The sequence below is a fragment of the Pagrus pagrus genome (assembly GCF_965226575.1).
Source record: "Pagrus pagrus genome assembly, chromosome: 11".
NCBI lineage: Eukaryota > Metazoa > Chordata > Actinopteri > Spariformes > Sparidae > Pagrus > Pagrus pagrus.
Genome location: NC_140195.1, coordinates 29,080,474 through 29,152,357, shown reverse-complemented (window position 1 = coordinate 29,152,357; position 71,884 = coordinate 29,080,474). Strand labels below are relative to the sequence as shown.

The 71,884-nt window shown below is 41.3% G+C and overlaps 4 protein-coding genes across 4 annotated transcripts; 2 read left to right on the top strand and 2 right to left on the bottom strand.

The window, feature by feature from the left end:
• The first annotated feature begins 41,750 nt into the window (after positions 1–41,750).
• Positions 41,751–43,734, top strand: pdyn (prodynorphin). Its single transcript, XM_084366463.1, has 3 exons — positions 41,751–41,919; positions 42,282–42,418; positions 42,935–43,734. Exons 2-3 carry the CDS (start codon positions 42,296–42,298, stop codon positions 43,499–43,501), a joined length of 690 nt encoding a protein of 229 aa, XP_084222589.1. The 5' UTR covers positions 41,751–41,919; positions 42,282–42,295; the 3' UTR covers positions 43,502–43,734.
• A 1,215-nt stretch (positions 43,735–44,949) lies between these two features.
• On the bottom strand, positions 44,950–52,262 carry gmeb2 (glucocorticoid modulatory element binding protein 2). Its single transcript, XM_084367136.1, has 10 exons — positions 51,956–52,262; positions 51,053–51,213; positions 50,877–50,962; positions 50,550–50,674; positions 49,955–50,058; positions 48,635–48,792; positions 47,675–47,743; positions 47,439–47,576; positions 46,849–46,971; positions 44,950–46,719 (listed from the first exon to the last, which is right to left on the bottom strand). Exons 2-10 carry the CDS (start codon positions 51,196–51,198, stop codon positions 46,100–46,102), a joined length of 1,569 nt encoding a protein of 522 aa, XP_084223262.1. The 5' UTR covers positions 51,199–51,213; positions 51,956–52,262; the 3' UTR covers positions 44,950–46,099.
• A 1,077-nt stretch (positions 52,263–53,339) lies between these two features.
• On the top strand, positions 53,340–60,020 carry tpk2 (thiamin pyrophosphokinase 2). Its single transcript, XM_084367503.1, has 8 exons — positions 53,340–53,622; positions 53,707–53,948; positions 54,605–54,668; positions 54,754–54,884; positions 55,017–55,135; positions 59,209–59,341; positions 59,453–59,549; positions 59,647–60,020. Exons 1-8 carry the CDS (start codon positions 53,553–53,555, stop codon positions 59,694–59,696), a joined length of 906 nt encoding a protein of 301 aa, XP_084223629.1. The 5' UTR covers positions 53,340–53,552; the 3' UTR covers positions 59,697–60,020.
• An 834-nt stretch (positions 60,021–60,854) lies between these two features.
• LOC311265632 (rho-related GTP-binding protein RhoA-C) lies at positions 60,855–71,450 on the bottom strand. The gene is made up of 5 exons (XM_084367504.1): positions 71,385–71,450; positions 69,695–69,850; positions 64,278–64,398; positions 64,045–64,175; positions 60,855–63,295 (listed from the first exon to the last, which is right to left on the bottom strand). The coding sequence occupies exons 2-5, from the start codon at positions 69,848–69,850 to the stop codon at positions 63,122–63,124; spliced, it is 582 nt and encodes a 193-aa protein (XP_084223630.1). The 5' UTR covers positions 71,385–71,450; the 3' UTR covers positions 60,855–63,121.
• Positions 71,451–71,884: the final 434 nt, after the last annotated feature.

Below are 71,884 nucleotides of genomic sequence, written 5' to 3'. Positions count from 1 at the left end.
TGCGTGTGTGTGTGTGTGTGTGTGTGTGTGTGTGTGTGTGTGTGTGTGTGTGTGTGTCTCTGACCTTGCCGTCTCTCTGCTCCTCTGTTTGCCTGCAGAGGTTTTGTGTTGGAGTTCTGGCTGTATTATTTTGCCTGCTCTGCTCCCAGATAAACATCTTTCACAAGTTTCAGGGACATTTACTTCAGCTTCTGACTCAGACACGCTCACAACCACATCTCTATGCCCAGCGTTACCATGGCAACCTGAAGGCTAATACCACTGAGGTAGAACTGCATGGATGGAGGTATGGAGAGGCCTGTCTATTAGTGTCTTTTGGCTTGAGTTTCCTTAGTAGTGAATTAATTCATTGGAGGTGACACCGACATTTTTACTGGACCTTTAAACTTGATCGAAATGATGGAAACACACCAAATATTATTCAAATAGTACAATAAGAGCACAAAACAGATACAGCATAACTCTCCATCCAGAACAGCTCCACGCTGCTGCTGGCTCTTGACAAGGTGGCGCATTAAGCAAAATCTCAAAAGCAGCAGACTCTTTATGTGATGAGCCAAGAGGAGAGTCAAGGCCGTCTCTATGGAGGACACCATTCTGCTTCAGGACACAAAACTATGCATCACAACAAATAATATATTACACATCATGTATTAAATCTCTACTAATCAATACCTTTGATATGAATAATGGATCAAATCAGGCCGTCCTCACCAGAAAAACAACCATACAGTAGGTCGACTGTGAAAGCAGCCTATAATGACCTGTATTTTAGTTTCTTGCTAGGCGGTGACTTCTAGTGGCCGTAGTGATTATTACAGCAGCAAAAAGAGGAAGTCTGGTGACGAAGTATAAACTAGTATAAAGTCCATGTAGGGAGGATGTCGGGTTCAGATGGTCGGGTCAAACAAATACAGGACTTTCACCCAGGAGACTGCTGTTCATGTCAACGGTGAGTCATTTTAATTTGATAACGTAGTTAAGTCACATATATGACCAGACTGAAGTTACGTACATAACAAAGGTACATTCATAACTGAAGTTACATAAGAAACTTTTTTAACCCAAATGTTTTCCCAAGAAGTTTTCTAGCCTACACCTAACCAAACTGAGACCATACAATGAAGGTCCAGCACGCCTGTCGCTGGTACACTGCAACAGTCATGTTGCTTTGGGAACAGTGATGTGTTGATTTGGGGGTCACTGGCAAGCAACCTTTTCAGTCGTTTAGTTATGAGGATGTGTTGGATCAAATGGTGTCAGGTTTTAGTATCTTTCAGCTTGTTGTTTTGGGTCTCTGATCAGCCTGGTTCCCAGTAAGTAGCAGGCAGCTGTTTTCAGTCAAAAAGCTCAGATATTCTCAGGGTGTATCTCTGTTCACTACCTGCACAGCACTAAACAGCAGACAGACAGGATTAGAGACTAGCTGGTGAACATAGTGGAGCATTTATAAGCTCAGGATACAGATATTTCACCTAGAAGTTGATGGAGACAAAAACAGAGTACTTTACTTAGATTCAAGTTATTTTTTTTCTACCACTTTGCTTTATGTACAGTACATTAGGTTGATATGTACAGTATATGGCAAAGGGACTTGCATTTATATAGCGTTTTTCAGTCTACTGACCACACAAAAGCGGCTTACAGCACTCATGAACCAAACAGGAGAGTTGGGAGTTCTGAAACCACGACCAAGATAAAAGAGGCCAAAATGTTCTGTAGAGCTGAAGGGAACCATAACATGGAGTACTCTATGCAGTGTCCTGGTAGCTACATGGCCCCATAACCACAGCATCCCTGGTTAGAGTCTATCTTTGACCTTTGGTGCGTGTCGCCCCAGAACCAACAGGTTGGACGTTTACTGTGTGTGTTCGTGTGTGTGTGAGTTTGTGTGTGTCACGTGATGCCAGGTAAGAGGCGCGATGGTACACATTATGACGTTTACATCTGTTTTTTTTATTTTGTTTTTGCGACGTGGCAGCCCTGTGGGGGAAGAGGTGGAGAAGAGAGAAAACAAAGGAAGGAGCTGGAGTTTTGACTATCTGCTCAGTGGGGGTCTGTCACCCTGACCAATAGTAGCTCAAAGCTGGGTCTCTTGGCAGTCTTTGCACCTAGGTGAAGACTGGGGAATTCTGGAGTCCATTTTGAAATTCCACAATGAATGACTTCATCTGTGGGTCCCAACACCGTTGATGTGAACTGAGTTACCACCGGAGTACGTCCAGTCTCAAATACCACTTGCTGGCCGAGCACACAGCTGATGCAGAGAGCCCTCCTCCCCTCGGTTAGATGCTGGCATTCCGACATCCCAAAATTCCGACATACCGCCATTCCGACATGTCACCATTCCGACATACCGCTATTCCGACATGCGAACGTTCCGCCATTCCGACAAAGTTTCGTCCCGGCATTCCGACAAGACTAATACTAATACTAACCCAACCCATAACCCTAACCCTAACCTTAACCCTTTTAAAAGATGTGTCGGAATGGCAACACGTTTAAAAAACAAAAAAATACCGCCATTCCGACCTTAGGAGGAAAAATTTGTCGGAATGGTGGGACGTTTAATTAAAGGTATAAGTGTTGCCATTCCGACAATTAGGGCTTCATGTCGGAATGGTGGTTGCCCCCCCCCTCCCCTCACCAAAGGCAGACCACGCTGGATAGTTTGCGACAGAGACGCCTGAACAACTCTACATGTGACAAACTTTCAACAGGAATAGCTAAATGTGTGGCTACAGCGTAAAGTTAGACACTACATTGTGGTAGGTTATTCTGGAGACAGTGTTTGTCATTGTTTTGGATTGTTGCAATAATAATAAACAAACATTTGCAAAAGCAAGCATATTTTTCCACTCCCATGTTGATAAGAGTATTAAAATCTTGAAAATATCCCTTTAAGGCACATTTAGTACAGATAAAAATGTGTGTGATTAATTTGTCATTAATCATGAGTAATGAGTTAACTATGGGCAATCATGCGATTAATCACGATTGAATATTTTAATGGATTGACAGCCCTAGTTAGCACGCATTGTGAGTTGAGGGCATAAATGATGTCGTTTCAAATCAACCTGAGATCTGTATTTTTTCAACTTCACCTGGCTTTTCATCAGCATGGGAGTGAGCTGTTTGTGGGGTGGACTGAGCACGAGGAACCGCTCTAATGCCCCCACAGTGTCCCGCATGATTCTCTTTTTTTCTTTATCTCACTCTCTGCAGCCATCATGTGCCCTGACAGTACTCTCTATTGGCTCTGCAATATACACCTCTGCAAGATATACGAAATGTATAATGTTCATGTCATGGGATATTTTGGCTCTAATTGTTGTTTATACTCCATGATTGTGACGTACATGTAACCCTCGGGTGTTGACAGTGGGTGGAGACAATGAAGTGAGAGCTGGCTCCCACCTCAGTGAAGTCATTCTCACGACTTATGTATAGCACTTAATTTCTCCACAGGGAGAGCTCTAAAACATTCACAATGCCGCTGATTAATCGATGGAGGTTGTTCTTTTGCCTACTGTAATCATATGTATTATCCAGGCAACTAACAATTGATGCTGTTTTCACCGTTTCCGTACACAGGCTTGTGGCACAATCACTACATTTGTTAGCTTGGAATGTCATTTATTGATACTTTCAGAATGAGTTAGACTTAGGAGTTAAGCTAGGAACTAGGGCTGCTTTTGTGAAAAAATCGTATGTAGATTTAACAATTTATAATTGCTTTTATTGCCTGCCTGTCCAATGTTTTCGACATACTGCTAATGTGTGTATACTGAGAGTGTTTCAGGGATATGAAACATGTTAATTCCGAACTTCAGTTCTGTTTCGAAATGTTCTCATAGTGAGCAAATACATTTTAATCTATTGTTATCGTACTTTATTCTTTATTTCCACGAAGGCAGCCTGTTTGTTCAGTTGCCATCATGCTTTACGTGATGTAACTGATACGTATATTATTATGTGACTCAGTGACCCAGCTTCACCATGGAAAGTGCTACTAACTAGATGCAGTTTGCACTGTAACCACGGAAACAAGCAACAATCAACTTTGATGCGACAACAAATTGATTGTTATTTTGATAGGCCGATATAATTGGTGTGTCAGAGTGTTCGGTGATGTGATAGATGAGGCTCCACACAGTTTTGGTGTGTAGCCTGGTGGGCCATCCTTATGCTTTAATGCAGAGGCTCCCCCGGCTCATGAAGTGGTACTGCGCCTCAGAACATTTGCTATTAAAACGATATTCATCAAACAAACAAGCTGAGCCGCTGCTCAACTGCTCAGAGCCAGCCAGCTCTGGAGGAGAGAGTCGGATGCAGAGCCAGACCTTCAGGGGGCAGGAGGAGAGCTCAGGGATTTAACCATCAGGATTGAAAAGTGGATTTATCTTCACTCCAGTTTATCAACCTGATTGCAGCAGGAGACCTCCATTGTCGGTTTATGTTCTGTAATGCTGACTGGAGCTGGAGGGTAAATGTTATTTACTTCATAAACGTAACGTTACATAGAGGAGAGGGGAAAAAGAAGAGAGAGAATCAAAGTTGCTGGTGGGCTCAGTGGGAGGTTGACAAACACCCAGTCACACCCGGTAACATGCAGTCAAACTCACCGGAGTAACCCCAGGTGAAAATTCACTTTGCTGGTGGTAAACACACCAATAAACAACCACCAATCTTGATGAACATCCATCTGTGACTCAGGCAGAAATGTTTACAGATGTTTTAAAGTTTTATTCACGTTAATTGATCTCTGATTCTCTCCCAGAAGTTATACGACAGGCAGTCACATTAAACACACCGTTCCCTCGAGTAAACTTGCGGCTCTCTCTGAGTTTGAACATTGTTGGAAAACATTTGGGATAATGTAAGTACTTTTAACTCTTACATATCATGTGTTTATTTGGCGGTGTGTGGTGAAGTCTTTGATGAGGTTCAATAAGATGTTTTTCATTAAAACGAGAAAGTTCTCTCATTACAACCAGATCAACACAATTTGTCCGTCCTTTTTTTTTGTTCAAATGACATATATACGATACTATATAAGTATATAGTATCGTATATTTGCTGTCATTGGTCCTAAATGTGCCTTATTGCAGTCACCCTGCTTTCTTACATGTCTGATAACACACTACATTCAGAAAGTCAGTGGTGTAAATCACAGCATCCTGACACAGGACTTCACAGGTTTCACTCCAACCAAGCATCACAAACTCTCCTGGTGAGAAACCAACACATCTTCACCCAGACAGGAACTGCATGTGCTTTTTGATTTGGCTAACTGGCTGCGGTGGAAAGATTCATGACCTGCAATCAATCAGGTATGTTGGAAGAATTCAGACCTGCAATCAGACATGCAATCAGTGGTTCCTGCCTCTGAATAGGTCACAACATCTTTTTCTAGTTGATTGGGAGCATCTCTATAGCTGTCTGAAATGAGGTCCATTCATTTATAAGACTACACCACTGGGCTTCACCTTACATCAGACAATCATCCATGTGCATCCATAAAGAAAACGTGAGTAGCTTGTTCTTCAGAGAGGATTAAGACTCAATACAATCGCAGTATCAATGATGCATGGAATGCTGCATAATTCGAACAGGGACAATTGTCAGATACAGATGGAGGCCTCTTACGGTACTCTGCAGTCATTTCGTCCGTATCTGTGCACATTTCTGAAAGCTTACAGACGTGGATGAAATGGAGCAGTACCACAGGAAATCGTGGGGGACCATAGAACACAGGGAACCAGTTTGAACAATGATGGACAAATGAAAGTCCTGGTAATGATGCGCTAAAGTGAAAATAATTCTCCATCCACATGATGTATGTAGTGTCCTCACAGACCACCGCCTTCTACAATGCTGCTTCCACCTTTGCCTCTTTCTTGACAGCTACATGAACACAACCTCCTCCACTGTCGCCATGTTTGTTGTTGTCAGTAACTCTTGACTCTGAGCTGCCCTAGACTGTACATATTGTTTAACATTCATGCCAACATCAAGGACGCATGGAAATATGTGGGCAGTACATCAATTGAGATGGAGGTATGTTTTTTTGTACATAAAGGGGGCATAAATTAGCCTTTAGATTATACATCCCACCACCACTTCCAACAGCCTAGATGCCTCAGTTGTACCTGGGAAAGTTTAAAAAAAAATTTTTTTATGAACAATAGAAGATTTGATGTGGACAATGAGCAGACAGCCCTGCTTCGGGGTAGATTATGTTATGATAGTCTCATTTGGAATGTTTGCTAAAAGGAGTACTATGTAGTTTTGGGCAAGAGGAGAAAGAATTTAATTGGCAGATTTTAATGCCTAAACAAACTAAAGAAACAAACTAACCTTAAAGGACAACACAATTTCATACTGTTTTATTCTGTCTATATTTGATGGACCGTGCCACCTTTCTGTTCTGGGGACCTTATTATTTTTCCTCTGAGAACAGCTTGTTTATTTTTGAGTTTGTATTAGAACCTCATTACTATTGTGAATAAATAAAATAAAATAAGATAAAATGAAATTCTAAGTCTGACTTCCTTTCTGAAAAACTACATAGTGCCCCTTTAAATATATATAATAATAGTTAACCTAACTAATCACCTTTGTTAAACATAACAATGACTAGGGTCATTAATTTTATTTTTATTGGTTTAGGATATTTCCTTATTATTCATTTACCTTTTCTGTTTATTTCCTTTAATGATGAGTTATCAATAAATGGCCGAATAGAAATCTGCCTCTGTCATCCATCAGCCATCTGCCTGTGCTCACCTCTACTCACTCACTACAGCCTTGGCTAGCACATTCAAGTGGTGAACAGTTTCAGACTGACACCTGCGGAAAGAAAAGATGACTGACACCCGACCAGTAATAGGAGTGGGATTCCCCAGAGCACAGCTAACACGCATCTGCCACAAACAGCTGCCACTTCTACGAATGAGGAAGAACTTACACTCACCCAGCAGTGGCCAACTACTGCCTTTCAACAAGGCTATAGGTTGAAATGTACTATAATGGGATCTTCTATGACTGATGATGCCATCAGAACCATGACAACCCAGAGTTAAACTGAAGTTACCTTGCTAAACACAAAGCCTGATTCGACATTGTCATTAACAGTGTCATTAGTATTAATTAACTAATGACTATGATGTCAATAGTGACATTGTTGTGGACAGAACATTGACCAACATCTCTGTGTGCACTTGTAGCTGACATGCCACCTCACCAAAGCATAAACAAAGCTTTAAAACCTCCTGAGGACATAACTGAGTACTGTCTGCACCCTTTGAAAAAGGAACAGCCTATGGGGAAACACAATATAGGAAAAAACAATGCGCCAAAGGTGGGCCAGATATGGATCATTTCGTATTTGATCCGGCCCAGACCCTCCATGAGGTCTGTGCCAGATCTATAAAACAGACCTGGGCTGGTGTCCATTGACAGATGCATCAGCTCCAGATTGTTACCTGTTAGGGGAACCCTCACTGTGGAGGTTGATACCAGTGACCCCATCACCACCAACAACAACAACTTCTTTCACTTTAACAGAGTAGAATGTGTTTTGCAGTGACCTTTGTCATGTGGGCTCACACACTTAAATAACTAGTGTAGCACGCAGCAGAAGAGAAGTCCTGCTGTTTAGCATCCAGGCAGGGATTTCTCTGTGATCTTGTTGGGATTCAGAGTGCAGGGTTAACTCGTCCATGTTGCAAGAGAGGAAATGGCAAAATGCTTTTAGGTGCCTTGCAGGAAGTCTGAGCGACACGCTGCGTCAGAGCCACACAAAGGAAACGTGGGAAGTCAAGCAGGTGACTGTCTGATGCATCATTTATTTGTTGGTCTCACAACAATGGAAAGTCACTGTTATCTTCCTCAAACATACAGCAGGATAAACAGGTGAGGTGGATTCCAAAAAGGGATTTCCACCATGTGTCAACCTCGGAAGTAATTTATCATTTTATCTTCATAAAGCCGTCTTTGGTTACATTATTAAGTGGGCATTATTTACTTTGTGTGGATTGAACGACACCTCAGCCTTTACAGAATGAATGTAGCCCACTGAACATAACCTGGAGATATAATGCTTTTTGTGTTTTTCTTCCGTAAGAAAGTTCTCAGAGTTTTAATGGCATCGTGCTCTATTTTAAATATGAAGTCCTTGAAGCAAACAGTAAAGTTGTGACTTGCTTTTATGGGCTATTTTTAAATACTACTGCAGTAACTTAAAAGCTTTAAATAAATCGACAAAAAATAAAAATGCCTCTTGAATTTTGTTGACTGGTGAGCAGTGTCTCATCCAACCCCACAACAACAAATTACTCATTATAACTACATTATGCTTGTTGATTGCTTGCAGCTCCCATTTTATTATTATAATTATTATTATTATTCTATTTGAAGAATGGCTCAGAATTTGTGTGACCAACAGTTATAACCAACTGTGTGGTCACATAGAACAATGTGCTTATTCTTCACCCCTGGTGATGAGCAGGGGATGAGCGGATTAACAGGGCAGAAAGGAGTGGCAGGGTCTGAAATGATATGAGACTTACAGGTCATGCACACCCAGGATGATAACTATGACAACTATTATAACAACTATAAGTAGAAAATTAAAAATCAACCTATAAGCACAACAACAGTGTAACATTGGTATTGTATTGTTCCTCTATACACTGTATTCAAGGACACAACTGTCAGGGTACAACTGGATAACATTTTATTCTCTTCTTCTCTCCACATATCATCAACCATATCTTACATCTTCCCCTTTTAGATGAAAGGCAAACTGTTTTGGCAGAACCTCTAGACAATGAAATACACTCAACAGTAAGTGTAAACTGAGAAGCTAACAGAAGATTATATTTCACTGTAGCCATTTTGTAACCTTTTTCTTAAAATTACTCGCTAGATTCCAAAAGTCAGAACATGGCTTTTCTAATAAACATTTCACTTTTCAAACAGAAAATTGGGACTTTTTTTTTCTTTTTAACACCTCTTAATATGTTTTTCTTTCTTGTCCTCCATGGTGCGTATGGTTTTTCAATGTTCAAATGTCCAGTCTCTCAGGAGCCTTGGACAGTCTCCCTGACCTAGTCATTGTCACATCGCCTGATGATGGAGGCACTGGTACTTCCCTGGGGTGTGAACGGTTGCGTTGCAGCCGTCCTCCATCCGGGGTCTCCACCACATATGAGCGTGGTGTAGGCGCAAGACTCACAACTGTCCCTCTGGTGCATGTGGGTTTGATCCACACCTGCTGTCCAGTCTGAAGAGGTGGCACTGGGACTGGTGTTCTGATTCTCCTCCCCATCAGTAGTTGTGCTGGTGAGCTTCCATGCGCCAATGGAGTGGCCCTGTAAGCCAACAGAGCTTTGTGGAAATCTCCCTCTTTCTCTAAGAGGGACTTCACAGTTCTGACGGCCCATTCAGCCTCCCCATTGCTGGGGGGATACCGGGGGCTGCTTGTCACGTGTGTGAAGTCATAATTTTGCACAAACTGAGCGAATTCATGACAGGAGAATTGAGGACCATTGTCCGTGACAAGCACTTCTGGGCATCCATACCTAGCAAACACAGCTTCAAATCTTGCAATTGTCTGTTTTGCTGATGTGCTTTCAGGTAGGTTGCAAACTTCAAAATAGCGAGAGAAGTAGTCTATCATGACTAAATAGTTCCCATTCTGCCATTGGAAAAGATCTGCTGCGACCCTCTGCCATGGTCTGCTTGGGAGGTCAGTCATGAGCAGAGGCTCGACTGGTGTTTGAGCTTCACGTGCGCAAATCTCACATCTCTCGACCATTTGCTTTACAGATGTGATGCCTGGCCACCAGACTGATTCTCTTGCTCTAGCTAGGCATTTGTTGATACCTTGATGCCCCTGGTGAAGTCTCTGTAGGATGTCAGGTCTCATGTTTTCAGGGATTTTGAGTCTTTCACCTTTCATGAGTCCTCCTCCCTCATGCAGGACTGACCTTTCGGCCCAGTAGAGCAGCAACATGTAATGCACATCTCGTCTGTGTTCAGGCCAGCCGTTTGCAATGTAACGACTGAGACGTTTGCAGGTGTCGTCTGAGGTTTGTGCACTCTTAATCTGTTCCAGCTTTGTCGGTGTGGCTGGCAGGCTTTCTACTACGCTGTCCAGGTAAGCTTTACATTCCTTTTCCAGGTCTCGCTCCGCCTCCATGGCTGCAGCTGGAAGAGGCGTTTTTACCTGGGACATATGATAATGTTGAAATTGAATCTGAGCAACCTGAGTCTGAATCTGATAATCCTCGGAGGGAGGTCATCCAATGCTCTGGACTTGGGGTGTTATGAGTGGCTTGTGATCAGTTCTTATGGTAAAGTCCAGGCCACTCAAGTATCCTCGCAGGCGCTCACACGCCCAGGTCGCAGCAAAAGCCTCTTTTTCTATTTGGGCATATCGTGATTCTGCTTCGGTGAGACTTCTAGAAATGAAGACGACAGGTCTTCATTCACCGTCTGACTGTTTTTGTGTCAAGACGCCTCCTAGTCCATACGAAGAGGCATCCACTGATACAATGGTTTCGTGACTTGGGCTGTACTGGGCTAACACAGTCTCTGACCCTAGTTCCTTCTTTGTCCCCAGGAACGCTTTCTGTTGGGGTGCTCCCCATGTCCAGCTGTTCTCTGTCTTTAACAGGTCACAGATGGGCTTTGTCAGGTCAGGCAGGCGTGGCGAAAATTTGCCTACAAAGTTCACCATGCCCATGAAACGGCAAACGTCCGCCACATCCTTCGGCTCAGGCATGTCGAGGATCGCCTTCATCTTATCCGGGTCTGCTCTGATGCCTTGAGAATTTATAACATGGCCCAGCAAGCAAATCTCTGCCATAGCAAACTGGCATTTCTCGTTCAAAGTGAGCCCAGCTTCTCTGAATTTCTGTAGCACTCTGTGCAGCCGGTCATCGTGCTTGGTCCGGTCCCTTCCTGTGACAAGGACATCATCAGCATGGCACAGGACTCCGTCAACGTCTTCAATCAGCTGAGAAATCCTCTTTTGGAAGTGCTCGGGTGCTGATGATATACCAAAGGGCAACCTCTTGAAGTAGTAGCGGCCCTCTGGTGTGATGAACGTGGTCAACAGCAATGAGTCTTTATGGAGTGGTACCTGTCAGAAGCCTGATGTCGCGTCAAGCTTTGTGAAGACTCTGGCTCCTTCTAGCTTGGCCAGCATCTTATCCACTGCCAGTAAGATGTGCCTCTCTTTGATAATGCTCTCATTCAGATGGGTTAAGTCCACGCAAATCCATATTTTCCCTGATGTTTTAGAAAAATGTCTATAGACATGTTGACCTGGCCTTAATGATATGATGGGAACAACAGGTAAATGAATAACAAAACCAAGAAGTGGCAGGGGTCAAGACACACTGGGCTGCGGGTGAGGCTTGCATCCCTTCTTATCATTGCCAATGAAGGCAGTTTATGTTGTAGTCTTTTAGCTGGTACAGCTGAAAGGCTTAGTGGTATTTAATCCCCTGGACATAACAACAAAACATTTTACCAGTACTACATGTGCCATAACACAAAGAAATTCATGGGTGTTTTTTGTCTACGTTCCAGGTGGCCTTCCATCTGCTCAGCAGTGATAAAAAATAGCAACCATTAGAGCACAGCTTGGAAGATTTGACTTGGTAAATGCTGATACATCTCAGCCCTCAACACAGTCTGAAGCTTCTTATTCTGGTGTACATGAAAACAAGACAAACCGACCAACCCGTGGCTGTCCTGTCACACAATGAACGCACAAATGGCCACAAAAGAGATATATTAAAAAGAAAGAAATTAATGGAAAGTGGATTTCAGTCTGGCTCACCTGGAATAGGATTATAATTCAGTAGATGTAGTAAGAAGATCCCGAAAAAATTCAGTCGGGACAGACCAGCCACATTAAACTATCAACTTAGTTGGACATTTAGTTTTTAAACACGGAAGCTGTACTATTGTACCATCCTGAAGCATTTGTATTTCTTTATCCTACATCTTACCCTATCTTTCATGTCTGACTCAGGAGGCTCACATTCATAACCCTGCTGTAAAATAGCCTCAAGAAAAAACTGAAAAGAATGTCTCTTGGTTACCGAGAATCTAGAGAATCTAGAGAATCTAGAGAATTCAATCCTTTTTTTTTTTTTTTGGTTTTATGTCAAGTTAAATTAAAAATACTCAAGACGTTATTTTGTTGGGAAACCTTTGTCTATTTTAACTACTGACATATGTGCGAAGAAAGCCTTTCATTCCACTTTCATGCCTTTACAAACAATATGCTACCAGACTTTATTTCTAAGGCCACAACTTAAACATTTCTCACATAGCTTTTTCACTTCCTTTTAATTCATTATTTTCATTTATATTCCTTTCATTGCACTTACCTTTCATTGGGTAATTGTTAATGATGTTTCATAAAAATCACACCATAAGACAAAAATTCAACATGTGGGGAAAAGAACTCAAGTGTGAATTTGGCTAGTCCAATACTAGCAGCAGGGTTCGAGTGAGTGGTGGCATCCACATGAATGCCAGGACCCAAGGTTTCCCAGCAGAACATTGCATTGTAACAAGATAATCAATGTTATTCAATTCACTTTTTGGTCCTTTCAGTGTTGTGGCTGAACGCTGTATAAACTGAAAGTCAATGACATATCATAGTCAAGCTGTCTTCTTAAAGGTAGTCCTTCACTCATATGGGGTGTGCAAAGAAGAGAAGTATTCGTTAAATGGTTTGCTTTGATATACAGTATTTGTTTTGAGATGATAAGTGAAGAAAGAAACTGTAATGGATTTATCATAAGGTACTTCACATCTTTGTGTGATTTGAAATAATGAGGAGAAAGGGACTTATCCTTTGCCTCACTAGCATTAAGGGGGCTTCTAGGACCAGTGTGATTATTGTTAGTTTATCATTAGGGTTCAAACTGGGAAGGGAGCTCAAGAGTTTTTGCTGGTTTACCATTTTTCTTATTTGTAATGTCTTTTTTTTTCTCTGTGAGTTTGGATGAGCTAGAGACATGAAACTTTGGCCTTTAACTAAAATTTATATGGAAATGTTTCACTGAAATATGACCTCAATCAGCCTGATCGTGTCACTTTAATCACACTTTAATTAATGCCAAAAAGTGCACGCATATCCAACTCAATTGGCTCTACAAAAAAGCCTCTTGGACCATAAAAGTCAACCATGATGGATTTTTTTGCTGCATAATCTGAAAAACAGTATTAGAAGTATTATGACAGTAGTATGATTTCAGCTTTATCAACAACAAATTTGGTATACAGCCTTGCAAGACTGAGATACACCAAGCACTGTCATTGGGAAGACTGGTCCAGAAATATGGCAGCCATCAATGAAAAAGCGGCTATGTAGGAAATTGGCCATCACTCATGGACCATTTGTTCAATCATAATAAATTGGCTATCTTAAGGTAATAACAAGTGTGCCACGCATTTTGAGCCCAAGCCATAGGAGACACCACTAACACCAAAACGTCTGCCTCTCAGTATTGGACAGAATTTCCACAATTTAGGTGGACATGCTCTCAAGGCAAGTATTAGTCAAAATCTCAAGTTTCATACTGACTGGTACATGTGGGTGTGGTCAATCATATTTTGGTTTATAATTTTGAGCAATCCTGATTAAACTCAATGTGTATGCCCTGAACATACACATCAGTTTTTTTTGGTCCTCAACCTTCTTTAAACTAGCTAAAGTTTTAGAATGTTTTGAAATCCTGAAACCCATTCCTTTCTCCTTGTGGATTTAATATGAGGTCAGGTAGATTAGGATGTCGTTATTGATGTGCTGGAGAATAGTACAGGACATTAGTTGCAGTCTTGAAGCAGCAGGGAACCGTATCATGTGAGAATGACATGTCAAAAATGTCAGTAACAACATCTGCTAGCTGATAAGCACATGTTTTTAATGCATGGCAAAGGATGTTATCAGGCCCAGCAGCTTTACTCATATTCACTTTCAGCATGATTTTTCTCACATCCGCTGTGGTTACTGATAGCTGCCGGTCCTCTGGAGGTGGAGTAGACTTAACAGCTTAGTCTTTGGAGAGGAGATCAAAGCAACTATAAAATGTGTTCAGCCCTGCTCCGGCAGCATGGCCTCACAAAATGATGGGAGAGCACCTGCTTTTGTAGCCTGTGATGTTTTGGATCACCTGCAACATATCTCTAGGGTTTTTGGTGTTGAGGTCCCTCTCCAGTCTCTGCTGATTACTGCCGTTACTTTGTCTCTTTGATACCACCTTTCAGTTTTGCTTTGGTGGTGTTGTATGCTTCCTTGTCACCTGGTAGCTTTGTTTGGCTCTGGATAGAGCTCTGACCTCTTCATTTGTCCAGGCCTTCTGGTTTGGGAATGCCCTTACTAACTCTTTGTGATCACCACATCATCAACACAGTTGCTGATTTATGATGTAACTGATGTATTTACTCCAATATAGATGTGGTTCTCATGGTCTGAATATTTGCCCATCTGTGAACTTAAAACAGTCCTGTAAAGCTGCTATAGCTTCATCTGTCCACACTTTAACAGTATTTTTGATGGCTTGACCATTTTTGGGAGTAAGTAAGCAGGAAAACAGGGAAATATGGTCTGATAGACCAAAGTGGATAAGGGGGAAGGCTTTGTAGCTTCAAGGAATGTTTTTGTAAACATGGTCCAGGAAATTGTGTCTCCTTGTAAGATTTTGGACATGCTGGTGAAATTTAGGCAGAACAGTTCTGAGGTCTGTTTGATAATCACGATCACTATAGTCACATTGTTAATTTAAGCAAATCCTTTATACAGGTTTACAGGTCTGTTTTTAGGTCAGAGTAATTTCAGAATGATGTTTTGCTTCAATAACGTGTAATTGTTAGGGTAGCATATTATTTACAAGGTTAGATAGCTGATAACAGCACATCAGTAATATTGGACAAGGAGTCTGTCACCATTAACCATCACCTTCATTTTAATCAGTGTCAAGGCTGCCTTTTCACACACTTTTATTTGACAGAGGGCATGTACTGTACATTCACTTCCCTTCAGGGCCACATTGGCTGGAAGAACAATTGCTTTGAGTTGCCTTTCATTCAAATATATGAGGGCCTGCTCTTCAGCTTTGCACAACTTAGCTTAACTATTTTTTCATGTGCACCCTTCCTGCCTCTACAGTATCAACTCTAGAAACTCTGCTTTCAGGCTGTCATCAGCTGTGTACAAGGGGAGAATGACGTCAATGACACTTTTACATGCTCTTTTATTTAATCATTAAGACATTTACGCAGCCCATCAGCATCACCACTCCCTTGTGATTCTATTTGTCTCTCTATTCAATGAGGTGAAAATTTAAAAAGTGATCCTCCACACATCAAGAAGGTTTATTTATGGTGGTGATGGCAGCTTTTCTTAACGGCTGCTATGGTTACCTTCACACCAGATACAGTGTAGAGCTCAGGTTGGCGGTGTTGTTGTCGCTTATGCACTCACCTCACTTTTGTCTCATAACAGATCTTTTTCATTGGTGGGGGTGTAAGGCGTCACCAAGGAGTCAGTGGGGGGACGGAGGAGAGGTGTGTTAGTGTCTGTGTGTGTGTGATGATGATGATGATGGGGCATGGAAAAGCCTTAGGAAACGTCACAGTCTACCTATCAGGCACTTTGTCAGCCACTCTGTCATGATGTGATTGTATATTTCTAGACATACAGAGGCATTGTCGCTGAATGAGAGCAAGGAAATGGAAAAACAATGAGGACCTTCATTATTTCATTGCCATTGAGCACAAGACAAACAATACAAGGTTACTATCTGTGTTTCTGTGTGAATCATGTGTTGTAAATCATGACACATAAGATAACACCAGGCTCTATGTGTGTGTGTGTGTGTGTGTGTGTGTGTGTGTGTGCGTGCGTGCGTGCGTGCGTGCGTGCGTGCGTGCGTGTCCAACAGCATGTGGGAGTAGCAAGCTTGTGTTCAGTGTGAGATGCAGGTGTCTCCAGGTTACTGGGGAATGTAAATGCAAACAAGGCTGCTCAAACAGAAGAAGGGGGAGCGTTTATTAAACCCACGGCTACACACATCATTGAGTATTGTGGGTGCATGTGTGTGGGGGGGTGTGTGTGTGAGAATTAGAACGATATCTCACTGACCGATATATGACCTATGTATTTTAAGTAAATTTTTGCTCCTTCGTCGGTTATCAGGTTGTTGATCTTTTAATGAAAGCTCTGTGAGATTTCATGACTTTACAGATACAACAATGATAGTAACAGCGATAACATTTGCAAGACAGGAAAAACAAACAGAATTCCCATAGAATTCCCACAAACGAACGTGATGAACAGAATTTGACATGACACATGTGAATATAGTAAAATAATAGTCATAATAATAATAATAATAATAATAATAATAATAATAACACTTAAGTGATAAGTGATAGGTTATAATAAGGGGAAACTGAAAATAACTCAATACATTATTGTCATTTATATTATTGAAATATAACTATTGTCCTATGGGAATCCTGCTTGAGAGGTATTTGAAGATGTGAAAGTGGGGGGGTTGTTACCTCTGGGAGGACAGAGCTTGTAAGTTATAAGTTATATTACGTTTGAATATTCAGAGAGGTTGTGAAATCATTTTGGAAGTATGGCAGGGTTGCACCAGGAATTTTGGGTCCCATGAAGAGATTTCACATTGGGCCCCTGACAGCCACACCAACCCTGCACAATTACTGTGATCACACCTACAGTATAGACCCCAATTGACCCATTCAAAGCTTTACAAAAAAGATTTTTTTCTGTCTTGTAGTCCAATATTCATTATAGGATATTTACTTACAGTGAGCTGGCTGTGAAAACACTGTGCATGTAACATTCTGCATACAGTGGAATTCACTATTTGATGCAAGACTGATACCAGTGGGTGCAGTTTGAACATTAAGGTTGGAGGGTCACTAAAAAGAATCTAATTTAATCAAATTTAACGTGTATAACAGAATCTTTGTTTGCATTAAAATGAATATTCAGGACACCAGCAGATGCCTCATTTACCGAATAATACATCCAATGAGTGACAGAATATTGTGAGAATTACCATAGGAACCAACCTCCTACAAACTGCAAAACTAGAGTAAATCAGACACAGATCACAGCTATTAGAGTTTTATTAGGGATGAGCTTTTGAAAAACAGTGATTATCCACCAAAAACTGATTGCTACCTGCTATAAAAATATTTAGATATATAAATATAAAACATTAATATTTGAAATATTATTTATTATATTTATATATTTAAAAAAACAGAGCAGGTAAAATGATTTGAAGTTATAAGTTTAACTGTAATATAAATCATATCATATCATAATCATGTATTTAGCCTATGTTGTGATTTCCAAGTATAGGCCTAAACAATATTATCTATAATTCTTATTACATAGGCTAAATGTCATTCCTGACTACGCTATAAAGTGTGAACATAGACATACGTTGGCTATTGCCATGGTAGTGATACACAGATCACAGTTGTATCCATGGGCACCACAGATAATCCGCGGATTGGGCATTCCAGGTCATAAAAATTCAGATTAACGGTGGATAGGCTGTGTGTGGCTGAAATAATATATCATTAGTAGGGAAAATATTACACTACCTGCAACAATTCCACTGCAGCAGAAACAATCAGTGTGTCTCTTGATTAAGAGATGCACAAGCTACAGCAGCCTAAATTCAGTGATTATTTAAATCTCCTGACACACTGACAGGATCTGTCCGGGTCTAATGTTAATTCATTTTCTATGTTCTTCTACAATGCTGTGGCTGCTGTATCACCCTCCTCAGCTTCTCCCTCATCTAATTCTTTCTGGCCACTGTCGCCAAGTGCTTTCTCATGGGGGAAATGTTGGGTCTCTGTAAATGAATCAGTTAATTTGGAAAGTGTCATGAGATGACTTTTGTTGTGAATTGGCATTATACAAAAAATAAGATTGATTGATTGATTGATTGATTGATTGATTGATTGATTGATTGATTGATTTGCTGTTCTTTCTGTACATGCGACATCTATTGCATGACTGTCCGTCCTGGAAGAGGGATCCCTCCTCTGTGGCTCTTCCTGAGGGTTCTTCCATCGTCTTTTTTTTCCCCTGTTAAAAGGGTCTTTCCTCACTCGAATCGATGGTCTAAGGACAGAGGATGTCGTTCACTGTACAGACTGTAAAGCCCATTGAGGCAATGTGATTGTGATTTTGGGCTATATAAATAAAATTTGATTTGATTTGATTGATTGATTGATTGATTGATTGATTGATCAAAAAAGTCCAACACACTAAAGATTCATACAGTGAAACACTGTCTATAAAAAGTATTCATCCCCTTAATTTTTTGTTTGGTTGTTTGTTTTTTACAAGAATTTACAAAAAAAAAAACACTGAAGTGAAAACAGATCTTAAAGGTATAGTTGGTAATACTGTTCAGAAACACTTTTTGTTATACTGGGTGAAATGGTCTTTCCATCCTGAGAGAAGTCAATACCTAATGTGTTCAGAAAAAGGAACGAAATAAATCAGACCTCTGTGGCAGCTGCAGGCCTGTAAAACCCTGACCAATCCCTGCCATTCGGTCCGAATGGAAAGAACCAATCAGATGCCTTCATGTCTTGTCCTGCCTGCAGCCCCAGGTTCTTCACCAATCAAAGCTTTATGGGAGCGTGGCGAAGAGAAAGCCACTGTTGAAGAAAGTTCGTTAAATCTCAACTATAGTTCACCCAAAGGCATCTGGGAGACTCCAAGCTAAACTGGGAGAAGGTTTTTTGATCTGATGAGACCAAAATTGAGCTTTTTGGCCTTTGACGCTATGTTTAGCAGAAACCAAACACTGCACATCACCACAAACACACCATCCCCACCGTGAAGCATGGTGGTGGCACCATGCCTGCTGCTGAGAAGCATCCCCCACAGCATGATGGTGCCACCACCATGCTGTGGGGAATGCTTCTCAGCAGCAGGCCCTGGAAGGCTTGTAAAGGTCCAGGGTAAAATGAATGCAGTTAAAATGATGAAGTAATTATATTGACCATGATTCTGTTTATAAAAGCAATAAAAGGGGAATACAATTAAGGGGGTGAATACTTTTTATAGGCACTGTAATTTGGAGTAAAGCTCCATCAGCGCTGCCTTAGAGTATTTATTTCAGAAGCTAAAACTTTAATTCTGTTTCCTCTGGAGAGTCTCCTCTGCAACAGTCTCATGATTAGTTTGCCTTATTATCAGTATTATAGAGCATGGCATTACAATACATTAAAAAATAGCTCTGTGTTATTACAAAATGTGTTACGGCCTACGGAGAGTTGGACCCCAAAGCAGAGACTGATAGGCGTGTAAGTGCAAAAATGTTTATTCAAGCGAAAAAACCTCCTCAAGCAAAAACAACAAGCATCCGGCAAGGCAGGCAGGGAAACTCCAGCGGCAGGGCAAAAACACAGGAACTCAGGCGACGAGGCAGCAAGGTACACTGAACTGAAAAAACACACGAGAGAAAAAACACATCAACACTTACTGGCAAAACACAAGGCAGCATACGAAAAATTCTCAAAGCGAACTCGGTCAGCTCTACCGACAAGACAGAATTATCTGGCAGGGGAGTAGGGTGAAGACCAGAGGCTTTATGGAGGTAGTGATGAGTGAATGGCTGCAGGTGTGCCTCGTCAGCCCCGCCTGCCAAGCCCTGCAGAGGGGGAAGAACAAAGAGGCGGGGGCTAAAACACACATGACACAGAACCCTCACAGTACACCAAACCCAGCGGACGCGCCAGAGATGACCCCGCACCGAGGGCACAGCAGAGTCTGCCTCCTGCAAGGGAAAAGGCGGGGGCTGGAAACCATTAGAAGCCATGCAGGTAGACATACCTGTGGTGGAGCAAACCAGGGAGTTGTGGGCGTACTCAACCCAGGGAAGGTGGGTGGACCAGGAGACCGGGTGGCGTGCGGTGACACAACGAAGAGCTGTCTCCAAGTCCTGGTTGGCCCGCTCCGTCTGGCCGTTACTTTGGGGGTGATATCCTGAGGAGAGGCTGGCTGACGCCCCCAGAGCCCGGCAAAAGGCTCGCCAAGCCTGTGATGAAAACTGGGGAGCTCGGTCCGAAACAATGTCCTGAGGGATGCCATGCAGCTGGAACAGATGTTGGACGAGCAGAGTGGCGATCTCCAGGGCTGAGGGAAGCTTGGACAGGGGAATGAAGTGCACAGCCTTGGAGAATCTGTCAACAATAGTGAGAATGGTAGTGTGACCTTCTGATGGAGGCAGGCCTGTGATGAAGTCCTCAGCGATATGAGACCATGGCCGGTGAGGAACGGGAAGGGGGTGAAGGAAGCCAGCAGGAGGGCGGTGAGAGGCCTTGCTGTGCGTGCAGATGGAGCAGGCGTAGATGTACTCCCTGGCGTCAGAAGACATAGTGGGCCACCAGAAACGCTGCTGCAAGAGGGCTAGGGTGCGGTGGAAACCAGGGTGGCAAGCTACCTTGGAGGCGTGTCCCCACTGGAGTACCGGAGACCTGGCAGGCGGAGGCACAAACAGCCGGTTGGGTGGACAGCCTTCAGGATCCGGATGGTCCTCTCGGGCCTCCTGGACCAACCTTTCGACCTTCCACCTGGCAGCTCCAACCACCAACGATGAAGGCAAGATGGTCTCCCCACATGGCTCCCCCTCCGGAGGGGGAAACTGGCGAGACAAGGCATCCGGTTTGGTGTTCCTGGAGCCGGGCCAGTAGGTTAGGCTGAAGTTGAAACGGCCGAGGAACAAAGTCCACCAGGCCTGGCAAGAGTTCAGCCTGCGGGCAGAACAGAGGTAGGAGAGGTTTTTATGGTCAGTCCAGACTAAAAAAGGAAAGGTGGAACCTTCCAGCAAATGCCTCCACTCCTGGACAGCCAGGTTGTAGGAGTGGGCCAGTCAGCCACTGCCTGAACCTTGACAGGGTCGGTCCTGATCTGCCCCTTCTCCACCACAAAGCCAAGGAACTACACAGAAGACACGTGAAATTCACATTTCTCTGCCCTAACATATAGTCTATTTTCCAGGAGCCTCTGTAGAACCAGTCTGACCTGCTGGACATGTTCTTCAAAGGACCGGGAAATAATAAGAATGTCATCCAGGTAAACAAACACAAACTTATTTAACATGTCACGCAGGACACCGTTAACAAGGGCCTGGAAAACAGCAGATGCATTAGTTAGTCCAAAAGGCATAACACAGTATTCATAATGTCCAAGAGGAGTATTAAAAGCAGTCTTCCACTCGTCCCCCTCCCATATACGTACCAGATGGTATGCATTCCTAAGGTCCAACTTAGTGAAGACGGTGGCTTCATGAAGGGAGCCGAAGGCAGAGTCAATGAGGGGTAGAGGGTACTTATTACGTATGGTAATGTTGTTTAAACCCCTGAAGTCAATACAGGGGCGAAGAGTCTTGTCCTTCTTGTCCACAGAGAAGAAGCCCACCCCCACAGGAGAGGAGGAGGGATGAATAAGTCCGGCTGCAAGGGAGTCTGTAATGCAAGTCTCCATGGCCTCCCTTTCTGGTTTGGAGAGGTTATAAGGTTTGCTAGACGGTAGGGGGGCGCCGGGGAGCAAATCTATGCCGCAGTCATAGGGTCTGTGAGGCAGCAAGGATTGGGCGCGGTCCTTATTGAAAACCTCCTGGAGGTCGTGATATTGTGGAGGGACAAAAGTGAGGTCAACTGGTCTGGGTGGAGGTGGTGTAGAGGAGACTGTGGTAGGAATAGCGGAGTGAAGGCAGTGTGAGTGACAAAAAAGGCTCCAGTTGGTAATGGCAGAGGTTGGCCAGTCGATGCGGGGATTGTGCAGCATTAGCCAAGGGAAACCTAACACTAGAGGGGTAGTAGGTGAGGAAATTATAAAAAGAGAAATGGACTTGTGGTGGTTACCGTAGAGGAGCAGTGACAGAGAAGCAGTGCGGTGAGCGACTTGACCTAGCAGCCTTTTGTCGAGGGCAACCATGTCCTTAGCTGATGGTAAGGGCTCTGAGGGAAGGTTAAACTGGGAGACAAGGCCAAAGTCAATAAAATTGTCATCAGCACCAGAATCCACAAGTACTTGCAGGGGAAAAGAAACTTGCGACCAAGACACAGTACCTTTAAGCTGGAAGCGTCGAGAGGGGGAGGAAGGGACGGAGGTATGGCTCACCTGTGCCCCTCCTGTGGCCGTAGAGCCTGCTCTTTTGGCAGGACTGGACACAGGGTGAGAAGGTGGCTGGCCTGACCACAGTAAATGCAGAGCCCAAGGCACCGTCGCCATAGAAGTTCAACTGGGGAGAGTCTCGTCCTGGGTTCCTCTGCGCTGGGGAGCGATGAGGCCACTGACGGCGAGCCACTGGAGACAGGTGGATCAGGAGGTAGAGGAGAAGGTGCAGGTGGCTGTGTAGACCAGGAACGAGAGGGGGGGAAAGGGGAACTAAGCCTGGCTGCTCACTCCCTGCGTCTCTCACGGAGTTATCTAAGCAAGTAGCCAGGGAGAGTAGCTCATCTAGAGAAGATGTTTCGTCCCTAGCCGCTAGCTCATCCTTGAGCTCCTCACTCAAACCCCTGCGAAATACCCCCTGTAGCACTCTCTCATCCCACCCACACTAAGCAGTGAGAATACGAAAGTCTAAGGAGTAGTGGGAGACTGTGCTGGATCCCTGCTGTACTGGCCTCCTTGCCCTGTAAAGGGTGGGCAAAAATCTTCCTCATCTCAGCTGTAAACAAAAGAAATGAACTACATAGGGGAGAGTTGCTGTCAGACACGGCCAACGCCCAGGCAGATGCCTTATCTGACAGCAAACTCATAATAAAAGCAATCTTAGACCTATTCGTTGAGTAAGTCAAAGGCTGCTGATCAAAAACTAAAGAACACTGATGGAGAAACTGGCTACAGGTCCCTAAAACTAGTACCTGACAGGTGTGGGGATGAAGGGCTCACAGGGATGGTTGGGTGGAGGAACCAGAGCATAGTCCGGAGCGGAATCTGGAGCTGGAGCTGGAGCTGGAATGGTGAGGAGGTGTGTGGACACCTGGTCCAAACGGCCCTCGAGTTGAGTGACTCCTGAAGAAAGGTGTTTAAGCATGTCCATAATTTGTTTAAGGGCCTTCTCGTGTTGCCCCATAAAGGCTCCCTGACTCACTAGAGCCTGTCAGAGTGCTGAAGTCTCTGCGGGGTCCATATTGGCCAGATAATTCTGTTATGGCCTACAGAGAGTTGGACCCTGAAGCAGAGACAGACAGGCGTGTAAGTGCAAAAATGTTTATTCAAACGAAAAAACTTCCACAAGCAAAAACAAGTGTCCGGCAAGGCAGGCGGGGGAAACTCCAGCGGCAAAAAAACACAAGACACAGAACCCTCACAAAATGTATATTTAAAAATATATATAACATACCATCCTACTGTTCAGTCATGTAGCATGATGCTAACACTTTGTCATCTACAATCATCTGTACAACAGTCCTGATACTATCAGTGGCGTGGCGTGGGTAAAATTTCCAAGGAAGCCAAGTGAGACACAACCTCTAAGCTGTGTATGTTTTTAAGCTGTGGGGTGGGGTCAGAAAATTGTATGTTGTAATTTATATGTTGCTATTTCATGAAGTCGGATGAACTATTAGAGTGCCCAGCATCATTTTACCAGGACTTACACACGCTTGTTATCTAACCAACACTTTGAGCACTGACGCTCTCTCCATCTCTCTCTCTCTCTCTCTCTCTCTCTCTCCCTCAGTCACTCACTCACACACACACACACACACACACACACACACTCAGTCCTCTTAAACATCTCATTAATTTATGCAACCATCCTCCCAAAAGCACAACCAGCTACTTAATGCATAGCACACATTTGATATTGGAAAGATGCGAATTAATTCACACACTCAATCAGAAGCCGTTAAGGTTTACGTCCACGTCAAACACGACTTGTACGCTCTATGTGAGATACACCAATGCTTTTCATTTTTCCTTATCGTTTATATATATAATAATAAATGTAAATGTTCATTATACAGCAACACAACAACCCAGTACCAGTGGCTATAAACAGCATACCTGATATGTGCATGTATTCAGACAGCCCGGCCCGTCACGGCCGCTGTCCGTGGTGCTCATTTTCTCCATATAAACAACAACAATAAACAACAACTTCAGTGGACTCAAAAAAAAAACATTGCTAATTGGGCAGTTCAGTAAGTATTAAGCTGCGCACAGAAAAAAAATGTGTTTTGCTCACCCTATTTGAAGAGGAAGGCCATTCTCCTGTCTCTCATGGTGGCAAAGTGATCAATGACCATGTCGTAGAACTTCCCACTGGCCTTTAGGTCTTCCACAACAACAGAGTCGATGGATAGATAGATAGATAGCCAGCTAGGCACTCAGTGCAGACATAATTCTCCTCATTGAAAGTCCGAAAACCTTTCTTCCTCTCGTCTAATTTAATTCGGAGTTGCTGCTGTAGAGGCAATTTAGAAAAATTATTTTTTACTAAATACTCCAAATCTCCACCCTCCATAATTGCGCTTAATAATTTTGCTAGCCTACCAAGATATCAACACAAATCAACAAATCTTCCGTTATTTAATTCAATGACGTTGATGATAACATACTGTGATTTGATTGGCGTGATGCCAATGAGTTCACGGCTTCCCTTGACACTGTCCTGACCAATCACAGGGGAGCAGTGTCGTGACAATAGCCTCACCTGATTGGTTAATCATTCTTTTTTTTTTCACCAAGGGTTTTCACCTCCTCAAAGACAACAGAGTGCAGTACCATGTTTTCAGTGCTCATTCACCACGTAACATTTAGAGGGGCGCTGTTTTACACATCATAAAACGTTCAATAATGAATGAAGAGAGACGAGGAGGAGACGACAGAGAGACAACACAGAAGGATTACGTAAACTGTTAAAAAAGTGTTTTTATTAAATGGCGGTTATATTCTGAAAAAAGTGAGGAAGCCTGGCTTCCCTTGGCCTCCGCAAAAAAACGCCACTGGATACTATTGACCAGACATATGAAGCAGTGTTGGAATGAAACTTTCTTTCTGCTGGCCTTGGAAAACAGTATGTGTAGCTAAATACTGGGCCTTTTTTCTCTGCATCTCTCCTGGTGTAGTATGGCTGCACGTTTGTGCTCATTAACACACAGGATAATTCTATTTGAGAGTTATAGTATCATTCACTGATTCAGATCATTGATTAATTGACTTACTATCTCCCGGTCTGTTTCTCTTGTAACTCATTATCTACTACAGTGTATAGTTCTTGATCCACATTTATTCAGGAACTACTTTTCAAAGATTCACTAATTATAAGGTTTTATTTTCAATTTAAGTAACTATCAAAATTGTTAGAGTGATGATAAAAACCACTAATACATCCATCTGCTGATTGTCAGCTGTCAAGGAATCGACCTTGCTATCTGTACAAGTGATGGTGATAATTTTACAAGATCATTTGGTAACTATGGTAACATGTATTCACATCAGCAAACGAGAGCAGGATGCTCATTGATACCTCTTTACCTTGAAAGTAAGTGAGACGTAGCAACAACACAATAACTATCACCTCATAATATTAAGACACAAGATGTCTCTTCCTGTTCTTTCTTTCTTTTTCTTTTTCTGTTCTTCTTTTATCTGTTTCACTATTATACAGGGTCCATTCCCAGTCTGGACCAATATTGCTCACAGTCCACTTCCTGGTGAGCTCTTTGTGACACCAGCGAACATCATTACATTGGATTCAGGAAGCAGAATTTTTATTACATTTTGTAGGCCTACTGATGATGTATGACAACTGTATGTTTTCATCCACTTGTATTTATGTGCATTTTCAATTTGCACATAAAACAAAGATCTGGGCCAGGTGATTTGCAGAATGACCTAGGAAGGCGCCATTAGAAAAGGTTTGGAAAAGAGCAGGAATTTTCAAAAAGTACTCGGCAGATGACTGGACGAAACGTCTGTCTATCACTTGTTAACTTTAAGCGATCATGTCACCGGTAGGAGAGTGTACCACCAATGGAGCCATTTGGTAAATCAAACTTCTGCCAAAGCCAGCTGGAAAGAAGAACAGAAACATCTTTTAAATTGGAGAAAAACTTCCAGTTCTGATCTTTGCTCTTCTTCAATGAAGAAATATTTTCCAGACTTGATTTAACTGATGCTATAGCAGTTACGCTAACCTTTTGAGGAGCTGCCATTGTTGTTTTCTTACAAACAGTCACTTCTCTCACCAGCCATCACATCTGAAGCACAGCCGTAGCTACCAGTAGTTGCTCATAGGTCGCTGGTTGGTCCAAACCACTGTGTGTTTGGGCACAAGCAGGTTTATGTTGTGCTGCATTAGAAACAACCAAAACTAAAGAGTAAAAGACTGCTGGTGTTAGGACATGTCTAACTGCAAGACCACAGGTTTGAATACATGTTTACATGTTAGCCTTGTCATTGTACGCCTATTAGCATTCTCACCTTAGCACAATTGTGCCTGAGTACATCCTCCCAAAACTGGTAGCATGGCTGTAGACTATTATTCTAGTTACAGAGATTGCACCACTGTGCTGTCATTTTACTGTTTTTGTTTTTTGGGCCAAGCCCAATGACTTCCCAATGGTGGCTGGACCCGTACCCATATCCTTTGTTTTCTCTCTCTTTTTCTTTTGCTCTTAGTCACAAGAAGGAACATTTCAGGATGCCAGTAGTAGAAAATAAATAATTGACATAAACATCTCCATAATATTTTTTGTCATCTCCTAGCCAAGTCTTCCAAATAGAACCACAAAATATGTTGATTGTCCATGTCCTCTAGAACAATACATGTGTTTTCTCATCTGACACCCCTATCAGCAGGACAACATCATTTATCAGTAATTTCCAAAACTGTAAAAAAAAAAAAATCTCCTGACTTATTGATTTATAAGTATAAGACTGACCAAAAACTGAGTCCACATTATATAGTTGTGGCTTAATGGGTTAAGCCCCCATTCAGAAAATACAGTTCTGGTGTTGTTTTCACACAACCCATCCGCATCAGAAAAACAACCAGACACTATACAGTATGTCATCTGTGAAAGCAGCTTATTACGACCTATATTGTAATTCCCTCGAAGCACGGCAAACACAAGTGGCTTTCTTTCAACAGGTTTATTTGTCTCCTTGTCTTTGTCTTCCTCTTGGTGGCCTTCCATCTTCAGTCCCTAGAGTCAAAACTAAACATGGAGAAGCAGCGTTCAGTTATTATGTGCCACATATCTGGAACAAACTCCCAGAAAACTGCAGGCCTGCTCCGACTCTCACCTCTTTTAAATCAAGGCTGAAGACCTTTCTGTTTGCCGCTGCCTTTCACAGAAGCAATTTTAAGGCTTTGAACTGCACTGTGACTTTTATTTTTTCTGTGACTTTTATTTTCTATTCTTGTGAATAGTAATTTTTGCTGGATTTCTGTTAATCATTGTGATAGTTGGGCAACTCAGACCAATTCAGGGCAGAGTAATACTGGGTTCTGGGAACGCCGGCGCTAACAGGAAGAAAAGGTGTTTTTTCCTAATAAGCTGTTTTACTGCTGGATTGGGGGCCAACTCAGGGCCGAGTGGAACCAAGTGGAGACAAGGGGTCTCTTAAAGTTATCACCGCTGGTTGGCTGCTTTTTCAGAATTTGTAGCGTAAACAAACTGAATTCACGATGACAACCGGGTCTTAAGGATTAATATAAAGTGCACTGGGACGAGTGACAAGTACAACAATGGAAGGTAAATCCAGCAAAAAACAGGAAGCTGGTGTAAGAAACCTATTCTATTTTCTATTTTAGCCTACTTTCCTATTTCTTAACTTGTTTTAATGTTTTGTTTTAATGTATTTTAAATGTTTTTACTGAAATTTTTATGCGCCTGTAAAGCACTTTGAGTTGCCTTGTGTCTGAATTGTGCTATACAAATAAACTTGCCTTGCCTTGCCTTCAGGTTGCTCTTGGGAATTTGCATTGTCGCTAAGACTACCCACTATTTAAATTGTAGACTCTTTTGGCTCTGACATTTTCAAATCACTACTTGAATTTGTAAAACAATAATAATCAGGTTGTTTACAAATAGAAATTAACGTGGTAAACAAACCTTCACATCAACTTTAAACACTCACTTAAATGCAAATATCAATATCCGTTTCTCAATAGAGTGATTAAACCTTAACTATTACCACTGAAATACACTCAATATTTGCAAATCACATAAAGCACTCAGAAAAATAGTGTTCACTTACGATTTCACAAATATGAACTTCAATATGAAATATAGAAACTTTAAGAAAAAATGTATTTGCCCTTAAACTTTAGTATTTCTGGAATAATAAACTTTGGTTAAATTACATGATAACAAACATGTACAAAACCTCTCTTCTTAAATAACTTTTAACTTATTAGTGTCCAAGCCTTTTGATAATTGTCTTGAAACTTCACTCTTTAACCACGTGGTCTTACTTCTTTACTTCTTTAATGCTGTTTTTGGCTCATCTGAGTCTGCTTGAATAACTGCTCCATGCACTGCAGACATGCTGAAGGGAGACAGTCCTTTGAACTTGCCTCATTGTTAATTGATGCTCACTCTCGCTGATGGACAGGTCGACTTTTCACTGTAATTCCCTGGAAGCATGGCAAACACAAGTGGCTTTCTTTCAACGGGTTTATTTGTCTCCTTCTCTCCAAATCCACCAAAACCACCAAATCCACCGTGAAAACTACAGACACAGACACACAAAGTATAAAGACAAAGTTAGCAACAATAAAAGCATTCACAGTATGTGGAAAACTGCTTATCAAAGGAAAAACAAAGACAAAAGAAACATAAGTTACCTCGTTGGCTGCTTGCTGCAAATAAGGGAATTATCTTTGATTCTTGGAGGGTCCTTAAACATTTTACAACCACTTAACAGTTGCTACTTAGCTTGTTTCTTATCAGGACATATGCGCATCCTTTTCTGCTAGCTTCTCCCTTCTCACGTACACAGAGCAGCGCAACTGGATTTCAAATTAAAAGTAGCTGTTTCACAATAAAAGCTATCTCTTAAAATAATATATTACAAACAACCGTTACATATATTGACATTTCTTGTTAGGCGGCGACCTCTAGTGGCCATAGGAATTACTATGGCAGCAAAGGCAGAAGTAAGGTGGTGTAGTATAAAGAGGTATAGTTATCTGCATAAGGAGGAGGTTGTGTTTAACAAGCACAAGTCACATACGTTATAAAACTGAAGTTACATAGGTAGGTACGTTCATAGCTGAAGTTACTTAGAATTCAAAAGCAAATCCCTGATGTTTCCCTAACCCTGATTAGGTTAAGTAAACAAAAATACTTGGTTAGGTTAAAAAAAAGACCCTTTTACAATGTTAAACATATGTTAGAAATAATAACTTATCCCATTTGTGAGTCACAAAGCTATAACATTACAAAAACATGATTGGTCAGTTGCAGTGATGGTATGGCAGCAACATTAGGTTCCATGAACAGCACCAACACAGCGAGACCAATTCTTTGCAAACCAAGCCCACCACCATGAATGCCTTCGGGAGAGACTGTCTACTATGTACGGGGATAGCTGCACACATTTTCTTCATCTTACTTCTTTAAGATATTTCTGATGGATCAAACTCAAATTGGCTCTATGGAGATAATGATCTAATTAGCTCTAATTATGTGTCACTGTGTAAAATATGTATTGGAACCCGCCTTAATCTGTCTAACTCACTGAGAAGAATCCTATTACTCTGGTTTGGCAGTAAAGCACTAATTGTCATGTGTGCTGTTTCTCTGCCATATGCCATATCATTTCAGTTGTTTTTTTTATGTAGAACTGGATCAATTTAATTTAATTGTACATAAAACATAAGCTGTGACTGGCATGACAAATATCGGCAAGCAGTAATCGGTCTAACCCCATTGTGTGTGTGTGTGTGTGTGTGTGTGTGTGTGTATGAGTGTGTGTGTATGTGTGTATGTGAAAAGCCTAAGGAGTGGATTAATCATTTATTGAAAAAACAGCAGAAACAAACACAGTCTTGTCCTTCAGGAGGCGAACAGAAACATCAGTGTCTTATTTGGTTTGCTGAACCGGAAGCTGCGGTTTCAGGTTGCTGATGCTCAGAGATCCTCATCCTCACTGTGTCATCTGACTGAAAAAAAACCACTTAGTTTACTGAAACCTGGTTCAAATATAGACCAACCTGAGTAAAAGATTAGTACCTGATTTAAAGACTGTTCTGTAGAATACAAATGTCAGTATTAAATTCACTTCCCTTGTTTTATTTCACTTTGTAGAGCTCTTCTCACCCAGTTAACCCATTTTTAATATTTAAATCTTCCCGTTCAGGCTTTGGGTTCATTATGTAGCATCATATTAAATCTACAAGTGTCTAGTCTCAAGACTCTTTACATCCATGTTAAGCTGCACTCAGGTCTTTGCTGTGGTGGATGGGTGTAAGTTTTCAGGTGACCACCACTGGCATCCTTGCTGGTCTTCTTAGCCAAAGCATTGTGTCATATGAGAAAGAGTAAAGCATCAGTATTATCAGCTCTATGTCCTCCATTTGATCCAGGCAGGGAACGGGCTGTTCAGGCTTTGTTTGATATGAAGCTATTAAATCCAATAACACCACTTTCTTATTTTGTGTTTTGTTTGCTTTCTTTCTACAAGTGAGGTCAGAAGAACAGTATCATTCATAATTTCATTAAAAGATACATCTGGTGTTTTAAAGGTATACTATGTAAGATTTCTGCTTTAAAATGTCTAAAGATAACTAGATCTTTGATATATACTGTATTTTGTTGAGTGATGTACTAACATTATCCCTAATGTTTCCAACAATGTTCAAATCCTCAAGTTTACTTAAGGATGCTATAACAGGATGCCTTAAATCCTGTTTATGTGCCTCCAACAGATTACCATACATTGCATTAGCCATAAGATAACAAGCTGTTTAGGCTAGAAAAATGTACTAAATGACGTCGTTTCAAGTAAACTCTGGATGTCGCCACTTCAGGACACTTGGATTGCAGCGGACGAGCAGTATGGAGGAATATTACAAAGTTTTTGTGTAGTTTTATGGACCTTTTCATCTCAGATGCCATTTACGCTCGTTATATGGATTATTGCTACAGGAGGGTACACCCGCGGGTCTCCAGCTGCACTTTGAGGAATAAGAAACTACACCGGACTTCCCATCAGCATGAGGGTGAGTCGATAATGACTGAATTTCGTTCTAGAGTGAACTATTCCTTTAATCAATGATATTCTGTATTACACACATTGTTTTTTTCTGGACCTGATAATGGAATTTGCTAAGGAGTGAGACATCTTGCTTCTTTTCTCATCCCTGTTGAGAGCTGGACATGCACAGTACTCAGGTAGCTGACAGCTCACAAACAGTGGTGACTTTTTTTATATCTCTAACTTCAGTCTCTCTTTCAAACGCAGCGCTGACTGAACGATGTTCAAGCTCTGCTTGACAGAGGTGGATGGAAAAGTATTAACAAGCCAGCAGCCTGATCTTCAACACGCATCATAGCATCAGCAATATTAGCGTGTTCATCAGGATGATATGAGCATGCATAGACACAACCAGTGATACACAAAAATACCGCCTCTATGCCTGTGCATTCAGTCGCATTTTAAACACTCAATGAGGTAAAACATGGCCTTGATATTTTTTTCTCCTCTACGGCTACTCAAGGGTTTCATAGTCTTGAAAAGAAAGTAAATACGTCCATTTCTAACCACAGAATCTACTATTTCTTTACATTCTTTACATTTTTAATCTGATAAATCCTTTCTTCCACCGTCTATCTACAGTTACTTTCAATCCAATCAGTGTAATTCTCACTCAGTTGTTTTTTTTGCTACCAAATCATTTCCTTCCAAACAATCATAACCTCAGTGTTACAAATTTTCTCCATCTATGTTTTCACCATTACATCATTGTCCTTCCAAAAAATAACTAAAGAATTAAGAAACAATGTAAAAGACCATCAAAAGCACCTCTCTTAGAATAATAGTGTATATTGTGTAGCCATATGTTAAGCACGGTCCGTCTGAGAGCCATTGATCCCTATGTGCATAATTACAGTATGGTCCATAGTATTAGCCATATGAACACATTCTAATTGTCTCCCAGAGGGGGAGAGAGTTTGCATACTATGAGATTTAAATGAGATTAATACTGGTTGATTCAATGACTGCTCTTTAGGAGAAAATGTCCCTGATCCCTGTCCTCGATCCCTTTCCTTTGACTGATGATTATGAAAGTTGTTTTTTAAGGAAGAGTAATTTTCTGTGCTGAACATTGCCGTAGTTTGCGGAGATGAAAACTACTCCAAGAAAATAAGCCAAAAATGAATAACTGTATAATCGCCTAATTCAACATAATGGCCATCTTAAAGCTGTGAATTATGGCCAGAATTAAAAGGTAGCTCCAAAAATATAGGGAGCAGCATATTTGCTCTTTGCTTGCTATCCATGGCTGTAGTTAGCTACCATTCATTAACTAGCACATGTCTTGGTTAGCTGTAGAGCCAGTGGCTTCAGAGTTTGTCTTGACCAAGACTTTGGATCACAGGGGGAGTCACCATGGGTGACAAGGCTCAGCTCAGCCGGGTTTAGCAGCTTGAAAGTGAACACTAGACTGGGACTGGACACAGCCTCTACGACTGACAGATGTCAGTTTGAATACAGTGGATACAGTACAGAGGTGATTTACTATGGCTCCTGGGATGAGAACAAATGACAGGTGGGGCCATGAGAGGCATGAATCGGCAGAGGATCAAGAGGGAGACGGGCATCAACACAGCCTGTAGAGCTGGAACATTTTTCACATCTTACTTTATTAATTGAAGATTTATTTCAGCCAAACCAGAGGTGATTGTGCAAAGACAAACCAAGACTTTCGATGAGTTTTGTTTTGTTTCAGCTTAAATGAAGTGTGTTTTATGAGTTAACAAGGTAATTAGGCTCGTCTTAGTTCAGTAAAAGAGAGAAACTAAATTTAGAAGTTGTACGGTTGCATTTTTCTTTATGGTAACAAAAATAGATGTAACTGTTTTCTTTCTTGACTTTGTTGATTCATTACAGTTAAAGGTAAGTGAGCTTGTGAAATGCATACATCTCCCAGCTGACACTGTGACTACACACATACTATCGCCTCTTGAGATACAAAATGGTATTACAACAGAGGGCGGGCCGAGGCTAGCTGGTTAGCCTGCTAACTATAGTCGATATATCTGCAACATAGACGTCTTTGACATAACGTCAACACTGCTGTTTCTTCACACTCACATGTTTGTTCGTTTTTTGATGCTTTAAACTAAAATTCTGGCCATATCTTACAAATTGCTCCTGTAACAGACACATGTACTCTGCACCAAGCGTAAGACGAGTTTCTGCATCTTGATATTTATCTTACAGGTCACGTTGGCTGATCACACTGTGTGCGTCACAACTAACTCATTAGTATGTCACTCAACTTCAACCGTGAATAACAACAGGAAGAACAACAGTAAATAAAGGTTTTTGTTTATTTATTATTATTTTTCTTACCCTTAATGAAATTATAAGTGGAAAAAAATAACATTTTTATTCCAAGATTTGACATTAAAATGTCAGGTTTGGTCCTAAAACTCAGGCTTTCAAAAATCCATCATAGCCAACATTTTAATGTATAACTGTGCTAAACTGAGGCTGTATCCACAAAACAAAGCCAGAAGTAGCTCCTAAATATAGTCCTAACTTATTGACTCCTATAAGCAGCTCCTCAGTCTGAGGCAAGAGGAAGTCTAGAGGATTCCTGAGTCACTGAGACCCAATCGCAATCAATAAAATGCTGCAGGTAATGTGCCTCATTGCTTAATGTCATGGAAAAAAACAACAATAATGAACTTTTAAAAGCATATTTTGATGGCAGGCAAGAATCAAATCAGCAAACAATCTAGTAAGACTGAAGAGGCCGGTTTACAAAACTATTGTGACTCTCGAAAAATACAGTTCGCAGTGCTGATGAACATGAAATATCTCAACTGTCTGAGAATTATTCCTGAATCCTAAAAATGGATTTATCATTTTAAAATTCATTTTTACTATATATTATCTATTATGTTATTGTCTCCTTACTTTATTGAATTTAATTTCCAATTTAATTTAACTTGTCATTTTTTTATCCAACAATTGCTATCCACTTGTCCGTCAGCCTGTCAGTCAATAAAGAATATAACTGTGTCTCATTCATCACATTAAAGGTGAATGATACTGACTGGATGGATGGATGGATGACAGAAGACACTAGTAAAATGTTAGGGTCCAAGACCAAAGGGGCCAATAAATCAATGCAGCAGCCATCACTGTCACAGTGTTTCATCCAGCACTACACTGAGCATCAAATCAAGGCATAAACAAAAGAGAAGAGGAGGGACACAAAGACAAATCCCACTTCAGGTTGCTTAGGAACCTTTTAGCAAAGTGACAAAGGCTAATTAAGGGTGAGATAACGTATGCTCATTGTCCCCTTGGAGTGAGACATAGAAAAGATGAATAACATGCAACAGAGCCTCTCCATCATATTTAACTATAAACAAAGGAAACGCAGAGCAGATTTTGTCACCATATACAACATGTGCTGAACAAATGGTAACGTATGGTAAGCCCTGTGACAAGCCTCTTGTACATTTAGAGCATTTAGCAGACGCTTTTGTCCAAAGCAAAGCTAAAGTACATTTATCACAAGAAAGAAACCACGACATATCACCGTCAAGCCAAAACAATTTTCAAGCCCTTATCTGAGCAAAGTAGCTGCTATTTGTCAAGGATACCTTAAGTACAAAAGTGCTATGATGAAAGTGCTAAGGGTAAGAACATACAAGTGCATATAAATTATTATTATTTTTATTTTTTTCGGGGGAGGGAGTCATGCTATGCGGGTCGAGGTGAAGTCTGAACAAGTGAGTCTTGAGTCTTTTGCGGAAGATGGCGAGTGACTCTGCTGTCCTGACTTTGGTCAGGAGTTTGTTCCACCACTGGGGCACCAGAGCAGAGAAGAGTCGCGACTTCGCTGAGCGGCCTTTGTTTGCTCTCAGTGATGGCGGTACCAAACGGCTAGCTGATATAGTAGAGCAAAGTGCCCGTGTGGTCTGACCAGTGTTTGGAGGTAGATGGGTGCAGTTCTGTTGACGGCCTTGAAGGACCACAGCACCACAGTCTTGAATCTGATGCGAGTCTCGTTCATCTTGTCCGGCGCGGCTTCCGTAGTGCAATCGGCTGCGAGGGAGACTCGCATGAACGTGGAGCGTGCCTCCGTGTAAAAAGAGCATAGTGACTGTTTAGGCTGTAAAAATGTACTAAATGACGTTGTTTCGAGTAAACTCTGGATGTCGCCACTTCAGGACACTTGGATTGCAGCGGACGAGCAGTATGGAGGAATATTACAAAGTTTTTGTGTAGTTTTATGGACATTTTCCTCTAGGTCGCCACTTATGCTCGTTATATGGATTACTCCTGCCGGAGGGAAGCACTGCGGGTCTCCAGCTGCACTTTGAGGAATAAGAAACTACACCTGACTTCTCATCAGCATGTGGGTGAGTTGATAATGACTGAATTTTGTTTTAGAGTGAACTATTCCTTTAAGAACGTGTCAGAAACAGACAGGAACAATGGAGGATACCCTTTCCTGTTGGAACACCTGAATTGAATTACCATTACATGTCCTTTTAGTGAGTCTAGTTAATAAAAAAATTGCAGTTAAGATTTGCAGTTGGTGTGCAGGATGTCCTTGTCACACAATTGCCAATTCTAGTGACGACTCTCTGATACCAAATAAAGTACCAGGTACTGCTGACAATAGAAAATCCACAAGAGCTATTTGAGTCAAGTTGTGTCGAGTCAAGATGGCTGTAAGGTCTACAAGGTGTGTATCCACAGCAGATGTTAGAAAATCCCGGTATGTGAGTAAAGCTGCTGGGCCTGATAATATCTCTGGCCATGCACTAAAAACATGTGCAGACCAGCTAGAGGATGTCATCAGTCACATTTTTTACACATTACTACTACAGGAGTGTTCCCACCTGCTTCAAGACAGCCACCAATGTTCCTGTACCTAAAAAGTTATACTACAGTCTAAATGATGACTGCCCTGTGGCCCTCAAGAACATCCCAGCCAACCTGGACCCTCGCCAGTTTGCAATCAGAATCAACAGACTCTAAGAGGATGCCATATCCACTGTTATCCACTCAGTCTTTACACACCTTGAAAATTAGAGCACTTATTACAGAATGTTGTCGATCTCCCCCATGAAACTGGGCACAAGTGCCGCACTGCAATTGGATATTAGACTTCCTCACAAATAGACAGTTTGGATTAGCGTCGCACCTCTTTCACTTTAGTGCTCAACACTGGAAAATTGGTCATCTCGTATCTCAACATTAAAAAGCTCACAAAGCGCTGTATGTCTTAAGGAAACTTAAGAAAGCGAAATTCCAGTGCCAAGGTCTTATCAACTTTTACAGAGGAGTTAGAAAGCATCCTGTCTAGAAACATTATTAATGGCATGGTTTGTGTAAGGCCCAGCATAGGAGGGCTCTGCAGCTGACGATTAAAACCATGCAGAAGAACATCATTGGTACCCATCTAGGTAAACCATAACTTTACCGTGACTTTATCCCATCATAGAGTCCAGTATGTTCAGCTAAAACTCCTCTTTCAGGTTCACATGCTCGAAAAAAAATAACAGCAACATTTTACATGTTTGAAAGATCTTTGTAACTGCTTTTTAAAAAAAAAGCAAAGAAAGGCAAAGCAGACAAGAACCAGAATTTCCTGCAAAAATGCAGCTAAAAAGAATGTCATGGTCAGCTCAGTGATTATTTTCTACACACTATAATTCCATCAAAGATCAATGAGAGTTACTTTGTGGTCTCCGATTTTGCTGTAGAGAACATTGCATACAGTTTGTTCAGTATCAGGTTTTCTTCATGCAGAAGAAGGCTCACTCATTACTGTGGAAGAAACACAGAGCTTCTAAATAAGTACACAAACTCAGACTTTGAATCCCCAACCTCTGTCCATAAATATCCATGGGCCGGGAGTTAATTAGTCACATCATACACAGTTGGGTCTGAAGGGTGTGATCAACACACTTCCTGGCTTTTGCCACTCCACCGTGATGACTTCAGGCATGTTTCTCACTGCATGTACAGACAGGTTCTCTGTGTATCAGCAGCCCCTTAAAGAGACTGTCCTCCTACGAAGAATGACAGAATTAGTCATTTCAGCAAGTGCTCCAAAACATCATATGTTTACATAAATGTGACAAACCCCTTGAGCAGACTTAGTCATTATGACTCTTGTCCGTCAGGAGCAAAACAGGAAGTCAGGTGACGTCAGGATAGAGCGACCACAAATGTCCATAGAGAACAGAAGTCTGGTTGGATGGATGGGTCAACAAAAGATCACACTGTAACATAACACTACTGTCAATGTTGGTCTCTCTTAACCATAAAAACGTTTTTTCTCTAACTGTTAATTCTAAGTGCTGAATCGTAGGCAACTGGACAACTTTCAGTTTCTTGAAGTATTTCACCTCTGATCCAAGAGGCTTCTTCAGTTCTAACTAACTGGAGGGGAAGTTTGCAGGCTTTTAACTTTGTGTGGGAGTGTCATACAGAGTTGTTGAGGACATGCTAACCGTTAATATGTGTTTTTTGTTGCAACCATGACCTAACCCTAACTAACTAGCATATGAAACCCAAACCACCACCATAACCATAGCATTGTTGCATCATAGAATGATAATCTTTTGGAAGGCACAAATAGATGTTGTCCTACTGATCAGAAAACACTCTGGCATCTTGGTTTGGAAGACTTCCCTGATTTTGCAGATTAAAGTGTGGTCAGGTGCTGTAACCTGACCACGGCTGCCTGTTAGCTGCCAGTTTCCTCAATTGACGCTGATTGGCCCGAACCACTGTGGCTCGGCCACAAACGCATAAATTGAAGCCTGGAAAAAAGGATTAGTGAGCTCACCTGATCTCGCAAATCCAGCTGACAAATTAACATGTTTTTGTTTTGTACTACTACATATGTGAATAAAGTTGTATAAAGCTTATTGTGTCTCCAGAGTAAACATGCGGGGAAACATACGCACAGAGGAACATTAGGACCAAAAAGTCCACAACTAATTTTACAGCTGCCTGGCCAGTAGCTGTGGAGCTAGCGGTGGACGGACTGACTGTTCCAGATCACTGACCCAAATCCTTGTGTTTTAAAGATGCAATGTGTGAGAAAGTTGATGGTTGAGTCTCACTGGTCACCAACCCAAAACGTTGGTACTTAATGACCTGGGAATGAGACTCAACAACCAACTTCTCTTTCTCCAGAATGACTTATTGCACCTTTAAGCCCTGCAACTACTGTGAGAAAATTGCAGTTGGACTTTTGACTAATCTGTGTGTTGAAGAGAAACACAGTATGTATGTACGTCTGTATGTATGTACACTACGTATGCATGTACGTATGTATGTACGTATGTATGTACGTATGTATGTATGTATGTATGTATGTATTGGGTATTGTAGAGCAGCACCTTCTGCAAACCACAAGAACATAGCACAGTCAAGGTGTAGTGAAATCAAATGTTGACAACAGTTGTCATAGTAATTATAGAGATTCCTTTTCATCTTTAAGTGATAATTACTGGTGTCTGTAATAAAACAGAATGACAAACAGGCGGTCCAGAGTGTAATATGGTGTCATGTCTGATAAGCACCATCAGCAAACCAAGTAATAGTTTCATATTTTGGGATAAAAATATCAATCCAATTAATTAAACTTATCATACCAGAGTGAAAAACACAGACTGTGGACTTGTGTACAGCACCAGTGTGTTGTATGTTGTTGCTTCACTTAGTTGCATTCCCAAGGTTTCTCTTCATTCCCTCCCCAAAACAAATGTAAGAAGACCCACAGTGTAACCTTGGTTTGTCAATGAGCCTCTAAAGGCTTCAACCTTGGAATGGGATGATGTATGGAGGATTTCACTGGGTCCTCCCACAGTAAAGCACAGAGCATTTGTTCCGGAGATGTGAATGCCGGGTAGCAGAGATACCATGATAATAGGCTGAAATTGTCGGGGTCTGAATCACCCGCTTAGATGAAGCAAGATATTATATCACATCCACAAACAGGAGGCAAGCATAGTTCTTTAATTGATAGTTGGCTGCCTTAACGATCCATTATCAGTTAATCATTAATAATCTTTGAAATATGTTTTTTTCCATTAGAAAACTGTTGTAACCACTGACATGATCTCTGTCAGATGCAAAATCAGAGCAGGCTGCATTAGGAGATAAAAGAACAGATAAGGTAATCACTTAAATAAAAATAATAATAATAATAATTTCCTTGTAATTGTGGAGCTTCTGTTCATCACTATTCAACAATTGCCAATGAAATCCAACACACACTGAGGCTGCTAAATGGCTCAAATGTAATAATATCAGTTTGTATAGAATGTCTTTTTGTATTTTCCAAAATTGTATTTAAATCAATTTCCTCCTACCTGTTTTTTGTATTTTATTTTGATATATTTGATAAGCAAGTATCTAACAAGATACTTTTTGATGTATTTGTGCCCGTCTCTTACTATTGGTTGATCGATTTAACTCTGAGCAGTGATTCATCGATTATTGATTAACCATAAACATATAAACATAATTGTGCTTGTTAGGTGAAAGATTTCTTATAGATTTATGGAATGACTGACGCTTGGATAAATAATTAAACAAAAACTCCAAATCAACAGTATTCATTTTCTTGCCTGCACTCCAGTCCTATTCTAGAGTTGATTTCTTATCAAAAATTAAGTGTATATGGAGACTCAGTCCAAGGCCCCTAGCAGACAATGACTTTATTGCTTTTGTTTCCTCTCAGATACACTTCTGTCTACAGACAAACCAGACACCAGAAGTGAATGTATAGACGCTCTGTGAGGTAAAGAAACCTTTTAGCCAGACAATAGACAACAATGCCAGTAGAAAAAAAGAAAGAACAGAAAAGCTTAATTTGCTTGTGTCTGAAATAAAGCTATAGACCAGGAGCCTGTGCAAACAGAATTGAAAACTTTAACTCCAGAATCAGCGGAGGAGCATTTTATGAAGTTTAAAACTGACAACAGAGACAGTCTGCTGAAGCTGCTTCTATAGCAGAGATACAACAACCACTGATAAAACTGAAGTATATTATTATTTGAAAAAAAAATGGTCCAACTGTCAGTGAACAAGAAAATCTAAATTTTGATTGTGTCAGGAAAAGAAATTAAGCAAGCAATAGATTCCCCAGTGAGGTTCTCCATAGCATTTTATTAAAAAGTGTTTACACAGCTCCTATCTGAAGTAAAGTGCTTACAGGAACATCTGAGAAGAAGACAGAGGCTAAAATTTCAGTTCTTCAAAAAAATCGGTAGAATTTTGGTCGCCACAATCACGGTTGGAGAACAGATGTGAAAAATAACCTGTTCTGATGCCGTAAAAACGGCTGGAAATACCCCCAGGTCTCCTTAAAAATGTCCAGTGGTGAGACTCAAATTGCGGTTGCCCGTTTGGCAACCTTATGGGCTGTAATAATGTCACCATCACCCCTTCCATCTCCCGATGTGAAAGGTGGCTCTAAAAAGCATATAATGTGAATGTGATAAGCCAGGCTTGGCACATACATAAATCTTGGAAAACTGCTATCATATATCCTGCAGACTGGGCTGAGTGTAGCTTTCTGCTTTAAGAAATAGTGCTGTGCTACTCTTGTAGTTTCTTTATCTTCAGTTTTGAAGTAGCGTCCCTGTAAAAAACAAGCCCACAGAATTAACACTGCAGCCCCCCTGGGTTCAGAGGAGCATTTTGGCATCTTTCAGATCGTTGTTTTGGTTTTACAGCTCACGACTTCACTACTTTGGTTCAGTTGGCAGTTACAGAAACAGATACTTCTCTCTGGAGCTGGTGGAGACCAAAACAGAGCTAAATGAGAGCCCTGCAATCCCATCCATCAGGTGAACAAAAACCTGACTCCAAATGAATGATAAAGTTGCTTTGTGTCTGCTTGATGTGTAAATAGGCAACAGTTTGATCACACAGTAACAACTTTATGAGGTGGCATTCTCAGTATTGTGTTTACAGCTGGCTCCACCTGCTCACTTGGCAGAGAACCAGTGTTTAAATCACGTTACTGTTTGAAGAAACAGGCCTTGTTGTTATTGCTTGAGCAATTTAGTTTAAATCACCAGACCCTATGAGGCCTTAGTGTAATGCACCGTGTTCATGTTGGATCAGTGTTTCCTGTTCACTTCAGTTTATGTCTGATTTCTTCTTCTCTCTTGCAGGTTTCACTGTTTCAGTCTGACTATAAAAGAGAAAACACTTAGTTCATTGATGTCAGTGTGATTTACAGTCCAGGGTTTGATCCGGATCCCCAGAGATGAAATGATCATGATGATGATGATGATGATGATGACGATGATGATGATGATAACGTGCTGATGGGGCGAACTGCGCTGCTGTTCTTATACCTTCACTGTGTGGGCGTTGTTAGAAACTCCTGAAGCGGGGAGGCGGTGGGGTTATTTACGCAGTATCTTTCCCTCCCATTGGTCCCTCAATAGAAGCTGCTCTGATGCGCTGCGGTGACACAGTCAAGTCTCCGGCGATAAAAAGAAAAGCGACGAGCCACGCAGGAGAAACACAAGTGTTGGAGGGCGGTCAGCGAGTTTCCATTTAATGGTAAATGCGCCTCTGCGAGTCTTAACACGGCTGGAAGTCTCTGTGCAACTCCTGAGGTAGGCTACTGACTCGATACTTTATACTTTCTGAAACTTTAATTTAGATCACGTTCATGTTTCTCCGCTTGGTATTAATTAACCAAAATGATGGAAGAAAAACTTGGTGCCAGTGCGCCATTACGCACTGCGCACAGGTCTGCGCGGTCAGTATAACTGGCTGTTTTAATGAGTTAAAAACTGTTTTAACAGACTTCATTAAAACTAGTTTCAAAAATGAGTAATTGAGCCTACTGTAGAAGTTATTTCATGGATTTCTGGTCTGCGAATCCTCAAACCAGCTGGTCTAACTCATCCAGACTCACCGGCACTGCCTTCCTTTTGTTTGTGTTTGTGTGTGTGTGCGTGCGTGCGTGCGTCAGGGATCTGGTGAAGAATGGAGTGGTATGTCCTGGTGCTGATGCTGAGCTTGCCGCCCTCCATCCACGCAGATTGCTCGTCACAGTGTCAGAAATGCGCACAGCAGTTTCTCGGCCCCGACGTCGCCTTCAGCAGCCTGGTAAGATCAGGGAGCTCATTTAAGAAAGAAAAATGGAGAAGAATGTTGGAAGATTGGGCTTTAATTGCGCTTTATTCTCCTTCTTTTTTGTGTGTGTTAAAATCCCAAAGCAGAAGCTCACATTTGAATAAGGCAGAATTAGTTCATTAATATAATATGAATATATTTGAATTTCCTCATTCCTGAAGTTTAAGATGCCAAATGTGTACGTAGGAATATTGAGTAAATGTGGCGCCCATATGAGGCTCCACAGTTTAGGCTACAACTAGAATATGGGGTGCGTAAAAAACGTAACATATTAGGGTTGACTCTTCACTCAGCAGTACCAAGAAAGCTTTGGACGAGCAGATTAGGAGATGTTAGCACTTTAAAGATACTTCAGGGGGAATGTAAGGAGGAGATAGAAATAAAAATGTTTAAAGCTGACTTCTAGTACCGCGCACCTGTGCTGACAGGTCATGTGTGTGCACAGACATTTGAGCTGGTTTCATTCTCCTCTGTGTGTGTGTCCTGCAGTCATGCAGTGCGGAGTGTGAGGGCCAGCTGAAGAGCTGCGGCCAGGCTCCCGGGCTGGCAGACTTCAGCCAGGACGAGGCAGCGGAGGAGGAGGAGAACCAGCAGGCGGACCTGGTCAAGCGCTACGGGGGCTTCATCAAGAGGATCGACAAGAACAAGAACAAAGTCTTCACCTCTCCGTGGCACGACAACTACATCCTGAAGGCCGGAGCGCTGCCCAAGAAATACGAGGACTTGTTGAAGAGGCTGGAGGAGAGAGGTGTGGACGAGCCGGAGGACGCAGACGATGCTCCGGAGGATCAGATGCTCCGTAGTTACGTCAAACGTTACGGCGGCTTTTTACGCAAATTCGGCCCGAAGTCGAAGAGGAGTAGTTCCGCGGAGCAGGAGAGCCAGGAGCCAGAGGAGCTACAGAAACGCTACGGAGGCTTCATGAGGAGGATCAGACCAAAGTTGAACAACCTGAAGTGGGACAAGCGGTACGGAGGCTTTCTGCGCCGCCACTTCAAAATCTCTGTGCGCTCAGTGGAGGAGCCGTATTACTCCTATGATGACCTGAGCTTATAGATGAATCCTGCTCGGAGAGGAAACACTAGAAAGAACTTGTGCAGGTTCACTTGAAATGCCTCCATTTATCCCAAAAGTATCATATGCCTGCCTATCTTGCTTATTGCCTACTCGGGTGACTTCTGTGTAACAACTCTCATCTCTGTGTTATTGGCATCAGTGTCTGTCATTCAATAAAGGATGCTTGTTTAATAAAACCATGAATAAAACACGTTCTTGTTCGTCAAACAAGTTCAAAAGAAGTCTTAGGCTACTTGTGCAACTGATTTCAGCCTCAGTGTGTTCCGTTCCATCCGTGCCGAACTCCATTCAGAATTCTTGCAATTTTACATTTTCTTAGTCATCGACGGTCTCTTACGTAGAGTTGACTTGGCTAAAAGTGTTTTAGAAAATTTGTGGACACGCTCTTTAATTCGGCATAAATTAATAACACTGATGGTGAGGCACTTTAAATACATTTTCATTCACATTGTAATTGTGTCCTATGAGCCTAGAGGTAGGCTTGTATGAGCACATGTAAAAGGAGAGATTTTAGTAAAATGAATAAAAGGCTATAGAAAAATATTTTATTATTTGAGACTAATATTTAATCAGAACTGAATAACTGAGTTCATCTGCTGTGAGTTTGGAGATGATTTTAGAAAACGATAGAAATTCTGAAACAACCAGGTTGACTATGACAGCCAGCTCGAGCTTTAGGCCATATGACCGATGCAAATGCAGAATTTAAATGTGAGTCTCATCTTGCATTGATTAGTTTCTGTTTCTGTCATACAACTTTTCAGAATTACAGGCTGCCCAGCAACACCAACACGATAGTTCACTTTAGTTGGTGTAGCCTAGATCAATATAAATATAAATTGTTCTACTACTTCAAAACCAACTTCGTTAGTGCGCAAAGAACATCTAACAGGCATACAATCTTCCTGAGATAAGACAACATGTCACAAGTGTGAAGCATATGACTGCTGCAGAAACAAATGAGTCAGAAGAAGTCTGGCCAATAAGTGACTGAACAATAATACTGTGGCGCCTCCTTGTGGCCAAAGACAGGTATGCCAAGTAAAGTCAGTCAAACAGTTGGCTAAATACAGAACATCTACCAAAGGCTTCATAATGGCCTCAATGTGTTTCCCGCATTTTGCTGTGAGGTTCCAGAAATGATCTGTGGACTGTTCCTTTAACACCTCTATTTTCTTTTTCTTTTTTTTTTACAGGTAATACTTTGGTCACATGGTGCGGATTCATAAATACATTTTCTGTTGAATCAAACTACACACAAACCGACACACTGCACACCAGGGTTAGTTAACACTTCAGTGGTTCTGATGGACACACAGATGTACAGTATGCATTATGTGATATACTCTACATGGGAAATGTTTATACCAATACATGCTCCCTGAATACATGTATGATTGAAGAGAAAAACACCATATTAATGTATGTCAGGGACAAAACATTGGTCCTTTATTCTCCTCTTTTTTCATATTAATGAATTTGTCGTGTCAGTAACTGTCATGTGATGACACACTTCCACGAGAACTGAGCAAACTGCATCTGATGAAGACGGTGAGATGCTGTTGAAAGCGTTCAACATTGTGAAAGGCTCTGTTTTAACACAAACCATCTTTTCCTAAACCAAACCAACCAACCAGTGACGGACAACTGAATTTAAAAAACAAAACCCGAACTGAGTGTAACAATACTAATAATAATAAGTGAACAGAACAACATCTTCCAAGTGGGACACAACCCCCAGTCTACAGGGAGACTACAGAGTGTCCTGTACCTATTATCCCATTCAGCCACACCAGCTTAGTCCAGCTGCAGACTTTGTAGCTGTTCGCTCAGTTGCAATAAGAACTTTAAGCAGTGATGGTTGAAGGGACAGCGACAGCATTAAAAAAAAAAAAAAACCTCTACACTGTGCATGCAGGAATATATCTCAACACTACCTGATGTTGTAGCACAACAGTCTACTGCGGGAGAACATCTGGTTTGTCTGTTCGTCAAGTGTTAGAAGGTAGTTATAGAAGTAGCCGTTGTAACAGTTAAATGTTGCTTAGTGATATTTGTTTTCCACAACTACAGCAACCTTTTGGAATGTTTGGCTGATGCCGTAGCTGTCCCTTTACCATCACCGCTTAGTCCCCAATGACGGTCCTGCAGCAGCGACATTTACAACATGTAATGATGCACAATTTCTTCTTGAAAACTGAGCATTTATTACCAAACTGAACAACTTTCCTTATTCCAGCCTACATGGAATAAATCCCTACAGAAGCAGCTGTATCAAATATATTAGGTACAAAAACATATTTACAGTGAAATCAGTACTGAAATACACACTCCTGAACTAATACAGACCCGGGGGCGGGGGTGTCTTGAAAGTCGAAGGACATCTACGTACAAGGAAGGCTGGTGTGTTGTGTTAAATGACAAAAAAATGGATGCAATGGTCTGTAAAAATGTAAATGTGGAAGAGTTGTCAGCCATCACAGAAAATGCACATTCAGTCCAGGGTCTAAAACGATGACACGAAGGCGATTACAAGCTGGGAGTCAGGGGAGAGAACAGCTGTCTTTTGTCTCACTGCTACTTGGCCGGCTGCTCCCCATCTTCCTCTTTAACCTGCCCTGGCTGACCTCCATCATCACAATCAGCTTGGCCTTCCTCTTGTGAATCGTCTGCAGCAGTTGCCAAGGTTTCCACCACACTGATGGTGCCGACCTGCTGTTGTATAGCCGTGCCTTGTGCATTGGCCAAGCTCTGCATCGTGGCCGGTAGCGTCACCAGCTGGAACTGAGGACCAACCACCTTAACAAAGGCCGTAGAGCCACCGGTACCGGCTGCGCCCTCCTGACCCGCCGCTGCGGACAGCACAGTCAGGTTAGAGGCGTCCGCTGCCAGCTCCGACCCAGTGAGCGAGGAGGTCAGGAGGGTGTACCCACCCAGGTTGGTGCCAGCCTGGCCTCCTGCCATGGTCAAAACCTTGCCCAGCGGCAAGCTGGTCAGTTGGTTGAGGGGCAGAGTGATCTGGGTGGGAGCAGTGTTGACTGCGGCTGGGCCAGAAACGGCGCGTGTCAAACGGGGGCGCTTGGGCGCAGGGGCTGCAGGGACTGGGGTGAGAGTCATCAGGACGTTGTTGAGGTGCTGGGATTTGCTCTTCAGCTCTTTGGCTCGCTTCCTGTGCTCGTCACACTGCTGCTCCAGAGCTGCAGAAGGAAACAAAACCTCATCAATATGTACACACACACTAAGACTTTTCTTAACCTCTTCCACAGAGTGCGGGGTATAGTTTCAAGCCTCAAAAGGCTTTGACTGTTGACGATTATTGGACTGACCAGCGAGGCTGCGAGTGTACTGCTCTCTGTAACGGTCCATCTGGCTTTTATGACTGGCCAGAACCTTCTTCACGAGGTCCAACATCCCAAAGTTCTGCACAATATTGTTGAGCAAAACAGCGTCTGAAAAACAAACAATAAATGTTGAATGGGACACACACAGTAATCCACTAATTCATCACATCAGAGTACTACTGCATAGGTGAAACAGCTTGTGATATTAAGCCTTTATTGCCTCCAGGGGAAGCTGTCTGTAGTCTGACAAATTCCCTTACGTGTAACACTTAAAGGGTAACTCCACCAATTGTATACATTGAGGCGGTTTACAGGTCTTAAGGAGTACTACTGCATATGTGAAAAAAGTCATATGAAGCCTTTTGTGGCTCCAGAGGAAGCTGTACGTAATCTGATTAATTCGCCCCAGTGATGTCGCTCAGTGGCTAAGTTGCATTGTGGGTAATGTAGGCACCGTGTGTGTGTGTGTGTATATATACATACACAGTATATATATATATATATGTAACGTATATTAATTTATTTATTTTGTTGTTGACCTGACCAGCCTCTGCCAGTGTCTGTGGGGTTCTAACCTTTGACCTGTAGTGGTGGGTCACACACTCTCTCCTGCAGCCCCTTCAGCACCTCCTGCAGCTCCTTCTGGAAGTCCTCCACCACCTCCTCCAGCAGCCCTGCCTCCTTCAACGCACGCCAGAATGCCACAGAGTCCTCTGGACACGCACACGCAATGTAAACACACATACATCATAAAGAGTACAACAACACTCCACTCAATAACTTTCTCCCACACGGTGGTAAATGTGCTCACCTCCAATTGCTGTGACCCACTCTGAGGTTTCCTCTGCCACTTCTGAAAAAGAGGCTGCTGCTCCATTCACTACGACACAAACAGTAGACAACCATCATTAAACCACATCACTAGACTTGGACTCTGACACCTTATCTCAATCTGTTTCTGTGTTCATTCTGAGTCACAGTGCAGACTTTGATGGTAGTTCAGAAGGTTTCCCATCCAGACAATATCTCATTTCCTCTCCCATCGCTCTCCCTTTGTTTCCACTGACCCTGCTCTTCAAACATAGCTGAACCAATCCATGCCAACATGTTGTTATCAGGCTATCAGAGCGTTGGAGGAGTGTTCAGTTAACAATGTTATGTCAACACTTATTAGTTTGTTTCCACAGAGCATATACTGTATATACCTTTGAGTATAAGCACATATGCAGTTTTTTGTAAAACGTGAAGAAAAATGGATCGTTTGTTAAGATAATGTTATCACGGTCACAATGCTAATTTCTGTTAGCACGTTACAAGTAATTCCCATCACGTCTTAGCACTGAACAGACTAAGCACTAGTTACATAAAATACATTCAGGAATCATGACAACTAGAAGAGTCAGAATTCCATTACTAAAAGAAGTGCCATGCATGGTCACTTTGAATGCTAGATTTCAAACTCTATAATCCCTCTTGATAAATACCCAATATAGAGAGTAATGCACTTATTGTGTAGGGATATCTTTTCAAAAGTCAATAAACTTATATCCTCCTCACAAACACACACCGGCACTCCCTGGTCTCCCCTACTTTATGTCCCTCAAAGGGGCAGCGCCGGGGCAGCGCCGGGGCAGCGCCGGGGCAGCGCCGACCTGCATCAGCCGAGAATGGATCTGGCTGATTCCCTCATTAACGCAGTTTCAGTGCTGCGTCCTGTAACAGATCAGCACTGAGATCAAACTAGTACAATGGCTGAGACTGTGGAACTTACAGTCAGCTGATGAGGGGGTGGCAGGAACCAGTTCAGCAGACTGGTCACTGCTGATGGACACTTTGGTTCCCACCAGGTCGATCTTAGTGCTGCGGCAGGTGTTGGAGCAGACCTTTGTGTGCTGGTAAAAGTCCAGTTCACCCGAGTCCATGATCTTCCTGTGAAATGACAAATGATCGATGCTTTTACACGACATCATAATACACTACTTGTGTTTACTGACCACAGTGTCTGATGGAACAGTGCCATCCTGAGGCACATTTGTTCCCTGCACATCAACCACTGAAAGGAACAAAGACGATGGACTCACATTTGTTTTAGGAAAGACAGATCTACGGAAATAGAGAATATTTCATGTGTACAACCTAATTCAATTTTTGTTTGTCTCTGCCCTGTATCCAAAACCATTAGCCATAAACCATTATGAGCATGACGCAGAATAAGGCTAGATTTTTTTTCCCAATTAAATTCAATCCAGTTGCAGAAATGTAACCAACCTGAATCACAATGTGGTGGTGAATGAGAGGATGAAACATATGGATGACCCACAAAGATTAAGCTGTTTAAGCTGTCTATTTACATAGGAACAGTTTAGATTAGTTGTGACGGGGCGGCTGTGACCCAGGGGTAGAGCCAGCGTCTTGTTATCAGAAGGTCACTGGTTCGATTCCCCTGGTCTGCATGTCCTTGGGCAAGATACTGAACCCCAACTGCTCCTGATGTGCTGGTCAGCACCTTGCATGGCACTACCACCATCAGTGTATGAATGTATGAATTACTGTAGGTCGCTTTGGACAAAAGCATCTGCTAAATGCCCTAAATGTGAATTAGCTAGTTACCAGAATAAAGCAAAGTATATGAGAAAAAAAGCTCTTAATCAAGTTAAACTGTTGAAATGTCTTTATATTGTAGAATGCATTTGAAATTTGTGATTTCATATGTGTTGTTTTTCTTTTTCTTTATTTCCCTGCAGGAAATTAGTGATACAGTATTCTTTCATTTAATTTATTGTTAATGTGTTCATTTATTTTTGCTGATATTTGTAAACTGGAAGATGACGTATGTTCGCTATTGCGATGGTCTCTTGTAGTCCCGTGTGGGATGTGCCAGATATTGGCATGACACACAAATAAAAAATAACTACACACAAACAAGAGTGTCCTGAAAATGGGTGATAAACTTGATTTTTCTTAAAGATGTTTGTTTTTTCATTAAACATACATTGAAATAAATTAAGATTATGTTGCATAAAAGGGAGGCTGTGGGGTTTGTATCCAATTAAACCAAGTAACAATCACTGTGTGTTTGCGAGGTCCAGACCTGAGCATGGTGCCATTGAGGCGGATGGCTCTCTTCCAGTCCTTCAGGGTGGATTTCCCTGCTAAACACACAAACTCCTTCGGGCTGATAAGCTGCTCGTTGAACTGATCAGAGAGGAAGAGATAAACCGTAATGAGCTGTTAATGGTCCACATCAATATCACATTAAAGGATAGGTTCACCCAAAAAGAGAAAGTGAAGTCTGTATTATCTACTCAACCTCATGCATTTTAGCTTTGTGTGACAACTTTGGCTTTAAAAAGGGTGTAAATAAGGATTCAAATCACTTTTTGGATTCCGAAGACTTGAATTATGTCTCACAAACTGTATGGAGTCATCTTGTTTTGGGTTGTTTATTTTTTACATTTTAAAAGAAGTCCCCAGCTACTTCAGTTGTTTAGGAGAATGCGGCAACGCATATTTTGCTGTGAAGCTCCAGAAATGTATTTTGGACAATGACACTTCACACAACTTTCCATCAGCTTTGGGGTGAGTAGATAATGATTGAATTTTCATTTTTGGGTGAACTGTCCCTCAAATGTGTTCATAAATTTGATTTTACACAGACTCTAATGTTTCAAAATGACAGTGCATACCTGGACACATTTTACATTGATCCCGGGGCAAACAAATTTTTTCCAGACCAGCGTGGCTTTGGCATCTCCACAGGTGATTGAGTAGAAGATGTCAGCTTCCACATCGACCTCTTCTGTCAACTTCACTGCAGAGATGGAGACAGAAACACCCTCATACGTCCATTTTCAATTCTTTCATCTGATCATACAAACCAAAAAAGATGTAAAAATAGTAGTTTGGACATAGTTTGGCAAAAAGGATAAAAGCAAAAATGATGCACTCTATTGAACTGTTGCTGAACTGTCCTATTAATATAAAGTGTAATAAAGTGGTGCAGGTCACATTACCAATGACTGCTTCTTCCTTTGACAGTGAATCTGTTCTGCTGGTCTCAGCTTCAGCTTCCACTGATGCTACTGTGAGCATGTCCTCCCTGCAAACCATATGAGAACAGTTTTTTTTTGTTTCAATTTAGCAAACTTAACAATAGGGCAATCTCATTCTAAGTGTGTGTATACATTACCCCGACTGAGAGGTCAGCTCTGCAGTCACTAGCACTGCTTTATCCTCCTCGACCACAGAGGGAAGGTCCTCGGCCGCTGGGTCTGGGATGGTGACGATCACAACCTCACTCATTTCCTGCATGGTGCTGACCTCAGATGAAGCCATTGGGACAGATGGAGCCTCATGACAGCAGAGAGGGAAACTCAATGTTACTGATATTCTTCAATAAAATTGGAGAAGCTTGAGTCATCACAAGAACAGGGTTGTCCTGAGTGTATTTCCATTTGTCAAATCGAAAACCGTTACTGTACTGTCCCATTAATACAAAGTGTTATAAAGTGGTGCAGGCCACATAACCGATGACTGCTTCTTCCTTTGACAGTGAATCGGTTCTGCTGGCCACAGTAGATTTGTCAAATTGAAATACACTGCAGTCTATCTGTAGTGCACTGCCTTAACATGATTTTCCAATAATCCATCATGGTCAAGTAAAATTTTAATTTCTGATATAGGAGATATAAAGTCTTTTAAGAACTTCATAGAAACCCTATGAGATTTTATTGGTACCAACAGAAAACGACTGATTTCCTAGAGGAGTTTGTAAATGTATGGGACTCCATATATTGGAACCAGTGGAACAAAAACAGATTTCTGACAGGGCTGAGGAAATCTGAGGAAACCAAACATTTTCCTTACAGGATTCCTGAAAGGCTTTTTAGAAATGGGCACAATTGTGAAACAATGCATGATTATAATGATAACTTTTGGCAATGAGATCATTTTAAAACCTGAACTCAAACACTGCATACTGGGTGCTAACGTTAGCTAACGTCAGAGTGTTCCCTAAGTACGAACGTCTTCAATGGTGGTGGTCTTTACGTGACGGGGCTACAGGGCTCTAGAAATACTGATTCAATCTTACCTTTCGGTCTCTATTAAAATGCCGTCGTTTGCCGATTTATGTCGCCTCGTCTTGTGGAGGAACCGTGAGGGTCTGTCACTGAGCTGGCTTTATGTGGACATGTAAGCTAGCTCAGAGGAGAGTGCAGCTAACACATCCCTGTAGCTGGCAGCGGCTTCCTTTAGCGTTGTATTTTAAACACAGCAAGGCCGCCAGCTTCTTAAACACGTCGGAGACTCCTCGTGTAATACATTTAATGTCATCTTCACGACAATAAATTAAGTTCACCTAATAGCTTCATGCATCTCCACTATCATTCTTCTTCTTCTTCTTCTTCGTATCTATTTGTGGACCATGCAACAACATTTAAAGCACGAGTCGCCACCTACTGTTCATACAAGAATAACAACACACATTTATTCTTAGTCCTCATTTAATAACTGTGTTGTTCATGGTGTTGCTGAAATTGTCTTAAAAATGGTTTTAAAGTGACATGAGAATACAGGTTTGAGTCTTGTTTTTTTTTTTTTGTTGGAACTGTATATCTCATTATATCATTATACAAGTAGGCCCGTGTAGTTGGTCTGAACTCGGAATTAAACCAGCTTTTTAGCTCATGTGATTCCATTGTACTGTTTCATGTTTGGCATGATTTTGCCGTTAAAGTTCAATACACTGTTCAAAATGTATACGTACAGTAGGTCAAATGCACTAGAACTACTAGTTTCTGCCAATAAAGGTTTGATCCCACAATCATCGTTTGCAGCTACATTTTGTTTGTTTGTTTGGTTGGTTGGTTGGTTGGTTTTGCTTTTAAAATGGTTGCCCTTCAGTTCTAAAGATGTGCATCTACAAGTTAGCCTATCAATGAATTTGTCTTGCTCAATGGTTTATGCACATCCTAGGGCCCATAGCTGATGAAACAAATGAGAATGAGCTAAATACACATAGATGCAATACATTAATAGCCTACATTGTGCCTTTACTATGCACTCCTTTACTGACTGAAATATTCTATATGTTGTTGGAGTTTCTCATTCATAACCATTTAGATGGATAAAGCCAGTCACTGCGTTAACCAGTGACTACATGAGGGTGCTGTTTGAAACAGGATATAGACTTTTATGGTGGGAAAATGGAATAGTTAGCAATAAAAAATGAAAATACAACTTGTGGAAATTGTCAAAAAGATTATTTTTCAAATGTTACAATCGGGGGGGTAGATAGATAGATAGATAGATAGATAGATAGATAGATAGATAGATAATTAAGGCAATAATTGTGTTCAAAGTTTAGAGGAAGCGCTGCCTTTCAGGATATTCTCAGGGACAAATCTCCCATATACACTCCGGTACAGTAGAAGGAGAAGAAGAAAGAAGAAGAAGAAGAAGACGCGCATGCGCATGCGCATCAGTACTAGCTGCTGTGAGGAATCTGGTGTAGTTCATCTGTCTGCGATAAGAGTGTTATGACGTATTTACCAATGAATGATGAAGTCTTTTGAAAATGTAGTTTGTTGTTTTCATTTGTGACGGTATTATCCGCCCATTTCCTGTGGTCACGTGCAGTGTGAATGTAAGACGACGAGTAGTGGCCGGTTGACATATTTTAATTTAAAATGGCTAACTCTGCCTGGTCAGAAAGAGTGCTGCAACTCCTCCGCCGAATGAATAACTTTTATTTACCAGGTAGGCGGCTGACAGTGTGGTAACGTGTAACTAAGTCGACATTGTGCTGTTTTTAAAGTAACCCCATCACACTTGTTTCCACAGGCTCCGGTCGTGAGAACTGCCTTAGGTTTAAGATAGGCGAAGCGCACGTAGGTTGGATTCCTCCCCATGTAGCTGCACTGTTGGGACGGTATCCAGAGGTGTTCAGTTCCCCACACGATGGCGCAGTGTCACTGTGTCACAGTCTGGACTCATACGAGAAGAGATCCGAGGCTGTGGGCGCTGTCCTACAGCCTCTGAGACAAGAGGCCTCCCTACCCTGCCTTAAAGGATGGAGAGATGAGGTGACACACTCGGGACAAGCACTCATACGCCTATTTGAGCTTGGCTATTACAAGTTAGCTTTATTCTCTTTAACTGTTTGTGTTGTCTTTTGTCGTGTTTGTGTTTGTCTTGCTATGGACCCTGAGTCTGAAATGTATATATATAAGTATTGTTGGACTTTGGATTTGTCTGATACTGTTTTTAATTTACTGTAGATATGACATTGACCATTTAGCTGTCAGGGGGCCCAGGCAGGTAAATCCCCTGTTCATCCAGACGAAAGCAGAATCTGATGTGACTCTGGGTGTTTATTCCTCCAGACAGTCTGGCTCTTCACCCAACCTGGCCAGCTCTGAGCAGCTGAGCAGCAGTTTGCAATTTGTGCAGATCTTCACAGTCCCCTGTGGATGATTCTTGGCCCTCTCTCTCCTGCTAGATTCAGGCCAAAAGTTCCTCTGACCAACCGTATGGTCAGTGGCAGATGATCTTAAAAATAGTAGACAAGACACCATGAAATCTTCCAGGGATATTCTTTGTAATCAGTTGGATCTTCCATCTCATACTGGACTGTCCAACAGAACAGCAAAATGTGCATCCTAATAAACAATATTACCCTACATGTTCTCAATAAAAGCACATCTATCACAGTCATTTTGAAGCATTCTTTATCTTTCAGAAATACAGCGTGATGCCAAAATTCTCTGACCCTCCTCTGATGTGGATGGAAAGAGCTGCCACATGTAAGTTTTGGCACACAGTGAAAGCGCCATGTATAGTTTGATCAATATTAGTGTATACTGAGCTGACTGTGCCGCGACACTGCAGGTCTTTTTGGGGTGAAGCGATATGGAGTCCATCTTAATGGTTACACTGTCAGTAGCAGTGGGGAGGTCAGCATGTGGCTGGCACGGCGCTCCCCTACTAAGCAGACATACCCTGGACTGCTGGACAATGTGGTGAGTATAAACTTTAACTGACACTGTCTACACATGATGCCTGAGTAGATTCAGCAAACAGTCAAAATAGTTCAACATTTAAATTCAAAGTTCTTAAAATTCAAAAAAGGCTTCTGTTTTGTACCTTGTAAGGCAGCAGGGGGTCTGGCTGCAGGTGACGGCATCAAACAAACTCTGATCAAAGAATGTCAGGAGGAAGCTTGTATCCCAGCAGCCATTGCTGAGAAGGCTTGTCCTGTGAACACAGTAAGGTGAGCTTAACACCACCACTCATCAAAAAAACAATCTTTTGGAGATAAAGAGGCTATGTGCAAAATATGGTCAGAATTGAGTTTAAAACATTCAAAAATTGAACTAACGTTATCAACTGAATATGAAGAAACAACAGTGTAAATGCTATGTGCAGCCCATCTGATTTTTATCTGAAGTGTCACGTTGTACGTCACTGACGTCATGGTTCATGTGCTGGAAACAGTTGTAACAGAAGAGAAAACAACAGTAGAGCCATTGTGAAAGAGGCGTATGTAAAACAGTGGATAGATTATTTTGAGCGTCACAACCCCTGTGAAATGACTCGTTTCACCGTCATAATTTGAGCCATTCGGTCCAATAACATTAGAAGAGCCGCACAATTAAATCATTTTATCCCCCTTCAAGTTAGCCGGAGGCTAAACCAGAAGTTAGCCAAGGTCTACTGCAGAGTCAATTGACCCAGGTGTAAATGCAGAGTTTACACATTCCCATTGCCCACAAATGCCCAATCTTAGCAGGTTTAAGTAGTATTTTTGACCAGTGGAAAAGTGGTATTAAAGATGTCTTTGTACTGTGTTGCAGAAATGTCTGCTGAAGTTAGCATGCTAACCAGCTAGCCCCGGCCAATCCTGTCTCATAATACCAACATAATAAAGAAAATAAACTCACAAAATGTCAAGAAAAGGAAATCTCTTCAGCAGAGTAAGATGTGAATATATTCCGCCTCAACACATTGTTTTCACCTGCTGCTGATACCCGACTGTCTGTCTCCTCTGCCACGTCATGCCTCTGCTGTCCCCACCTGTCGTGTCTACTCATCCTTTGAGTCATAGTCCTGGTCAGAGCCGCTGTAAATAACCTCTGTACTGTATCCTCTTCGTCAAACTGACATCTGTTGGTCTGGGAGGCTGTGTTCAGTCCCAGTCTCGTGTCCAGCCGTGTTCAGACATCTCCGCTAAAAGGGCCACTGGCTCCACAGCTAACTGAGCTAATTAGCTAACCATAGCTAGCTACAGCCAAGGATAGCTAGCAAAGAGCTGTACTTGTCAGTTACTCTGGAGATATGCTGCCTTTATATTTGAAGACATATGAAGCTTCCCTTGAGATTCTGGCCATATTTTACAAATTACACCTTTAAAGGAGACATCTTGTGATTTATTGTGAATGAATCTGATTGTGAAAAGTATTGTGTGGGCATCTAATGCTTGATATACATATTTTATTACTCTGTACCACAGAGTTCCATTGTTCACAAATGATTAAAAACAATCACTGTGCCACATTGTTGCAGTAAGTGACATGTTCCGTCATCGCCATGAACACACACACAGGGGTTGAAACTAACTTTTTGGCTTACCAGACAACTGGCGAGTAGATGAACATTTTTACTAGACAAACAGATTTTTTACCAGACAAAAATATTAAATTGCCATTTGTTAGAATTACTTTTTCGTATGTCTGTCTAATTGATTTTCAATCATAGTAATCGCATTGTGTCTCTTCTCTTCACAATATTTATTAGCAGCATATATACAGAAACATTTTTCACTTCATTCGTAACACACTTCATTTTTTTCAAGTTCAGTCTCTGTCAGAGTCAGAGAGTTCCCCCTCAAAGCTATTTCCCTCCTTCGTCATGAAATTCCACTTCTCATTAAATTTCCGAACATATTTCGCCGGTTTTGACTGAGACGAGGTGGGGGCTGAGACGCTGTCGGTCGATTCATCCTCCGTCCTCGTTTTTTTTCGTGGGGGCTGCCCCCCCACAAGAAATCTCCACATAATGGAGTAGCTAAATCGGGAATGTGGAGGGAAAAAATAGTTTATAGGCTGCGGTAGGGCTGCACGATTATGGCTAAAATGATAATTACGATTATTTTTATCAATATTGAAATCACGATTATTCATTATGTTAGGTAAAACATATCTTTTTATTGCACTTTCTTTTTTAAACAAACCGTATGTGAACAAGGCTTCAAATTGAAACTTAAAATAATAATAAATCATAAATAATAAAATAAAATGTACCCAAGTCAAAGGGCAAAAAATAAATATGCCATTGCAGAGTGCAATCATAAAGTGCAAACAAATGAAAAAATGAAGCCTATGCAGAAAAGGCACATACTACAAGGAACTGGAACATACTACAGGCCTACAGATGTTTGGAGAGAAACACCAGCCTGTCAACATGTTCTGGCAGAGCCGCCACTGGGGTAGGTGTAAACATGTGACGTGACGTGAAGCACGAAGTTGGGCAGTGAACAGTGACAACGAATTCGTCTTCAAAATAAGAGCTTTACATTGCACCCCAGTGGATTTTAGAACTGGTTTCTTAGCGGGGGGCTTTTAATTTGAAAGTAGCGACCGTTCGTAGCTTGCCGCTACACAACAAGCTGACAGCAGCTACTAGCTGTTTGGTTGTGTCCGCTAGCTGTCAGCTACAGAGACCGAGGAGACGGTAGCATCTCCCGGATCTCAGCGGCTTTCCAGATGCTCATCTTGACGTCCGCGGCTGAAGTGATGGACTGATTGCTGTGAACAGCTCATACTGTCTGCTTCCGACATCGCTCTCACACTGTTGAATATAATTTGAGGCTGCTGCAGGGTGCGCTCGCTTGCTATTTAGGCAGCTTAATGAAGCCCTAACCTTTCGTTCGCTCCCTGGTGGTTGGCTGACAATTGGGTTGAGAAAGTGCTTGATTTGATATGCAACAGAGCCCGCTTTTTAAATGTTAATATCGCGACGATCTTTTTCCCGCAGCCAAAAAGGTCTACAAAGTACGAACAACTAGCTGTGGGAAGTGGTGTTGATTCTCGCGGGATCATCTGGGATGACCCGCCTTACTCTGCCTCTGATTGGCTTACCCTGATTCCTCATTCCTCATGCCTAAACATAACCGCCAATGAGAGGCGTCCATCCCAGAACTCACGGGAGACGTGTTAAATTGCTGATCAAAACACACGACTTCCTGTTTTTGCTGCTTCACATTGAAAGCTTCTACACAAGAAAGATATGATGGGCTTTTATTTTTTTAGATTACTCGCCAGAGTGGCGAGTGGTCTTCATAAATTACTCGACAAATACAAAAATTACTCGCATTTGGCGAGTAAAACAGCTTAATTTAAACCCCTGCACACACACCGTCCTGCTGCCCTAAATACTCACTAGAGCACCAAATGTGGATTAATCTGCAGCTGAGAATAGTTTCCAACAAATGCACAATTTCCTCTTGTTTGATTAAAAACTACAACCACCAGGCTGTTTTAATGAATCAGGCCTTTTATAAAATAAAAAAAGTTGAGTGTAGTTTTTATGCCTCTGTGCCGGCCATGGCCTGGGGCATTATGTTTTCAGGTTGTTCGTATGTACATGCATCCATCCAATTCTTGTAAACGTAATATCTCAGGAACACCTGGAGGGAATTGCTTCAAATTTGCTCCAAACGTCCACTTGGACCCAAGGATGAACGGATAAGAATTTTGTGGTCAAAGGTCACTAACAAAACACATTTTTGGCCATGACCCAAGACTTCTTACACTAATTCTGTGGTAGCACAGGAGTCACATTTAACTTTTAGTGTGGAGAGAGTTACTTTAGGAGAGCTGAGTGACAAGACGGCAGAGGATTTGTTGTCAAAGCAAAGGCTCCATTATATTTTTGACATCAGGTCGCGGGCCAGAGGGAGGGGGGCTGGAAGTGGCCCAGGGGCCAGCAGTTTGAGACCACTGATGTAAACTGTGTAAAGACATTAAAATAAAACTGGAGGATAAACACAATGCATTTTGGTGAGAAACACTGGATATAAGAAGTATACATTCTTAGTTTCAATGAAAACTCCACAGGGCACATTTGAAGAAACGGGTGAAAATGAAAAGGGGCACTGGGACTGGTGATCTGTTAGAAAGCACTACTGAGGTTGAATGGGAATCTGCCCTTCAGGTTCTCTGGTGAGCCATTTTCATGGGCAGTGACCCTCTGTTATGCAGGAACCTTGTTACTATGATGGACATAAATATTAAAAAGACAAAAGTCTCCAGATTCCATCACTTACTAATGCAGTATATTTTGCAGCTACACCTATGAGGATGAAGAGGGGGTGTATGCAGAATCTCAGTTTGTCTTTGATTTGGAACTGCCTCTGGATTTCAAGCCCATTGTAGGGGATAACGAGGTGCAAGAATTCTACCTCCTGCCCATAGATAAGGTTAGTACTGCTGAAATAACAGTTTTCTGACATTAAAAGAACAGAAAATGAGATTTGGATATGATGAAAATATGAGAGAGGTACTATGTGATGGCTCTGTCTTGGTTTCAGGTGAAGGACCTGTTGGCCACTGAAGACTTCAAACCCAACTGTGCCATGGTGGTCTTGGACTTCCTCATTAGACACTCATTTATTGAGCCAGACACAGGTTTGTGGCTATCTACATAATTTCCTTTGTTGAAATTGTTGATTTCATCAGTCGACTAATTCACATCTCTTTTTTTTCCATATGCTGTTTGTTTCAGAGCCGTGTTATCAGGAATTTGTGGCAGGACTCCATCACACATTAGAATGAAGCTGAGGACTGAGCCAGCCGTCAGGCCAAGACACCACATACTGCATGTTGCACTGTTTCTAGGTGCTGTATCGTAGGCAACTGGATGTGTTTCACTTTCTTGAAGACGTTTCACCTCTCATCCGAGAGGCTTCTTCAGTTTTAACTAACTGGAGGGGAGTCGCAGAACCCTAAACCATCTGGCTGAGACCGTGCCCGCAAAGACAGAGGGGAAGGAGAAGGAACAGAAGCACTTCAGTGGACCACTTAAAACCTGTGGTTACCCAAACTGGGCCTGTGTAAAAACCAGTGTACATGGAATCATTAAACTTGTTTCAGGGTTGCCATTTTCCTTTTGTAAAATATTTCATTTATTTTATTTCAGCTGACAACTCAACTTTTACACATTAAAGTGTGTTAAACAGATCTTGGGGAGTATATGTGAGAAAAGTAATCTGAAGCCTCTTGTGGCTCCAGAGGAAGCCGCAAGAAATCTAAAATTCTTCCAATGATGTTTTAGACAGTGGCTAAATTGCATTGTGGGTGCTGGGTTTCAAAAAGAAGGATGAATGCATGAGATAAAAAATGATATCTCTGGTTCTGCTGTATTCATGTTGATCATTTGTTTTCATCATTTCTCAACCGCCCATGATGAGTCCAACAGTTTTATAAGAGTGCAATGCTAGCCCAATGACCTGGTGCCTACATTTCCCACAATGCAATGCAGCCACTGAGTGAAGTTAACCTTGAAGAGGCATGCCAATGATTTTACCTTTCATAGGCTGTGATTAAGAATCCAACTGAGCCAGAGGAAACAGTTACGTCTACCGTTGCACTGAAGGAGCTGTGTCGAGTTTGTGAAAATAGTTTTGAGACAACACATTTACGACAGAAACTGTGTTTTACTGGGCTTCATACATTCTGTCTCAATTTATTAAAGTTCTTCATTACAGCTACATGACAGCCATAAGCCAAAGGCTGCACAGTACAATCAACTGAAAATATTTAGCATTTTAAATCCAGTGTGACTAATTGACTATCTTTGGAAACTTTGGGAGCTCTACTACAATGTAGAAGAGAACTACATGAAAAACAGGAATTTTGTGATGACTGATCCACCTGTAAGTGGCGGACAAAGGCATCTTTTATACAAGTAACTGAAATGGTGTTATGACAGAGTTTGGTCATTATCAGTTACAATTTATTTCCTGTAGAATACATTAAAAAAGACTGGAGAAAAATGAGGATACGTTTGTGTACAAAAGAATATTCCTCTTACAAATAACCAATACTTGCATTTCATAAGCTTACATTTTTTTTTGTCAAAGTGTGCACTACACTGACCTTTTGTTTTAAACTGTGCAAATAATACAAAGTAAGCCAGTAGAATATCACATAATATTAAAATAACATACAACAGAATACAAAGCAGAAAAAGAACAGTTGTGGCATCATGAGTAGAAACAAAACACACTTCCAATAACACCCTGACGTACAGGTACAAGGTCAATTTTAAAATAAAAGCTGGTGTTTAAGTAATTGAAGAGTGTCTAACAGCCAAACAACAAATAATAGCCAGGTTTAAAACAAAGACGGGAGAAATTATACTGCTATATCTTACATACTAAAATTTAATGTACATTTCCACTGCTCTTATTCCATCAACAGAGTCACTACATTGTTCCTCTGACTTTCACTTCACTTGTATTAAGTGTTATCAGGTAATATGGCCCTCTTAAGTCCTTATAAAATACTAATTAACATTAGTCAGGCTATACAAGTCTTAATAACAGCATAATAAACATGTTTATTGTTAGCTAATAAGACAGATGCAAAAAAAGTGTTAATACATAATAAAGGATCTGTTAACCTTAAATTTGCTTTTGAAAGTTAACTGTTAATAAGTGCAGAGTTAACGGTTAATAAATGCATAGTTAAGTATGTATTAATCTTAAAAAAGCAACCAAACAGCTAAGTAAAGGTTTAACAATGACATAATAAGTATCTTCTTGTAAGTGCTTAGAAATGTCTTAATATCCGACAATAAACATGTTTATATTAACCCTTATACTGTCTTATTGTTAATAAGCATATTATTTGAACCCATCTGGCCTTATTAACTAACACTTATTACAAAGACCTTCAAGTGTTACCTTGTTTTCATTCTCTAATTATTTCCATTTGCTCCCCAATGAAACTCAATGCTGCCTGCAAATGTTTCAAATTTGAAAAAGAGGAAATTTGTCCTATGAGCTGCTGGGAGGTCACTTAAGTAAAATCTGTACAGAGAGACTGCGTTCCATTCTGGTTTCTCAACAGCAATTTAAAAAACAACAAAACTGAGGTGAAATAGTTTGTAACTTACAATAGTATTTATGTTAAAAAGGAGAAACTGACACAACATGACTGTTTAAGTAGTGATGGAGACAGTGCTGTAGAAATGCACATTATACTGAATATATCAAGACGACAGGTAAACATGGAGAAAGTGTTGATTTTGCACAATAGCAAATTAGAACAGGAGCAGATCAGAAAACATGGAGGCTTCTTACTAAAATAAACAACTTTAACCAGAGGAAATTAGAAATTGAAGTCTTGTCTCTAATATAACCCCGTTTCACACAAAGGTCTGGTCCTCCCCATATTTGAGGTGAGTTAAGGCCCCATATCTCAACTCGTCATGCTCTTAATACCAACTGTATACACTGTGTCTGACAGTCCAAATCAGTTCAATCACTCCCAGTTTTCTGACAGTTTTTCAGAAAACACTCAAATAAGTTGGTCTCATTACCATCATGTATTTATGCTCTAATGCCAATAATCAAACTCCTATCCATTTAAATGAATGAAAGATTTACCAAATATTAGTTCATGAAACAGAAACCTATCTCCATATCGTAAGGTTGGTCTACTGTATGCTTCCACTGGGAAATAAAGGAGAAAGAAAAACTTAAAGACTTATAGGACAAAACTGGAAGACAAGCACAGTCGCACTGCAAGCCTTGGAAGTCTTCCAACAGTTAGTTAAGCAGGAGCCCCCTGATCTCCCCTGGAGCTTGTCTCAACCTCAAACCACAAAGCTTCAGTTAAGGACAGCTGAGACCATTTTACTCCACTCAGAGAACTGGAGCCCTACCTCCAAGTACTTGTGTTGTTCCTTTCTCTTCACATCTTCTATTTTGAGGTCAAATGAATCCTAAACATATGATTACAGTATTTTTTCTTGTATTTGAAAGCTAAAGGCTATAACCTTGGACTTCAGCGTATACTCCCTTTTTCCTTTGTGTGACCTTTTTTCCCCTTTGGCCTGGTTTAATTTTCTCCCCCATCCCTATAACTCCCCATTCAAATGTGCCCACCTTGGTGCCAAAGCAGACAGAGGAGGGATGTTTTTTCTTGGCTTGGTTTTCTTTCCCCTCCCTCCCAATACTGCGTGAGCTGACACTCTAAAGCAGAAGGCAACCGCTCTTCTTTCCTCGTCTCTTGGCCTGTAGAGCCGCCCTGGTGGCCATTTCAAACACCTCCCTCACACCATCCTTCGTCTTGGCCGAGCACTCCAAGTAACCAAAGGCATTGATCCGGTTAGCCATATCCCTTGCCTCTTCTGACTTCACTGGTTCCTGTTAGGATAAAACAAAGCCAATAATTAGACTAATGACTATCAATCACACGCCAAAGGTGATGTTCAGGTACAGCAGTGGTCCATGTATGACCTCTTTCCACTGCATGCCTAACTATTTTAAACCTTGCGTCTGAGCCAGGAAATAGAGATGTAGAGAAGTATAGCGGCTGAGAAAAGACTACCCTCTATGAAAACATATCTGCTAGATCTGGATTGTTTTTAGTATCTGCATCAAATTGTACTCACTCATAGATACCAGCCACCTAAAACCAATTGATTTTTTCTTTAAGATCCATGCATTGTTCCCTGAGAAATTAACTAAAATGTTGAAAAATGCCTTATCTCGCAATGTTTAAGACCATGAGAAATAATTCCTGGATCTGTTCCTTTATCTTGATCTGTACCAAAAGTTAATGGGGTCCATTCTGGGAGACCCATCCTCCATCCACGTTTCTTTAAAATCTGTTCAGTAGTTTTTGTGTATTTCTGCGGACACACCACAAACAAACTACCCAACAAACCGACACGGGTGACAACATTACCTCCTTGGTAGAGGTAATAAAACAATTAGCTACAGCCCTACAAAATGCTGATGAATGTTACTGCAAAAGAACCACAGGCAGGTAATAAAACTAAATCTATATGCATGAAAGCTTACCAACAATAATGTAGTGACCATTTATACACTTTGCAGGCTTGAAACATTTGAAGCATCTGAATGAGCTCCGTTAATTTTGGCCCTCTGACCTGTTTCATCTTGGCTAACTCTCGACGTGTGTGCTCATCATTCCGCAGGTCTTTCTTGTTTCCCACAAGAATAATGGGCACGCTGGGACAGAAGTGCTTGACCTCGGGAGTCCACTTCTCAGGAATATTCTCTGCAACAGGCACAAGGGGAACACGTTGAACACGGAACAGATACAAACAGAATATTGGTTAAAAAAAGCAAAAAAAAAACAACAACATAGAAGAAATCTCACCCAAACTGTCAGGGCTGTCAATGGAGAAACACATTAGGATCACGTCTGTGTCTGGATAGGAGAGAGGTCTCAATCGATCATAGTCCTCCTGTCCCGCTGTGTCCCAAAGAGCCAGCTCCACCTTCAGACAAGAACGGACAACATGACTAGATTACTACCAAGGAAGTCACTACATAAATACTGACATTAGAGCATCAGTACATCTAGATTAAGGTGAAATTTGGTAGACCCAGAGACATGCTGTAAGAGGCTGCACAGTGTTATTGGCCATTATTAACCAGTCTCAAAACTCAATGTTCATATGGAATGTGGTCTTATATTAAAAGGACTAGTTTAACATTTTGAAAAATACTTCTTTCTTTTTGAGATTGACATGTCCAGATGGATCTCTGTCTCTGTCTGTGTATTAATTCCAGAGCTGAAGTCAGGATTTGACTTGTCTAAATTAGCATGAAGACTGGAAGGCAAGATTGCAAGGGTAAACTATTAGCTTGGCAACTAAAGTCGGCCTGTAAAGACAGAGAAATGAATAGATGAGACTCTGTGTTCAGCATAGAGAAAGAAAAATAAAATAAGGAGGATTTATTGATATAAATATAAATATATTAAGAGTGGACTAATTGGAGTAAGTGGATTAAAGACATTGAAAATAAAAAAAAAGGACAATAAATCAGAACAGCAAGAAACAAGAAGTATCCACACTTATCTTTCTTGCAATCTCGTTAGAGAGTTAATTTTTTTTTCAGTGATGAAAAAAATTGTTTAAAACCAACCAATACTGCAAGCAGTGATGTACGGATGGGTGCGTGGTTGCTGCAGCCGTGGACCCGTGGCAGAACACAGACAGTTCAACACGCCTCTGAATCATCATGTGTATTGGACACTGTGCAAATAAGTTCAATGCTACTTCTGTGTCCACATTATGGCACTAGAACAGACTAATTACATGTTAGGTTCAATTTTATGAAGGGTAGACTACACTAAGTAAATGTCATGCAAATCAAATGATGATTGTCACCAAGGGCTCTCTTCCTGTTGCCAGTAGGTGGTGTAATGAGTATACCTCCTAATTTGCATGCATTATGGCCAGGACTCTGATCAAACATGTCAAATTTGGAAAAGATTTGACAATATACAGTCAAGTTACAACAATTTCCTGTTTCATGGTCATTAAAGCGTTGCCACATTAACGGGATCCAATGTCACAATATTCACCATACAACGTCTTGATGAAGGATCGCAGTCATCCAGGTAATGGTAATTCTAAGCACTATATTGCAGGCAGCCTGACAGTTTCTTGAAGAAGTTTCACCTCTCATCCAAGAGGCTTCTTCAGTTGTGACAAAACTGAAACTGGAAAGTCCAGTTGCCTAAGATATAGCACTTAGAATTACCATACAACGTCATTACTGTGTTAAGGATTTTGTGAGTATAGACCAAACGTGAAATTTGGTGCAGATTCGACCTTGTACAAGTAACAGCAACATCCTGTTTTCATGGCATTAAATCGGTATTTGCTGCCTTATAAAATACCTACATTTTCACCCTGATTGAATTTTGTGCAAAGTTTCATGAGTTTTTGAGCACGTTAAAGCCCTCAAACGCCCTCAAAAATCGCCACTTCAGGACACTTGGATTGCAGCGGACGAGCAGTATGAAGGAAGTTTTTGTGTAGTTTTATGGACCTTTTCGTCTCGGACGCCACTTACGCTCGTTATATGGATTATTGTTGCCGGAGGGTACCCCCGCTGGTCTCCAGCTGCACTTTGAGGAATAAGAAACTACACCGGACTTCTCATCAGCATGTGGGTGAGTCGATAATGACTGAATTTTGTTTTAGAGTGAACTATTCCTTTAAGCTTGTGTTAACCAGACCTTAATGCGGGCATCTAACCAAAATCCCATTCAAAAAATCCAAGACGAGAGATCTGGCAGGGCAAAAATGCCAACTTATTTCTGGGTTTTAGGACTCATCCCTGTGACACTCTTTTTCTTTGTAAACAATAACCAGGCTCTGTGGCTTCCCAAAGTCTTGTCATGAGCTGGTTGCCAGCAAACCATGTAATGTGCCAAGGCCTGTAATCAGCTGTCATTATCCAGGTAACGTATCCAGATACAGATCACAGGTGGAGTAGGGGTGAGGTATAGGCTCTAAAATAGGGCCAGGCTGATACATCTGCCAATATTAGCTTATTGCAGATATAAAGTGTCAATAAAAAGCACCTTTTTCCTAATTTTATTGCTTTTATAAATGGAATCATGGTCAATAGAATTTGGATTTTAATGTCAAAGTGAAAACAGATTTCTATCAATTATTTACAAATATATAATGTAAAATAAGTGATTGCATAAATATTCACCCCCTTCAAGTAAGTCTTTAGATGCACCTTCGGCCGCGAGTTTGTGTGGATAGGTCTCAATCAGGCTTGCACATCTGGACACTGAAATTTTACTCCACTCTTCTTTGCAAAACTGCTCAAGCTCTGTCAGGTTGCACAGGGATTGGGCATGAACAGCCCTTTTAAAGTCCAGCCACCAATTAATTCTCTATTGGATTGAGGTCTGGGCTTTGACTCGGCCACTCCAGAACATTAACCTTGTTGTCTTTCAACCATTTCTGTAGAGCATTCGCTGTATACTTTAGGTCACTGTCATGCTGGAAAATAAATCTTCTCCCAAGTAGTGGTTCTCTTGCAGACTGAATCAGGTTGTCCTCCAGGATTTCCCCGTATTTAACTGCATTCATTTTACCCTCTAACTTTACAAGCCTTCCAGGGCCTGCTGCCAAGAAGCATCCCAGCAACATGATGCTGCCACCACCATGCTTCACGGTGGGGATGGTGTGTTTGTTGTGATGTGCAATGCTTGGTTCCCGCCAAACATAGCGTCTAGTCTGATGGCCAAAAAGCTCCATTTTGGTCTCATCAGACCAAATAACTTTCTTCCAGTTGACCTTGGGAGTCTCCCAGATGCCTTTGGGTGAACTCTAGTCAAGATTTAATGAGCTTGACTGGTGAAAAACCCATCCAACAGTCGTTATATGCAGAGTCTCTCCAAACTCAGCGATTGATTTAACTGAACTCCGGGGGACGTTCAGTGACTTGGAAATGTTTTTGTATCCATCCCCTGACTTTTCAATAAACGTTTCACGGAGTTGATTGGAGTGTTCTTTTGTCTCATGATGTAATTGTAGAAAGGAATGCTGGTTAACCAGTGACTGGAGCTTCCATACACAGGTGTCTTAAACTACAATCACCTGAGACGCTAAGCTTGTTCGAGATGAACTGCACCTTGGCTGGATAGTGGGCGGACCAGGCAGCAGGAGCAGGAGGTAAGTCAGACAGTTTTCCAGCAGCCTTCAGTCTTTACAAGAAGTCATAGAAACAGTCACATCCTGTGAGATCTGTTTCCGATAGGTTTAAATGTGATCAGACACATTTACCAGTTTGTACACAGTCTTCAGTTGTTGTTAATTATGATACCACAGTCTATCAAAACGCTACACAGGCAATCTGTAATTTTTGTTCATGGATCAACCTCCATTTTACATAAATTCTCACATGAATCAGCTTCATATCATATCTGAGCAGATCTGTCCCTCTCAGACTACATCAATAAATAGAGTACATTACAAGTCAAACACAAAGGGAAAAAATACAAAAATACTTTTCATATTGTCAGTGCTTCACATCCGAATCCTCACTTCCCACAAGTTTTTGTGTTGTTAAATATTCAACAGGCCGATTTGATTTAGTCAAGGGTTAATATAGACAACAATTATTTATTGTTTGCCGTTTATAATATGAATGTGGGCTATTTAGTCTCCACACCGGCCACACAGCATGTATTCTGTTGACAGAATAGCCTTAACCTTCAGAATCAGACAAATAAGATCAAAATCTCTCCAATTCTGCAAAAATAAAAAAGGTTCTATAAAAAGTCATATAGTTTAGTCAACATCTAAACCAGTCAGCTATTAGATCAGGCGACAGCCAGGTGTTTGCAGTCGGTGGAGAGCAATTGCAAGTCGGGATCAAGTTGGACGCAAATCTAACTGCCATGCATTGTGCGGTGATCGCCGCTGATCGATTTTGTGCAGGACTGGCTGATCTCGAACTAGCCTACATTCACTGCACTCAGGTGATCTCCATTTCACTAGTTATGAGACTACTAGCACCAATTGGCTGGACCTCAATTGAATTAGGTCAGTTACTTTAAAAGGGGTGAAAACTTATGCAATCACTTATTTTACATTATATATTTGTAATTAACTGACATTACTTTGTAGAAATCTGTTTTCACTTTGACATTAAAAGGTTTTTTTGTAAATTTTTGTCAATAAAGCCAAATTATATTGACCATGATTCCATTTATAAAAGCAATAAAAGGGGGAAACACTGATATCAGTCTCAAAGAGGTTGTTCAGACCTGGTATCTACATGCGTTCCAGTCACAAGTGGACAGCTCTAGTACAGGTATGATCACCCCCATGACGCATTGAGGACACACTTGAGATCCAATCACGCATGTGACAACATTCTTTAAGTAGTGTGTTCAGACACCGCCTACTCAACTGACGTCCTCCACAAAACAAGAAGAAGCCACAACAACACATACAATGGATTACACACCGTCTGATTTGGTTCACTGTAATGTAAATTACATGTTACCACCAGACTTTTGTGAATACTGTCCGTTTGAACTAACTATTGAACTAGTAACCCCAATATCCCCGCACTCCACAACAAATCAAGATGTTTCCTTACTTTTAAAAAGTGTACATTTGTCACTGCATCACTAAACCGGCCTGCCTTTCTTCATGCCTATAGTGCGCCCTGTCTGCTCTGTGTCTAATGGGCAGATTCTTACCTCCCTGCAGCAACAGATTTCACCATCTACACTAGATATATTAAGAAATACAACATATTGGTAGTAAACATGGCAAATTTACAAATACAGTGAACAGTAACTAATCAAGGCCACTTCTTTGATGCCCGAGGAGGAAGTCCCAAGACTCCCTTAAAAAAATGCTTAAGTTTGAGACTTGTTGTGTAGGGAGAAACTTTATAATATTTGTGAAACGCCATCTACAACAAATTATCTGGGGCTTCTTGTTAATTCAGCAAACGTTATACATGAAGATATTTCTTTCTTTATTTAAAAACCGTATCCATTTGTTGCAGTGGTGTAGGTGTAAATTTGCATATAGAGTGGGGAAGTGAGATCTGATCACAAGAGGTCACCCAAGACACGTCGAGATGCATTTAAGGTGTGAATTGACGGGCTTAAAACTGTCCACTTGTGATCAGATCACTCAGAACATATGGTAACATATGGAGCCTCAAGCTACACACTCCTGTTGTGATCATGGACTACTGTAAAAATGAAACACTTGACATTTGCAATAAACAGCTTACCTGTTTACCATCAACCTCAATATCTGCCACGTAGTTTTCAAACACTGTGGGCACATAAACCTCCGGGAACTGATCTTTGCTGAACACTATGAGGAGACAAGTCTTGCCACAGGCTCCATCACCAACTATCACTAGTTTCTTTCTGATCGCAGCCATCTGAAAGAATAATAACAGAATACAAGATCAGGGATGTTTAATGACACAGTGATTACTTAATTATGACAGAGTTAAGCTATTTTGTTTGTGGAAAGCTCCAATGAAGAAACATTTCATGGACAGTGGTATAAACAATTTTGTCATGAAAAACACAAACGGCTCAACAGCAAGTACTGAGGTGCATCCAGTGTGAAATATTTTGCAATGACTGGGACACGTTCTCACCATTCAAGTTGAAAATAGTACATTTTCTCTTTTTAAGCAAGTCTATTCATAATTCATTTAAAATGTCTCCTTTGAACAATGAACACATGCTCATTAATCACATGTTCCTAAAATCTTATCAAGTAGAGCTTAAGTTTCATTCGATACATATTTAGAAAAGTTCAGCAACGAGTCAGTGTAAACTACAAATTCCAGCTCTGCTCAATGTTGAGGCCACCACTGTGCCAATGAATGAGGGGACTCACTTTTTCACACAGCACCTTAGATACCTCATTCCTTAAAGCTGAAGCTGACTAGATTCAAAGCAGTGTTCTGATATTAGCATCCATCGGGGTTGAATGATGCGAGTCAAAACAGCTGCAGCCATTTATTTCTATGACTATGATCTATGATCTAACTACTATTTAGGCCTGAAAGTATAAATAGGGGATCATTCACTTACTAAACACATTACAGTAAATCTGAACACAGTCAACAGAATCATATTCCTTTTATCAAACATGATCTAAATCGACACATCTTGGTTCTAAATAATAACACAATAACTTCGATTTGAAGTTGACATATGATGATTTAATAAAAGAAAGCTACTGATCGAATTGCATGACGAAATTTGGTTGTGTTGTCGCCATTTTTCATCAAAAGCAAAAAAATGTAGTCTCAGCAGTTATCTCTTGAGGGTTACTATTTAAGGAAGAATTGAAGTTGTGCTATGGATATTTAGTAGATGGGTCTCTTCGTATTCAGATATCATATACAGCCTCTCCTTAACAAACTATTCGCTTAAGAGATTCAACTGGGTCGAAGTAAACCACTGTTGGCAAAGGTTATAGTTATAAAGACACTAACAGAGTGTTTAAGCTCCTTAAACCCGGCGTATCTGGAGACTTTGGCAAGTTTACGTCGCATTATAACTTCACTTCCTCACTGCTATTTACTTCTACTGGAAATGGCTACATGTATCTGTCAAAATAAGCTACGGTGAATTCACGTTACAGATCACCTGCCGTTATAATGCTACCTTCATTATATATAAATACTCTTATTTGGCTTAAGTTTGTCACTGAATTAGTCGAGTATCAACTAACTTCTAGTTAGCAGGAGTTTCCATTCCATCCCGGGAAGCTAACTATTAGCTTGCTAACTTTGCTTAGTTTTCGGCGCAGTTGGCCTCTTGTACAGCTTTGACACATACAAGTCTGAGACCGCAAATTCTTGCTTGATTCTAGCAGCCACCCTGACATACAAAGCGACGAAGCAGCGACTTATTGAGAGTAATAACTTCAACCTTTTTATTATATGTACTTGCCTTCCTTTAGTTTTCCTGTCGGACCGAAGAGTCCCGCCCCCGACAGTGCCACGAATATTGCTCCCGCCCATACAACACACTTTTAACCAATGGGACACGGCGAAATCATGAGTGAACAGTAACTTAGCCAACCAATATAATGCATCTATAAAATCGCCCAGTTTTAGTGGTGTGAGCAGTATTTTGCCCCGGGTGAAGCCTCTCAGTAATGTTTCTCCTTCACTTTATAGGAATCCTGCTTCAAACAAGGTTGGCCAAGTTGTCATCTTCTTCCCTTCGTCCTCTGGATCCACTCTGAACACAGTTTTCCTCAAATTCAAATTAATGTGACGAATATCTCAACAAGGTTTGCTTATACACAGCAATTGACAACACATTTAGGAATCATTATAGTCGAAGACACGCTACCTTAATTTTATATCCATTATGCAAAAATAAAGAAAGCATGAATGTGTATCCAGTGGTTGTGAAGAGATCTGAGCTTTGAAGGGATTTACTTA

Excerpts from the sequence above, each read along its gene's own strand:
- pdyn (XM_084366463.1), top strand. The coding sequence starts at position 42,296 with ATGGAGTGGTATGTCCTGGTGCTGATGCTGAGCTTGCCGCCCTCCATC. Across the intron at positions 42,419-42,934 it reads ACGTCGCCTTCAGCAGCCTG|TCATGCAGTGCGGAGTGTGA; the intron begins GTAAGATCAGGG and ends TGTGTCCTGCAG.
- gmeb2 (XM_084367136.1), bottom strand. The coding sequence starts at position 51,198 with ATGGCTTCATCTGAGGTCAGCACCATGCAGGAAATGAGTGAGGTTGTG. Across the intron at positions 50,059-50,549 it reads TCAATGTAAAATGTGTCCAG|TTCAACGAGCAGCTTATCAG; the intron begins GTATGCACTGTC and ends CTCTCTGATCAG. Across the intron at positions 48,793-49,954 it reads CTCAATGGCACCATGCTCAG|GAAGATCATGGACTCGGGTG; the intron begins GTCTGGACCTCG and ends GTCATTTCACAG.
- tpk2 (XM_084367503.1), top strand. The coding sequence starts at position 53,553 with ATGGCTAACTCTGCCTGGTCAGAAAGAGTGCTGCAACTCCTCCGCCGA. Across the intron at positions 54,885-55,016 it reads CTGGACTGCTGGACAATGTG|GCAGCAGGGGGTCTGGCTGC; the intron begins GTGAGTATAAAC and ends GTACCTTGTAAG. Across the intron at positions 55,136-59,208 it reads TGTCCTGTGAACACAGTAAG|CTACACCTATGAGGATGAAG; the intron begins GTGAGCTTAACA and ends TATATTTTGCAG.
- LOC311265632 (XM_084367504.1), bottom strand. The coding sequence starts at position 69,850 with ATGGCTGCGATCAGAAAGAAACTAGTGATAGTTGGTGATGGAGCCTGT. Across the intron at positions 64,399-69,694 it reads TTGAGGTTGATGGTAAACAG|GTGGAGCTGGCTCTTTGGGA; the intron begins GTAAGCTGTTTA and ends TCTTGTCTGAAG. Across the intron at positions 63,296-64,044 it reads AGTTAGCCAAGATGAAACAG|GAACCAGTGAAGTCAGAAGA; the intron begins GTCAGAGGGCCA and ends TTATCCTAACAG.